Source organism: Pseudophryne corroboree, chromosome 5 (assembly GCF_028390025.1).
Source record: "Pseudophryne corroboree isolate aPseCor3 chromosome 5, aPseCor3.hap2, whole genome shotgun sequence".
In the NCBI taxonomy this organism is placed as follows: Eukaryota; Metazoa; Chordata; class Amphibia; order Anura; family Myobatrachidae; genus Pseudophryne; species Pseudophryne corroboree.
The window spans coordinates 79111563-79183651 of NC_086448.1; positions in this window are offsets into that span (position 1 = coordinate 79111563).

A 72089-nucleotide genomic window follows, 5' to 3' on the forward strand; every position below is an offset into this window, starting at 1 on the left:
TGCGGAGAAAACTTACGCACAAAGGGGAACGATCGCATGCGCCTCTGGATATCCAGCTCCCGATTATCAGCAATGAGAACCGTTGAAGAGTGAGAGCTGGATATGATCGGCTTGTCTATTTATGCCCCACACACAATACAATTCAATGGTCCCTACAATCTCATTGTTCATTGGACACAGGAATTCGTCTTCGCATTATAACAAAAGGTCATAGGTTGATTCATACAGGTGGGCTGTGTCTACTTCCAACTGCTCAGGTGGGTGGGAAACTAGGTTTCCCACCGCATGGATAAGTAAGTGCAAATAATAGTAAATGGACATAAACTTCTTATGTCCATAACTATTCGCACGAGCGATTAATCCGCTTCGAACCAACACCGGAATATTGCTAATTAAATACTTTTCCGATGGATACTAAACACCACTGTATAATCCTTGTCTGACCCTTCGTATCAAACAAAGAGGGATCTCTCTGTCCATGAACATGCTACATTAACTAAACTTTCAGAATCTATCAAAGGGACCATGATCTACAAAATACATTATATGGTTAAAATATATATCGATTGAGTCGCCCGCTAGACGCATACAAACTCTACCGTAAATCCGCATATCGTGCGCCTGCGGGTGCACGCGAAGGCGAGTATGCGCACGCACGGGAGAGCTCTTGCACGCGCAGCGGGAGCTCGCATGAGGTGCAAATATGGCAGTGTGCATAGTGATATTTTTCTGACTTTGACAGCGGGGTCAAGGAAACTGTGTACGCAACCACTCCTGCACATGCACAGAACAGATACTTTGCATGCGCAGTTCCTGACCATTGGGAAAATGCAGTATGGATTGCATAAGCGATCCTTACTAATTTACGCCCAAAGACACATATTTTGTGTCTGTTGCAAGATGCAGCAGAGGCTACTACCTCTTTGGATGAAGGGAGCTGCCGCTAGCCATGCTACCTGCAGAAGGAGGATAGATGGAGAGCCCCGACCAGCCAGGTCCCAGCACCTGCACAATGGAATAAAGAATGGAATGAAGTAAATAAAAATTTGCCCACAACCAAAACAGTAATATAAGAAAGAACCAACAATAATTAAAATGAAAACACTCTCAATCCCTCGTTCACCACTGTAGGGATCCTTTTCTTTCTTTTTCTTTTTGCAGTACAGTATGTCCTAAGAATAAACACAACTGCTACGAGGGGTGGTCTTCAGTATGCCGGCGGTCGGGCTCCCGGCGACCAGCATACCGGCGCCGGGAGCCCGCCAGCCGTCATACCGACACTTATTCTCCCTCGTGGGGGTACACGACCCCCCTGGAGGGAGAATAAAATAGTGTGGCGCGCGGAGCGCGCCACCGTGCCCGTAGCGTGGCGAGCGCAGCGAGCCCGCAAGGGGCTCATTTGCGCTCACCACACTGTCGGTAAGCCGGCGGTCGGGCTCCCGGCGCCGGTATGCTGGTCGCCGGGAGCCCGACCGCCGGCATATCGTAGTGAACCCGCTACGAGCCCCAGCGCAATTGACAGGCCTGGAGGCCTTCTGCAAGCAGCCAATCCAGAGCAACTTTGGTCTGATTAGGTAGAGAATAGGAAAGCATCTCTTATTGGTTAGCTACAGTGCCTTGCTAAAGTATTCACCCCTTTGCATTTTTCATGTTTTGTTGCCTCACAACCTGAAATTAAAATGGATTGTTTGACGATTTGCATAATTTCATTAACAAAAAAAGGCTACAACTTTAAGGATGTTTTTTTTTTTTATTGTGAAGCAAACAACAAATAGGACAAAATAACAGAAACTTCAGCATGCATAACTATTCACCCCCTAAAGTCAGTACTTTGTAGAGCCACCTTTTGTGGCAATTACAGCTGCAAGTCGCTTTGGATAAGTCTCTATGAGCTTGCCACATCTTGCCACTGGGATTTTTGCCCATTCCTCAGGAGAAAACTGCTCCAGCTCCTTCATGTTGGATGGTTTCCGCTTGTGAACAGCAATCTTCAAGTCTGACCACAGATTCTCAATTGGATTGAGATCTGGGCTTGACCAGGCCATTCTAACACATTTAAATGTTTCTCCTTAAACCAATCGAGTGTTGCTTTAGCAGTATGCTTCGGGTCATTGTCCTGCTGGAAGGTGAACCTCCGTCCCAGTCTCAAATCACAGGCAGACTGAAACAGGTTTTGCTCAAGAATATCCCTGTATTTAGTACCATCCATCTTTCCCCCAACTCGAAACAGTTTCCCAGTCCCTGCTGCTGAAAAACATCCCCACGGCATGATGCTGCCACCACCATGTTTCACCGTGGGGATGGTGTTCTTGGGGTGATGAGATGTGTTGAATTTGCGCCAGACATAGCGTTTTCCTTGGTGGCCGAAAAGTTCAATTTTAGTCTCACCTGACCTTCCTCCATACATTTGGGGAGTCAGCCACATGCCTTTTGGCAAACTCAAAACATGCCTTCTTATTTTTAACACTAAGTAATGGCTTTTTTTCTGGCCACTCTTCCATAATGCCCAGCTCTATGGAGTGTACGGCTTATTGTGATCACACGCATACACCAGTCTGCTGTGGAACTCTGCAGCTCCTTCAGGGTTACCTTTGGTCTCTGTGATGCATCTCTGATTAATGCCCTCCTTGCCCGGTCTGTGAGTTTTGGTGGCCGTTCCTCTCTTGGCAGGTTTGTTGTGGTACCATGTTCTTTCAATTTGAAGATGATAGATTTGATGGTGCCCTGGGGGATCATCAAAGATTTGGATATTTTTTTTATAACCCAACCTTGATTTGTACTTCTCAACAACTTTTTCCCTGACTTGTTTGGAGAGCTCCTTGGTCTTCATGGTGTGATGCCTCTTGCTTAGTGGTGTTGCAGCCTCTGGGGCCTTTCAGAAAAGGTGTGTTTATACTGGCAGATCATTTGACACTTAGGTGGACTTCATTTCACTAATTATGTGACTTCTGAAGGTAATTGGTTGCACCAGAACTTTTGAGGGGCTTCATATCAAAGGGAGTGAATACATATGCACATGCCAATTTTCAAATTTTTATTTATAAAAATATTTTTTTATATAATTTTTTCTCATTTCACCAACTTAGACTATTTTGTTCATATCCATCACATAAAATTCAGATTAAAAAAAAAAATTAATTACAGGTTGTAATGTTACAAAATAGGTAAAAAGCCAAGGGGTGTGAATACTTTAGCAAGGCACTGTATTCCTAGAACTCATGTGACGTATCATAGAACTTCTTTGTAACCGTGAGGGTTATTGAGGCACGTGCCTGGGGGCAGCACTTGCTGGGGGGGGGGGGGGAAGGGGCACACACCAGGCTGATAAGGGCCAGGTGATTCTTTTTTTTTTCATCATTACGACTTATTTTTAATTTTTTCATTTAGCAAATGACTGGGGTGGAACAATGGGCAGCAAATTGTGGTCCAGGAGTTGGTAGTAGGGTGAGGTTGGAGCTGTTTTGGTGGACTCGAGGCACCTGAAATTAAGGGGGCAATGATGTGATTTGGGGGGAGGGCGGCAGCCAGTAATGTGCCTAGGGGCGGCCTGACCCCTAAATCCGCCCCTGGTTTCAGGGAATGGAGTGTGCATGGTAAGTAAGAATTTGTGCTTGATTTTACCTAATTACACCCCTACTATCCTTTAATAATACAAATGTATTTACTATTTGTACAGATATAAGTGCTGAAACCAGTCTATTTGATCATTGTAGTCTTGTCTATTCGGGAGTGTAAAGGAGTCTATTTGATGCCTTTACCTAACAGTGATTACAGTGTGTGCGAGAGGTATGATTTGCAGTTATTACCAAGAATTTCCTTATCACATACCAGCAAATATTTCCATGTAAGGCAAGGGCATAAATACACAGAGCAGGAGCTATTGAAATGGTAATATTAGGCATGAGATGCAAATACCAGGCTTTCTGTATGAGCGGAATATGTATCTTCTCCCCAGTACAGTCACAGAAGCATCAGCATTCCAAATGGTCTCAGCTGTACAATAAAATCTCGTACGAAATGAACATAAAACATTCTAGCACCAGCAAGGGTTCTACTGACAGTTACCTTTGTCTCAGTGATAGGTTTCTGTTACTAACGGGCAGTGTATTTTACTGATTATTCACATCCCTGTGTAACCGACACATGTACACCGGATTGTGCCGACAGCTCCATGCTATAGAATTCAGTACTTTCAGGTAAGTTCCTCTCATACAGGGGTGCACATCATTCACTCTATCAAAGGTAGCCAGGAATAAGAAACATAGAATTTGACGGCAGATAAGAACCACTTGGCCCATCTAGTCTGCCCCCTTTTTTTATCCTTTAGGTAATCTCAACCCTTTTTGAACCTTAATTCTTTGTAAGGATATTCATATGCCTATCCCAAGCATGTTTAAATTGCTCTACGGTCTTAGCCTCTACCACCTCTGATGGGAGGCTATTCCACTTGTCCACTACCCTTTCTGTGAAGTTTTCCTTAAATTTCCCTGAACCTGCCTCCCTCCAGTTTCTGTGTATGTCCTCGTGTTCTAATACTTCTCTTCCTTTGAAGAATGTTTCCCTCCCGAACTTTGTTAAAACCTTTGGTATATTTGAAAGTTTCTATCATGTCCCCCCTTTCCCTTCTCTCCTCCAAACTATACATGTTAAGATCTTTTAGCCTTTCCGGGTAAGTTTTGTGATGTAGGCCATGCACCATTTTAGTTGCCCTTCTTTGTACACTCTCTAATATATTTATATCCTTCTGTAGATATGGTCTCCAGAACTGGACACAGTATTCAAGATGCAGCCGTACAAATGACCTATACAGTGGCATTATCACTTCTTTTTTCCTGCTACTGATTCCTCTCCCTATGCAACCAAGCATCTCACTTGCCTTTCTCATTGCTTTGTTGCATTGCTTTCCTGCCTTTAAGTCACTTGAAATAGTGACTTAAATCCCTTTCCTCCTCAGTAGTTTCCATTATAGTACCCTTGATACTATATTTAGCCTTTGGGTTTTTGAGACCCAAGTGCATGATTTTGCATTTTTTAGCATTAAACGGTAGTTGCCATGTTCTTGACCATTTCTCAAGCCTAGCTAGGTCATCAATCATTTGTTTTACCCCTCCAGGTGTGTCTACCCTGTTGCAAATCTTTGTATCATCTGCAAAAAGGCATACTTTCCCTTTAATACCATTTGCAATGTCACCAACAAAGATATTAAAGAGAACTGGTCCGAGTACAGATCCCTGGGGTACTCCACTGGTAACATTTCCTTCCAAAGATTGCACTCCATTTACTACAACTGTCGGTTTCCTATCCTGCAACCAGGTTCTTATCCATTTAACTGTTTTGTAATCCACCCCCACGCTTTCAAGTTTATTTAGCAGTCTGCGATGTGGGACAGTGTCAAATGCCTTGCTAAAGTCTAGATATGCTACATCTACAGCTCCCCCTTGATCTATTATTTTCATCACAGAGTCAAAAAAGTCAATAAGATTTGTTTGGCATGATCTCCCACCAGTAAATCCATGCTGTTTTGGATCCTGCAAGTTGTTTGATTTAAGATAGTCCACTACTCTTTCTTTTAATAGTTTTTCCATTACTTACCCTACTACTGATGTAAGGCTTACTGGTCTGTAGTTACTTGCTTCTTCCTTGCTTCCACTTTTGTACAGTGGAACTACATTTACTCTTTTCCAGTCCTCTGGAATGGCACCTGTATTTAGTGACTGGTTAAATAATTCTGTTAATGGTGCCACCAGCACATCTTTTAGCTCTTTTAGTATCCTTGGGTGTATCCCATCTGGCCCCATTGATTTTTCCACTTTTAGTTTTGAAAGTTCTGTTAAGACCTTCTCTTCTGTAAATGTAGTTTCATCTACCTTATTTTTATAAATGTCCTTGCAGCTTAACTGTGGCCCCTTCCCTTCTCCTTCTGTAGTAAATACGGAGCAATAATAATGATTTAGGTGATCTGCTATTGCCTTGTCTCCCTCCACCAAATTCTCACTCTCTGTCTTAAGTCTTATTATTCCTCCATTTGATTTTTTCCTTTCATTTATATACTTAAAAAAAGTTTTGCCCCCTTTATCTACTGACTGGGCCATTTTCTCCTCAGCTTCTGCCTTTGCACGTCTGATCACTTTCTTAGCATCCTGCCGTCTATCAAGATACACCTCTTTGTCATTATTATTTTGAGTCTGTTTGTATTTCCTAAAAGCCAGCTTTTTTGCTTTCACACTAGTTGATACTTCTTTTGTGAACCACATTGGCTTCCTTTTCCTGGTGCTTTTCCTAACCATTTTGATACAAAGATCAGTTGCACTTAGTACTGCCCTTTTCAGTTTTTCCCACCTCTCCAGCACTCCTTCCAAGTCCCTCTAGCCCGCCAATGAATCACTTAAACATCTCCCCATTTTTGCAAAGTCAGCATTCCTAAAATCCAACACCTTTGTTTTTGTGTGACAGGAGTTGGATCCTGTCTTTATACTAAACCATACTGCTTGATGATCACTGGATCCCAGGTGCTCACCCACATATGTGTCTGATATCCTGTCACCATTTGTGAGAATTAAATCTAATATGGAGTTTTTGCAAGTGGGCTCCCTCACCAATTGCTTGAGAGATGCTCCCTGTAAGGAGCTAACGCAGAAGGAGCAGTCTAACCCGCTACCGGGTTCTCAGATCTGCTGCCTCCATCCGAAGTTGGCGTAGCCCAGAAACTGAAATGCGCCCCGCTTCCACCGCTAAGCGCCTGCAGCCTATCAGTCAGGCTGCAGTTTCCCCCACCTGCGTCCGGAGCCGTAACACCATTGCGGCACATGCCCACAGCTGCTGTGGTACATGTGCAATAAATCAACCATCAGACAGCTGCAATGGAATCGGTCCAGTTTTATGTAACCTATACAGTATGACACTTCATGAAAGGGGATCTGGTCATGTGACTGGCGTTAGGGACCTACCCAACCCCATGAAAGTGTGTGCAATCGGATTGCTGTAATTTTACCAATTACTAATGATACAGTCAAGGCACATGTCCAGGTGGAAAGCTGATGCATAAAGTACTGTTTTCTTCTGGCGTAAACCTCTGCATTTGCTATCCTTCCAGGGCTGGACACAGGGCCTAGTTCAAGTGTTTTTGGAGGTGGCAGCAGCAGCGATGCTCAGATATGGTAATGCATCTGATATAGGTAGATGTACAGATGTGTCCACGTTTATCTTGGCCTTTAATAGGATTAATTGAGACTGGCCAATCGGATTTAATCCCCTGCTGTAATGACTTAATCCCCTGCTGTATTGTTCTGTGTATTGTATTGAAATTGAGAACAATAGATGAAGGGTTTATGCTAATAAATCATGTTGTGACTAGGCACAGAAAACTACTCAAGATGACCCATCTGTATAAGTAGATGCTTCCTGTATGCATTAGTGATCAGTGTTGCGTCCTAGGACGCATCACTGAATCATCTATGGCACCATCGGCCGGCTGCGTGAGAGAAGGCCGAAGAGGAGACGCTGCAGGAAGATTTAGGGGGCGTTGCCAGGCTTACACATAATTTGGCCCCACCCCTAACCATGATTCACTGGTAGGGGGCAGGCATTAATGTTGTGATTTGCATCACTTATTCCCGTCCCCTCCGCCCGGCGCTGCTATTCCAGTGACTTTCTCACCATCCTGCCTGCTTCACTAGGAAGCAGATGGGATGCTGGAGGCTTGCTTACTCTTCCGGGGGTATGGGGGACTACCCAAAAAATCGGGAGTCTCCCGCAACATCCAGGAGTGTACGCAAGAGTCTCCCAGTGTTCACTGCATGATACATCTCCGCCACAATTTAGATGCAATCATGCAACACAGGGCATATCCTCATTTTTGCCTCTCTGTGATTGCAGTAAAAGTGTATTATAGCTTTTCATGCTCATTAACTCAAGCGTCCCCTATGGATGATAGAGAAATGTTGTTTTTAATCTGTTTTATAATATTAGTTTGTAACTGTAAGTCTTCTTTTTGCTCTACAATACAATTGTAATCATACTCGTTAGTACTTATTAGTACATTGCATTTATTAATTTTAGTTGATTAATAGTTTGCGCTTTTATTTTAAATTATTTGTCCCCGCACAACTTAAGTAACTTGCAGTAAGATGACCTTGGATAAGCACAGCAAATTTCAAGTCTACGTTCTTGTGTTTTGTACTGTAGACATCCCCAAAATCAATTGTATAGGAGCAAGTTAGATTTTCAGGTTAGCAGAAATAAATGAAGAGGCTAAGGAGGAGATGTACTACTAAGCCTTAAGAAAGGGATACATTTCACAGTGAAAAAGTACCAGCCAATCAGCTCCTAACTGCCATATTACAGGCTGGATTTGAAAAATGACAGGAGCTGATTGGCTGGTACTTTATCACCATGAAATGTATCACTTTTCAAGGCTTAGTACATCTCCCCCTAACTGTGGAAACGTGTATATGACTATATGTATGCTTCTCTGTTCAAGCATCAAACACGCTGGGACTAGTATGTGTAAAAACGTTATAACTTAACATGGAGGATTAACAGGAAGGAGGTATAGCAGAGTGCACTATCACATCAAAGAGAGACTACACAGTGATAACTTATGACACTGCGCCATCTACTGTTCCTTTAGTGCAGCTTTCAAGCACCGCTCAGCCTGCAGCTGTTGCTACTGTATATTAAAAGAAATATCTAATCAAAGTCCAGCCATTTTAGAACATCCCTTTTAATTAAACCAAATAGTTTTTAAATCAATTTTTCCTCCTTTATGTCTTGAAATAATCATAAGAATAAAGGTACATCGGGACTGAGCTACTTACATGTGACACTTGTTTACTTTATACATGGTTCTCAGTGATAGAATTTCTCAAACCAACGTGCTGTGAGCATGATATCTACACAAGTGTCTTGGTAGAGAGGGGCTGATTTTGGGGCATTTTTATGAAAGGAAATTCTCCAATATCTGCCACGGTGCTTCCATTTCCGACGGCAAAGCAGGAATCTTTGGGGGCTGCGGTACTGTCGAATTTACCAGTCTACTGAATGCGAAGGCCGCCTATGTGCATTAGCTGTTGGGGATCCAAACCAGGAAGCAGTTTGATAGCGTAAGGAAGGCTCTTATCAGAATCAGCTTTATTGGCCAGGTGTACTCACATACACTAGGAATTTTGTTTGAATTTTTTATGGTTCAGTCAGGGGCGTCTCTAGAGAGAAGGGGACCCGTGTGCAGACTCCGTGTGTGGGCCCCCTCCTCTCCCGTAGCCGTCACGCCGCTGCTAGCGCTCTGAGCGCTGTAGACTCTGTCACAGTGCCAAAGTCTACAGCGCATGCGCAGGACTCCGAAAAATGGCCACCGTGCCATTTTTTTGGAGTCCTGCACATGCACTGTAGACTCTGGCACTGTGCCAGAGTCTCTAGTGGCCAGTGCGCTAGCAGCGGCGCGACGGCTACAGGAGAGGAGGGGGCCCACACACGGTCAGCAATGGACTCCAGAAAGGTAAGTATAGGAGAAATGGGTGCAGTGTGTCACGTTGTGGGCCCCCCTGAGACTCAGGGACCCATGTGCACCGCACACACTGCACCCATTATAGAAACGCCAATGTGTACAATGCATAGCCAAGCAGCAACATGAATGTGGAATGCATACCATAAGAAGGGGGAAAAACGTAGCATACATTACAAACATTGGGGGTAATTCAGAGTTGATCGCAGCATAAAATTTAGCAGTTGGGCAAAACCATGTGCGCTGCAGGTGGGGCAGATATAACATGTGCAGAGAGAGTTAGATTTGGGTGGGGTGTGTTCAAACTGAAATCCAAATTGCAGTGTAAAAATAAAACAGCCAGTATTTACCCTGCACAGAAACTATATAACCCACCCAAATCTAACTCTCTCTGCACATGTTATATCTGCCCCACCTGCAGTGCACATGGTTTTGCCCAACTGCTAAATTTTATGCTGCGATCAACTCAAACAATACACATATGGGGTAATTCTGAGTTGATCGCAGCAGCAAGTTTGTTAGCAATTGGGCAAAACCATGTGCACTGCAGGGGGGGCAGATATAACATGTGCAGGGAGAGTTAGATTTGGGTGGGTTATATTGTTTCTGTGCAGGGTAAATACTAGTGATGTGCACCTGAAATTTTTCGGGTTTTGGTTTTGGGTTCGGTTCCGTGGCCGTGTTTTGGGTTCGGACGCGTTTTGGCAAAACCTCACCGAATTTTTTTTGTCGGATTCGGGTGTGTTTTGGATTCGGGTGTTTTTTTCAAAAGACCCTAAAAAACAGCCTAAATCATAGAATTTGGGGGTCATTTTGATCCCATAGTATTATTAACCTCAATAACCATAATTTCCACTAATTTTCAGTCTATTCTGAACACCTCACACCTCACAATATTATTTTAGTCCTAAAATTTGCACCGAGGTCGCTGGATGGCTAAGCTAAGCGACCCTAGTGGCCGACACAAACACCTGGCCCATCTAGGAGTGGCACTGCAGTGTCACGCAGGATGGCCCTTCAAAAAAATACTCCCCAAACAGCACATGACGCAAAGAAAAAAAGAGGCGCAATGAGGTAGCTGTGTGACTAAGCTAAGCGACCCTAGTGGCCGACACAAACACCTGGCCCATCTAGGAGTGGCACTGCAGTGTCACGCAGGATGGCCCTTCAAAAAAATACTCCACAAACAGCACATGACGCAAAGAAAAATGAAAGAAAAAAGAGGTGCAAGATGGAATTGTCCTTGGGCCCTCCCACCCACCCTTATGTTGTAAAAACAGGACATGCACACTTTAACGAACCCATCATTTCAGCGACATGGTCTGCCACACGACTGTGACTGAAATGACTGGTTGGTTTGGGCCCCCACCAAAAAAGAAGCCATCAATCTCTCCTTGCACAAACTGGCTCTACGGAGGCAAGATGTCCACCTCATCATCATCGTCCGATTCATCACCCCTTTCATTGTGTACATCCCCTCCTCACAGATTATTAATTTGTCCCCATTGGAATCCACCATCTCAGGTCCTCGTGTACTTTCTGGAGGCAATTGCTGCTGGTGAATGTCTCCATGGAGGAATTGATTATAATTCATTTTAATGAACATCATCTTATCCACATTTTCTGGAAGTAACCTCGTACACCGATTGCTGACAAGGTGAGCGGCGGCACTAAACACTCTTTCGGAGTACACACTGGAGGGAGGGCAACTTAGGTAGAATAAAGCCAGTTTGTGCAAGGGCCTCCAAATTGCCTCTTTTTCCTGCCAGTATACGTACTGACTGTCTGACGTGCCTATTTGGATGCGGTCACTCATATAATCCTCCACCATTCTTTCAATGGTGAGAGAATCATATGCAGTGACAGTAGACGACTTGTCAGTAATCGTTGGCAGGTCCTTCAGTCTGGACCAGATGTCAGCATCAGCAGTCGCTCCAGACTGCCCTGCATCACCGCCAGCGGGTGGGCTCGGAATTCGTAGCCTTTTCCTCGCACCCCCAGTTGCGGGAGAATGTGAAGGAGGAGATGTTGACGGGTCGCGTTCCGCTTGACTTGACAATTTTGTCACCAGCAGGTCTTTGAACCTCTGCAGACTTGTGTCTGCCGTAAAGAGAGATCCAAGGTAGGTTTTAAATCTAGGATCGAGCACGGTGGCCAAAATGTAGTGCTCTGATTTCAACAGATTGACCACACCTGAATCCTGGTTAAGCGAATGAAGGGCTCCATCCACAAGTCCCACATGCCTAGCGGAATCGCTCTGTTTTAGCTCCTCCTTCAATGCCTCCAGCTTCTTCTGCAAAAGCCTGATGAGGGGAATGACCTGACTCAGGCTGGCAGTGTCTGAACTGACTTCACGTGTGGCAAGTTCAAAAGGTTGCAGAACCTTGCACAACGTTGAAATCATTCTCCACTGCGCTTGAGACAGGTGCATTCCACCTCCTTTGCCTATATCATGGCCAGATGTATAGGCTTGAATGGCCTTTTGCTGCTCCTCCATCCTCTGAAGCATATAGAGGGTTGAATTCCACCTCGTTACCACCTCTTGCTTCAGATGATGGCAGGGCAGGTTCAGGTGTTTTTGGTGGTGTTCCAGTCTTCTGTACGCGGTGCCTGTACGCCGAAAGTGGCCCGCAATTCTTCTGGCCACCGACAGCATCTCTTGCACGCCCCTGTCGTTTTTTAAATAATTCTGCACCACCAAATTCAAGGTATGTGCAAAACATGGGACGTGCTGGAATTTGCCCAGATGTAATGCACTCACAATATTGCTGGCATTGTCCGATGTCACAAATCCCCAGGAGAGTCCAATTGGGGTAAGCCATTCTGCGATGATCTTCCTCAGTTGCCGTAAGAGGTTTTCAGCTGTGTGCCTATTCTGGAAAGCGGTGATACAAAGCGTAGCCTGCCTAGGAACGAGTTTGCGAGATGCTGCTACTGGTGCCGCCGCTGCTGTTCTTGCAGCGGGAGGCAATACATCTACCCAGTGGGCTGTCACAGTCATGTAGTCCTGAGTCTGCCCTGCTCCACTTGCCCACATGTCCATGGTTAAGTGGACATTGGGTACAACTGCATTTTTTAGGACACTGGTGAGTCTTTTTCTGACGTCCGTGTACATTCTCGGTATCGCCTGCCTAGAGAAGTGGAACCTAGATGGTATTTGGTAACGGGGGCACACTACCTCAAGAAATTGTCTAGTTCCCTGTGAACTAACGGCGGATACCGGACGCACGTCTAACACCAACATAGTTGTCAAGGCCTCAGTTATCCGCTTTGCAACAGGATGACTGCTGTGATATTTCATCTTCCTCGCAAAGGACTGTTGGACAGTCAATTGCTTACTGGAAGTAGTACAAGTGGTCTTCCGACTTCCCCTCTGGGATGACGATCGACTCCCAGCAGCAACAACAGCAGCGCCAGCAGCAGCAGGCGTTACACTCAAGGATGCATCGGAGGAATCCCAGGCAGGAGAGGACTTGTCAGACTTGCCAGTGACATGGCCTGCAGGACTATTGGCTTTCCTGGGTAAGGAGGAAATTGACACTGAGGGAGTTGGTGGTGTGGTTTGCGCGAGCTTGGTTACAAGAGGAAGGGATTTACTGGTCAGTGGACTGCTTCCGCTGTCGCCCAAAGTTTTTGAACTTGTCACTGACTTATTATGAATGCGCTGCAGGTGACGTATAAGGGAGGATGTTCCGAGGTGGTTAACGTCCTTACCCCTACTTATTACAGCTTGACAAAGGCAACACACGGCTTGACACCTGTTGTCCGCATTTCTGTTGAAATACTTCCACACTGAAGAGCTGATTTTTTTGGTATTTTCACCAGGCATGTCAATGGCCATATTCCTCCCACGGACAACAGGTGTCTCCCCGGGTGCCTGACTTAAACAAACCACCTCACCATCAGAATCCTCCTTGTAAATTTCCTCCCCAGCAACACCCATATCCTCATCCTGGTGTACTTCAACACTGACATCTTCAATTTCACTATCAGGAACTGGACTGCGGGTGCTCCTTTCAACACTTGCAGGGGGCGTGCAAATGGTGGAAGGCGCAAGCTCTTCCCGTCCAGTGTTGGGAAGGTCAGGCATCGCAACCGACACAATTGGACTCTCCTTTGGGATTTGTGATTTCGAAGAACGCACAGTTCTTTGCTGTGCTTTTGCCGCAAGTCTTTTCTTTTTTCTAGCGAGAGGATGAGTGCTTCCATCCTCATGTGAAGCTGAACCACTAGCCATGAACATAGGCCAGGGCCTCAGCCGTTCCTTGCCACTCCGTGTCGTAAATGGCATATTGGCAAGTTTACGCTTCTCCTCAGACGCTTTTAATTTTGATTTTTGGGTCATTTTTTACTGATCTTTTGTGTTTTGGATTTTACATGCTCTGTACTATGACATTGGGCATCGGCCTTGGCAGACGACGTTGATGGCATTTCATCGTCTCGGCCATGACTAGTGGCAGCAGCTTCAGCACGAGGTGGAAGTGGATCTTGATCTTTCCCTATTTTTTTAACCTCCACATTTTTGTTCTCCATATTTTGCGCACAACTAAAAGCCACCACAGGTATACAATGTAGATGGATGGATAGTATAGTATTACTTATACTTATGGACGACGAGTGATGACACAGAGGTAGGTACAGCCGTGGCCTACCGTACTGCTGCTTAGTGCTTATATATAAATATAATATACTGTATAACGGACCTGGTGGACAGTGTCAGCAGCAGACTGCTAAACTAGTATGAAGAAAGAAAAAAAAAACACCACAGGTATACAATGTAGATGGATGGATAATATAGTATTACTTATACTTATGGACGACGAGTGACGACACAGAGGTAGGTACAGCCGTGGCCTACCATACTGCTGCTTAGTGCTTATATATAAATATAATATACTGTATAACGGACCTGGTGGACAGTGTCAGCAGCAGACTGCTAAACTAGTATGAAGAAAGAAAAAAAAAACACCACAGGTATACAATGTAGATGGATGGATAGTATAGTATTACTTATACTTATGGACGACGAGTGACGACACAGAGGTAGGTACAGCCGTGGCCTACCGTACTGCTGCTTAGTGCTTATATATAAATATAATATACTGTATAACGGACCTGGTGGACAGTGTCAGCAGCAGACTGCTAAACTAGTATGAAGAAAGAAAAAAAAAACACCACAGGTATACAATGTAGATGGATGGATAATATAGTATTACTTATACTTATGGACGACGAGTGACGACACAGAGGTAGGTACAGCCGTGGCCTACCGTACTGCTGCTTAGTGCTTATATATAAATATAATATACTGTATAACGGACCTGGTGGACAGTGTCAGCAGCAGACTGCTAAACTAGTATGAAGAAAGAAAAAAAAACACCACAGGTATACAATGTAGATGGATGGATAGTATAGTATTACTTATACTTATGGACGACGAGTGACGACACAGAGGTAGGTACAGCCGTGGCCTACCGTACTGCTGCTTAGTGCTTATATATAAATATAATATACTGTATAACGGACCTGGTGGACAGTGTCAGCAGCAGACTGCTAATCTAGTATGAAGAAAGAAAAAAAAAACACCACAGGTATACAATGTAGATGGATGGATAGTATAGTATTACTTATACTTATGAACGACGAGTGACGACACAGAGGTAGGTACAGCCGTGGCCTACCGTACTGCTGCTTAGTGCTTATATATAAATATAATATACTGTATAACGGACCTGGTGGACAGTGTCAGCAGACTGCTAAACTAGTATGAAGAAAGAAAAAAAAACCACCACAGGTATACAATGTAGATGGATGGATAGTATAGTATTACTTATACTTATGGACGACGAGTGCACTGATGACACAGAGGTAGGTACAGCCGTGGCCTGCCATACTGCTGCTTAGTGCTTATATATAAATATAATATACTGTGTGTATAACGGACCTGGTGGACAGTGTCAGCAGACTGCTAAACTAGTATGAAGAAAGAAAAAAAAAACACCACAGGTATACAATGTAGATGGATGGATAGTATAGTATTACTTATACTTACGGACGAGTGACGACACAGAGGTAGGTACAGCCGTGGCCTACCGTACTGCTGCTTAGTGCTTATATATAAATATAATATACTGTATAACGGACCTGGTGGACAGTGTCAGCAGCAGACTGCTAAACTAGTATGAAGAAAGAAAAAAAAAACACCACAGGTATACAATGTAGATGGATGGATAGTATTACTTATACTTATGGACGACGAGTGACGAGTCGACACAGAGGTAGGTACAGCCGTGGCCTACCGTACTGCTGCTTAGTGCTTAATTATATATATAATATACTGTATAACGGACCTGGTGGACACTGCAGTGTCAGCAGACTGCTAATCAAACTAGCATGAAGAAAGAAAAAAAAAAAACACCACAGTGTTTTTCAGGCAGACAAACGTATACTGGACTGGTGGTCACTGTCAGCAAAACTGTGCACTGTACTCCTGCTATAACTGCTCCCCAGTCCCCACAATTAGGCAGTGTGAGCAGTGCACTCAGCACAGATATATCATGCAGCAGTGCAGCACACTGAGTGAGCACAGATATGGTGGAGCGTTTTTTTTTCAGGCAGAGAAACAACGGATTAAACTCAAAACCCTGCACTGTACTCCCTAACAGCTGCTCCCCGTCCCCAATCCTCCCCACAATTATAACTAACTAAGTTCTAATATAATACAACGGACTCGGAGAGGACGCCAGCCACGTCCTCTCCCTATCAATCTCAATGCACGTGTGAAAATGGCGGCGACGCGCGGCTCCTTATATAGAATCCGAGTCTCGCGAGAATCCGACAGCGGGATGATGACGTTCGGGCGCGCTCGGGTTAACCGAGCAAGGCGGGAGGATCCGAGTCGCTCGGACCCGTGTAAAAAAATGGTGAAGTTCGGGCGGGTCGGATTCCGAGGATCCGAACCCGCTCATCACTACTTGAAATAGTGACTCTTAAATCCCTTTCCTCCTCAGTAGTCTTTTACTAAATAGCTGCTTTATTTTTACACTGCAATTTAGATTTCAGTTTCAATACACCCCACCCAAATCTAACTCTCTCTGCACATGTTATATCTGCCCCCCCCCCTGCAGTGCACATGGTTTTGCCCAATTGCTAACAAATTTGCTGCTGCGATCAACTCAGAATTAGGCCCATAATACATCAAAAGATAAACCACACAGACAGAAAAAAAAACAAAAAACCTTGAGCACACAGAAAGCATAATGCATGATTGGTGTTGGCATTTTGGGTAATAACCTCCAAGGGTTGTGTATTCCACCCTCACAAGGTACCAGGTGCGGCAGCCATCTTAGGCGCACTGCGGTATTGGAGCCCATCTCACGGCAAGACCATTATTATATATTATTATTATATATATTATATATATTATTATATATTATATAGTGGACACTATGCTTGTTATTGCTTGATTCATTTTCAATACACTTCTTATTTACCAAAATCCGTGGAGTGCCGCCTGGTTCTTGAAGCATAGAGGAGAGGAGCAGCAATCCATCCCAGAGAGCCAGTATTTGCTATAGTATGGAAGGAGGGCACCCCGGTGGTTGAGAACAGGACAGTGAGTGCCATTATAAACACATGGATATATATATATATATATATATATATACACTCTGTTTTTATTGTTATATACATAACTATGGGCCTACTTCAGACCTGAACGCTAGGGTGCGATTTGTGCACTGCTGCGATCAGGTAGACGCTGCCTACAGGGGGAGGGGGAAATCGCTGTGCAGGTGTGTGATTGCATCTGCAGAGAGCTGCACAAAGTTTGTGCAGCCCAGAACTTACTCTTCCAGTGGATAATCGGGGCCGGAGCTGACGTCAGAAACCCTCCCTCCAAACGCCTGGTCCCTCCTGCGTTTTTCCGGACACTCCTCTAAAATGGTCAATTGCCACCCACAAATGTCCTCTTCCTCTCAATCACCTTGCGATCGCCCATGCGATTGCTTTGTTTGTACCATCCCGTCGCTGCCCGACTCGCCTACACATTGCGGTGCATGCGCAGTATAGACCCGATTTACAAGATATTTTGTGTATGGCCCTCAACTATTCAATGGAAGTGTAAAGCGGCCCCCCAGCTGAAATAATTGCCCACCCCTGTTATACACAGTACATAAAGATATGTCTTATTTTGGACTAACAGAAATATTTAAGATAATATCTTGATAAGACAAAGCTTTGCGCCCCACAGGCCTGGTGTCAATTTTCACGCTGATTATAATAATAATATTTGTGGCAGCCACTATGATGTATAGAGTTCAAATTGTGCATATCGAAAGGTACCTGCAACCCATAGCACAGCGTCAGGGGCGAGTACTGTATATCAGCATATATTTATGTGTAAGGAAAAAAATTGCGTTTTTACTTTTAAATCCAGAGAAGAATGTATATTACCTGACAGCGGTTCCAGTGTCTGCCAGAGGTATGGCTTGCAATTATTACCAAGGATTTCCTTATCACTTACCAGCAAATATTTATAAGTAAGGCAAGGGCATAAATACACAGAGCAGGAGCTATTGAAATGGTAATATTAGGCATGAGATGCAAACTCAGGCTTCCTGTACTAGTGATAGACGTACTTTCACCGCAGAAAGAAATTATCAGACTGTTTTCAGCTTTAGTATAAAATTGAGTACGCATATGAAATAAAATAAAAGTAAATACAGGCATAATCCCAGCTGCCGGGGTATGTACATAAGAATCTCATTATGCTCACTGAGGGTGCTGGGTCTTCTCAGTAGACTTGCAGCCTTATATCCTTAAATCGCGCCATGGACTCTGCGCCACACCAAGTAGTGCCAGAGACTTTCTTCACAAAATATGCATCTTATTCGCATCACTAACTCCACAAAAGTACAATACCAGGTTGGCACAGCAGGGGGCATGGCACGCCACAGGTGGGCGGTGTGGGGGAGTGACGGTGTGATTGCATTATTTTGGCTCCACCCCCGATATACTTTTGCAGTCAGTCTACCCATGGAGCAAAGATCTGTGCAGCTAGTGATGAGTTGACCTTTGCCACGTTCCTAAAAAAAAACGATTAAATAAACAATTCAATAATGAAGACTATTCCCCCTTCGCCCCTGGAATGTGGTCCCAGCACCAGTGCTCATAGCCTGGGCTGGATGCGGCAGGGCCATATTTAGGGGTGGGTAAGCAGTACCACCACCTAGGGCGTAGGTCCTAGAGGGTAGCACTATCGCGCCATAGTGGCACTTGCATCTAACATGCAGAACAGTACCCTGTGGCCTAGAAAACCTCTGCAGAACTACTCTGGGCAGACAGCTACTTCCTCCTCTTGGCGACCCCACCCCATCGTTGTAACAGCAAAGCCACCTGGGTGTCCTAAGTACATTCCTGGCTCGCAGATTCTTTCTCCTTCCAGCAAAAAGGGCCATGACCCCTTCTTGTGATGTCATATTTTCATGGGTGGAGCTGCCACAGGGCAGATTGTCACCCTGCTACAGCCCTGGGCTGCATTATTTGTTGAGGGACTCAAAACTTGATGTTGACTTGCAAAAATCATAGACAGCACCAGGTTATGACAAGCTGGGCAGGCAACTCTATAATAGGGAAATCCACAGCTTGGTGTCCCCCTGTCATAATGCTGCAATGCGCCAATCTGTTCAGCATTTTGCTTTTTCATCAATTGCGGAATTGTGGATCCATGAGGAATAGACGGGGCTAAAATTACACGGTTCGAGTCATTGCAGCCCCACACCCTCCATAGGGACCTGCAATCCCCAGTATTATCTCCCCAACCAGCCCACTTCACTAGGAAGACCAAACACACTTCTCCTGGGGTGAGGGGGCTACCCGAAAAATGCGGAGTCTTCCACACCTTTTCGGGAGAGTAGGAAAGTATGTCTGTGATTTACCTAGCACAGTCTTTGAAATTAAAGTTACAAGTTGATGGGTTGCTTAGTGCAATGAAACCACTTTATCTCTCACCAAGGCTTGATACATCTCCCCCTCATGGAGAACACCAATATTCAAGGAAGTCTTCCTGGCAAGCATAATGAGACATATATGCCTGGCATAAACAAGACTGCACCTTGCAACTCTGCATACAGAGGGGGTTATTCAGAGTTGGCAACAGTGTTTGCTTAAATAGCAAAAACTGCAACCACTAAAATGGTATGCTGGGGGCTGTCCAGCACTGGGCAAGGCCACCTAGTGATGTGATCGCAATTCAGTTGCGATCGCAACGCAAAAACCTCAAATAGAGGCCGACATCTGCCTATGCAGCCGAGCTGCATAGTAAGCGCACAGCAGCTATGTCTCTGATCACAGGAAACGCAGGCGACGTTATTGGGCTGCCCCACAAACGTCCATGACACACCTGGTCCATTCTCCCCCAACGTCGCGTTGCTGCCCTTGGATGCCCACTGACTGTCAATCGTGGAATGCACCCATTTGCGATTTTCGGACGTCTGTGTCCACCTCTGAATAGCCGCCAATGTGCCCACAATTACAGCTTCTTCTGAGATCTCATTTTACAAATGTAATTTAGCCACAGCTGCAACCAAAACCATGGGATTTGTTCTGTGGTTATATTTTCAAAAACATGAAAAAATTTCTCCCGCTACTGAGAATGCATCACTTCACTAGCACACAATGGTGGTCATTCCGAGCAGTTCTGCGCATGCGTATGCACCACAGGGCGCACACGCTAAGCAATTTTACACAAAACTATGCTATTTTACTCACGGGCGAACAAAGGTGGTAACTGAGCATTTTCCGGGAGTGTGCTAAAAAAAACGCAAGCGTGCCAGCAGAAAACGCGGGAGTGTCTGGAGAAACGGGGGAGTGGCTGGCCGGACGCTGGGCGTGTTTGTGACGTCAAACCAGGAACTAAACGGACTGAGGTGATCGCAGTCTAGGAGTAGGTCTGGAGCTACGCAGAAACTGCAAGGAAATACTTAATAGCAGAACTGCTAATCTTTCGTTAGCAAATCTGCTATGCTAAGATACACTCCCAGAGGGCGGCGGCTTTGCGTTTGCATTTCTGCTAAAAGTAGCTAGCGAGCGAACAACAATATCTAATCACATCATTTATTTTTCATTAGGCAATTAAACAGCAACACCTCAGGGAGATAGAGAATTTTACAATGAGGTGCAGTTACTGTACGCGGGCAGTGACGTGTGTGGAATGTCTGCACTTTAAGACAAATTTTTTTGTTTATGAGGGGTAAACATAAAACTACTGTAGCTTATCCGCTTTTACAGTTTGCATGGTTCAGTCACAGTGTTATTAGTGATATGTCATAGTGGACTGTCAAAATGATCTTGGTCTGAATTGAATAATACAAGCATATTAAAAAATATAAAGACATTGAAACAAATGTTACTGAGTCTGTAGATAGACCTATCTCCAGACTCTTGCCTTGTCCTTGCCTTGTCTTGGGTGCACATACAACAAAAACATACAGTAATTAGCGCCTGATTGTAAGTTGCACACAAATCCTATGTAGGCTGAGTTTCAGCGTCTCAGCCTACATAGGCAACTTAAAGCGTCTATGACAGATCTACATCTTAGTAGCTTCTCACCTTCGCCTTAACAGGCGTTACTGGGCTAAAACCGGAAGGCAACAGAGGACAAGCATTGCATGGCCGTGTAGACAGCAAGCGCGCCATTTTCACTCTGCACCAAGCATAGGTTAGTGTAAGTCCCATTACTAGTGATGACGCTTGCTGTCACAGCTGGAAGGCTCAAGGCATAGAAATTGTGACCACATTACGTACTACTCAAGCCCTTCCTTAGTGAGCTGGGGTAAATAGGACTCTTCAAATTCCTTATGGAAGTTTTTGCCATACAGTACAAGGTTCAGGCGTTTGCCTGTAGGGGGCAGTTTATAATGGAAGTGTGAAGCTTTGGCGGTTAAGGGAAAGTCTTCTACACACCAGGAAATTCCAGAGAGAGCAATCCTATAACCTGGTAAGGGAGCATGTAATGAGTGTGGATGGGAAAAACAGATTTGGGGAAGACGGAGGGATTGAGTTGGGAGATATTTTGAGACAACTGAAGAGACTTATATATGTCTTATTAGGGATTCGGTCTTTAGGTCAACAGTAAGAAGGTCACACTGTCTAGGTCGACCACTATTGGTCGACAGTAAGTAGGTCGACATGGTTTCTAGGTCAACCGGGACTCTAAGGTCGACATGTTCTAGGTCGACATGACATAAGGTTGACATGAGTTTTTCAATTTTTTTCCCATTTTTAGAACTTTTTCATACTTTACGATCCACGTGGACTACAATTGAGAACGGTAACCTGTGTCGAGCACACCGGTAGCGGAGCTACTGGTCAATGGAGGTCATTCCGACCGGTTCGCATGCAGCGGTTCTTCGCTGCGGTGCGAACGGGTCGGAACTGAGCATGCGCGGCACCCACAATGCACACATGCGTCACTGGGCAACGACCAGAATTAAGGAAAAAGTGATCGCTAGCGCGATCGCAAGAAGATTGACAGCGGGGAGGCGTTCCGGGGCGGATTCTCACCGTTTTCCGGGCATGGAGATCCGAACGCAGGTGTGTCCAGGCATTTGGAGGGCGGATGTCTGATGTCAATCCCGGGAACTTCGTTGCTGGATCCGTCGGGGTAAGTAAGTCTGACCCTGCTATGCTAAAATACACTCCCCCATAGGTGGCGTCAAGTTGATCGCACGAGCAGCAAATAGTTGCTACGTGCGATCAACTCGGAATGAGAGGCACCTGGGGGTCATTCCGAGTTGATCGCTCGCTAGCTAGTTTTAGCAGCCGTGCAAACGCTATGCCGCCGCCCACTGGGGAGTGTATTTTAGCGTAGCAGAAGTACGAACGCATGTGCAGCCGAGCTCTGCAAAAACAGTTTGTGCAGTTTCTGAGTAGCTCTGAACCTACTCAGCGCTTGCGATCACTTCAGCCTATTCGTGTCCGGATTTGATGTCATACACACGCCCAGCGAACGTACAGCCACGCCTGCGCTTTTTCAGACACGCCTGCGTTTTTCTAAGCACTCCCTGAAAACGGTCAGTTGACACCCAGAAATGCCCCCTTCCTGTTAATTTTCTTGCGCCCGTCAGTGCGACTGAAACTTCGCTAGAGCCTGAGCACAACCACAACGGGCTTTGTACCCATACAGCGCACGTGCGCATTGCAGTGCATATGCATGCGCAGAAAAGCCATTTTTTAGCCTGAACGCTGCGAACAACGGCAGCTAGCGATCAACTCGGAATGACCCCCACTGTACAGAGAAAACGACACCAAAAAAGTAAAAAAAAAAACTCATGTCGACCTTTTCTCATGTCGACCTTTTCTCATGTCGACCTAGAGTCCCTGTCGACCTAGAAATCATGTTGACCTACTTACTGTCGACCAATAGTGGTTGACCTACGTCTTATATACCTAACATACCACACCCGCCTAATTATGCTAGTAAATGTATTTTATACTGAATATAATAAAGTACAAGAAACCGACATAAGGGCTGACAGAGGGGGGCACCTGCAGAAGAACATTTTGCAAGGAAAATTAGTCTCGCCGCTAATCTTAAAATATTATTATTATTATTATTATTATTATTATAATTATTATAATGATGATGCCATAAAAAGTCTTACGAAGACCAAGGCAATACAGCATTTATACAGTGTATGAGGTGTGAGTCGCATGCAGCCGAGAGGTCCATTTCATTCTGAACACTGCTATGTTAACATATAACAAATTGTGAGACCATTTTTATTTACTACTAGTTACCAGTCCGTCAAAATGATGGAACAACATAACAGTAATGTCAGTGCCAACGGCTGTGAGTACCCAAACGGAGCAACACATGAATTGGCCACCTGTGCACAAAACACTTGAATTCCCCCCTTAGAGGTGATGAGCAGCGTTAGCTTTTCATTATATAGGATATTCATATTATGCAGCAATGCGTCATAGACTGTTATGGATTTTTTTTCAGAAAGCAAGATTGTTATTTATAGTACAGGTTGAGTATCCCATATCCAAATATTCTGAAATACGGAATATTCCGAAATTACAGAATTTTTTGAGTGAGAGTGAGATAGTGAAACTTTTGTTTTCTGATGGCTCAATGTACACAAACTTTAATACACAAAGTTATTAAAATATTGTATTAAATGACATTCAGGCTGTGTGTATAAGGTGTATATGTAACATAAATGCATTCTGTGCTTAGATTTAGGTCCCATCGCCATTATATCTCATTATGGTATGCAATTATTCCAAAATACGGAAAAATCCGATATCCAAAATACTTCTGGTCCCAAGCATTTTGGATAAGGGATACTAAACCTGTATTGACAACAGGTGTTAGATTTCTGTGCACTATAAAGAATTTTTAAACTCATCAATAAGCGAATGCATTTCTTTTGCATATTAAATACACTTAATTTAATACAGGGAGTACTAGATCTCTTAATTTGTTCCTTATTTCTGAGAATAATCCTGTGACTCCCTGTAACTGATGACAGATGTGATTAATTTATTGGATATTGGTAGTATATTTTAAATTTTTATTACACCTCATAGTAGATGAGTGGAAAGACACGTAATGAAGCAGAAATAAATGTGTGACCGAAAACCAGCTGGTATACTGTGATTTACAGTGGAGGTCTTCTCACACAAGACGCACATGCATAGGGGCACCACTTGTAGGCCCAACCTGAATTATGCAGCTTGACTGATGGGCCGCCCATTGGCCAATGATTTCTTTTTTTCTCTTTTCATCACTACTTATACAGGGGCCGGAGCTGACAGTGACGTGATGTGTATGTGACAGGAAGCCTGCTGCTACTGTATTGCCTGCAGAGCTCTTCAGCTGAAAGCTTTTCACAGATAAAGATCTAGCAAGAAGGTACAGTAAGTACTGCATAATATATAATACAGTGCATCCAGAACGTATTAACAGCGCTTCACTTTTTCCATATTTTGTTATGTTACAGCCTTATTCCAAAATGGAATAAATTCATTTTTTCCCTCAGAATTCTACACACAATATCCCATAATGACAATGTGAAAAAAGTTTTTTTTAGATTTTTGCAAATTTATTAAAAATATAAAACTAAGAAATCACATGTATATAAGTCGCCACAGCCTTTGCCATGAAGCTTAAAATTGAGCTCAGGCACATCCTGTTTCCACTGATCATCCTTGAGATGTTCCTACAGCTTAATTGGAGTCCACCTGTGGTAAATTCAGTCAATTGGACATGGTTTGGAAAGGCACATACCTGTCTGTACAAGGTCCCACACTTGACAGTGTATGCCTGAGCACAAACCAAGCATGAAGTCAAAGGAACTGTCTGTAGACCTCCGAGACAAGATTGTCTCGAGGCACAAATCTGGGGAAGGGTACAGAAAAATATCTGCTGCTTTGAAGGTTCAATGAGCACAGTGGCCTCCATCATCCATAAATGGAAGAAGTTTGGAACCACTATGACTCTTCCTAGAGCTAGATGGCCAACTAAACTGAGCTATCAGGGGAGAAGGGCCCCAGTCAGAAAGGTGACCAAGAACCCGATGGTCACTCTGTCAGAGCTACGGCATTCCTCTGTGGAGAGAGGAGAACCTTCCAGAAGGACAACCATCTCTGCAGCAATCCACCAATCAGGCCTGTATGGTAGAGTGGCCAGACGGAAGCCATTCCTTAGTAAAAAGCACATGGCAGCCCGCCTGGAGTTTGCCAAAATGCACCTGAAGGACTCTCAGACCATGAGAAACAAAATTCTCTGGTCTGATGAGACAAAGATTGAACTCTTTGGCGCGAATGCCAGGCGTCATGTTTGGAGGAAACCCTGCACCGCTCATCACCAGGCCAATACCATCCCTACATTGAAGCATGGTGGTGGCAGCATCATGCTGTGGGGATGTTTTTCAGCATCAGGAACTGGGAGACTAGTCAGGATAGAGGGAAAGATGAATGCAGTAATGTGCAGAGACATACTGTAAGAAAACCTGCTCCATAGCACTCTTGACCTCAGACTGGGGTGACAGTTCATCTGTCAGCAGGACAACGACCCTAAGCACACAGCCAAGATATCAAAGGAATGGCTTCAGGACAACTCTGTGAATGTCCTTGAGTGACCCAGCCAGAGCCCAGACTTGAATCCGATTGAACATCTCTGGAGAGATCTGAAAATGGCTGTGCACCGACGCTTTCTATCCAACCTGATGGCGCTTGAGAGGTGCTGCAAAGAGGACTGGGTGAAACTGCCCAAAGATAGGTTTGCCAAGCTTGTGGCATCATATTCAGACTTGAGGCTGTAATTGCTGCCAAAGGTGCATCAACAAAGTATTGAGTAAAGGCTGTGAATACTTATGTACATGTGATTTCTTAGTTTTTTATTTTTAATCAATTAGCAAAAATCTCAAAAAAACTTTTTTCACATTGTCATTATGGGGTATTGTGTGTAGAATTTTGAGTGGAAAAATAAATGTATTCGATTTTGGAATAAGGCTGTAACAAAACAAAATGTGGAAAAAGTGAAGCGTTGTAAATACTTTCCGGATGCCCTGTACAATATATAATATGTAACATTTACTTGTACAAATAGAGTATATTCTAATATACTCATTTTTTTTCAGTGTCCTACATACATAAGTTGCCCTGGGGATGGTGTTTTTGAGGAACAAATAATAATGTTGTACCTAAGGGTGGCCTGACCCCCAAATCTGCCACTGGTGATATATAGGAATTTTTTTTTGTATATTTTATACAAAACCCTGTTTAATATTTTCCATCTCAGTTCAAATATCCCATACTTGCCTGTTGTCCCAGAATTTCAGGAAGATTCCCTCATGTATCTTGCCTAATTCTCCAGTGAAGAATCGGAGGGGAGGACAATGACGTTACGCGCTGGGAGTAGCATCATCACGGCCTCCCCCACCCACATGATGTAATGACGTAAATTACAACATAAAAACACACAGAAAAGTAAAGACTGTAATGACACCATTTACTTTGCAAAGCCTCTACCCCTCCTACCTGGATCTTCCCAAATCTACATAAAGCAGTTAGGCATGAGTTAATGGCTGTGAGAAGGCCTGCTGTCACCAGTAATAGAAGAGCATTTATTGACGTTTGACAATGATTACCCGAACAACCACTGGCCATGAATGGAAGGAGTTTCAGAGCTATTAGCAGGAGGCTGTATTTAGTTCACCCATACATTCTAAAACGGTTACTGATTACTGAAATGCAAATCTGTGATTTCATAGATGGTTAAGCAGCTCATTTACACTGAAGTGCCAAAAGTCATGGAATATGTGCCAGTATCGTGCAGGACCCCCTCTTGCACAGTAAAGTCCAGCAACTCACTGGTCTCTGTATGGCTTCCCACAGCTCCCTGATAGTTGTAGGTGTAGGATCTTGGGTTTGAATGGACTGCTCCACCATGTCCCATAAATGCTTAATTGGGTTCATGTCGGGCGAATGTTGTTGCCATACCATTCGTCGGAACGCTCCAGAACACTCCTCGGATGCTCCTTGAACCAATTCTAGACAACTTGGGACTGATGAAAAAGGTGCATTATCATGCTGGAATATTCCATTGTTGTGGGGGAACATGAAGTCCATGAAATGATCATCAAGCAATGCAAAGCAGTGGTTAATCATGTGTTCAGACAAACCAGTGGACCCAACCCGTGGCACTTGAACATGCCCCATACTATTATGGAACCACCATCAACCTGCATGGTGCCTTGTTGACAACTGTGGTCCATGGCCTCATGGACACTGCCACACCCAAACCCTACCATCATTCCGAAACAACTGGAACCATGACTCACTGGACCATTGCACATGTTGGCAGTCCTCCAGGTTCCAATTAGCAACGTCACAAGCCCAGATGAGATGCTGTGTCTGGTGTCGTAGTGTTAACAGGGGAACTCTGGTGAGTCTTCTGCCTCCATATCCCATGGAAGCTAAAGAACGTTGCATTGACATGCTGAATATGTGTCTGGTTCAGTACCTCTTGCGTTGAATGTCGATGTGAATTGAGCCAGTGTCACTTGTCTGTTACCACGGGAAATTCTGGCCAGAGGCCATTGGCCACTGCGCTGACCATGGTGGGTGGTAGCGCCTTCCATGAGGTATTCCAGGTACAAATGTGATACCGTAGATCGAGAACTGTTGAATGTCCGCAGGGTACCCACCCGTCGGGTACCCACTATTATGCCGTTTGAACGTTAATAATTCATATCCATTTGCTATAAGCAGCATAGCCGATGTTCAAACTGAGTCAGGAGATGTCAGATTACAATTGATGCAGGTCTGGACATTTTCAAGATGTCACAGTATGGTGGCGCCACCTACCATTCCCTTTACATACTGCTTTCTCATGACTTTTGGCACTTCAGTGTAAGTCATATATTTCTTGATCAATCATACCACACCCAGCTTTTCGTACCATTCATAGTACCTTGGCAATATAAATGAATAACTATTGAAGAAGAATATTGGCAATTTTTCAAATAACTGCATGTTCTAGAAAGACAAAAAATATGGTGGGAACAGTAGGATTCCACTGAGATCATTTCCCACAAGATGTACTTAATTGCACCACTCAGTAGAAATACATACCTGGGCCAGTACACACTTCAGCCCTCTGTCGTCCTCCTCTTCTTACTCGCTTAGAGGCTGGAGCATGCAGAGGGGGCAGGTAGGGGGAGAGTTAGATTCTTTGCCTACCGTGATGCTGCCACCTGCTGTTCCTCTTTGTCAGTGACAAGCTAAGGCCCCTCTAAAAATCAGGCACTGTGGAAGACCACAATAATCCACGTCATGTCAGCGCCAACTCTGAGTGTTTCTGGAAACTATTTTTTCAGTTACAGGTCAGGGGCTGGGAGCAGAAGCTTCTTCCTGGGCAAAGCAATGCACTGGGGCTCTTAACTACCCCTTTAACGAGACTACATTAAAATAAAAAAAATCATATTTTACCCCTCCTGCAGTCCTGCGCCATCTCTCCACATGCTTCCATACAGTGAATGGCTATCAGCACTCTAATTGCTGGATAGCTCCAGCCATCCACCAGTCAGCACACTGCCAGCCACTCACTGGCTGCAGGATTGGTACAGGTACATAATTCTGCACTCTGCTTGGTGGATAGATCCAGCTATCCACCAATCAGCATGCTGACAGGCTTTCACTTTCTGTAAAAGAAACCCTCCCCTGGCCAAGCCTGCCCTTGTTTGAAGGACCCTAGAATTGTGGGTCCCTGTGCAGCTGCCCAGTGTGTCTATACAGTATGTTGAGATGATCCTGGGGCGAGTGCTAGAAAGCATGTTTCTATAAGAAGAGGCTCCTATGTGATGTGGTCCTGATGAGGTTAACTATATCATTTTCAGTATCTGGTCTCTAGGTCGACCACACTTAGGTTGACAATGTCTAGGTCGACCACTATTGGTCGACAGTAAGTAGTGTGACATGGTTTCTAGGTCGACATGAGTATTTCACATTTTTTTCTTAATTTTTTGAACTTTTTCATGCTTTACGATACACGTGGACTACAATTGGGAACGGTGACCTTGCCCGAAGCATGCAAGCAAAGCGAGCCATGCGAGGGGACACGGTGCACTAATTGGGGTTCCTGGTCACTCTACGGAGAAAACAACACCAATTTCCCTCCAAAAAAATCATGTCGACCTTCTACGTGTCGACCTAGAACCCCTGTCGACCTAGAAACCAAGTCGACCTACTTACTTTCGACCAATAGTGGTCGACCTAGACACTGTCGATCTAAGTATGGTCAACCCTATGATCCACACCCATCATTTTCAAAAGTCTTACTGTATATAGCATTATGTGATTTGCCTCCGTAGATAACATGCATTCACAGACACAGTAGTTACTCAGATTAATTCTAGAGCAAACATTCATTGAAAATGACAGAAACATGATCTCATCTCAGTGTACCCCTGTGTTTTACATTACTACCTTCTGTTTTGTGTTCAATTACAGTGATAGGTTGGAGGTTGCTGTCCCCTGGGTAAAACGAGTTGATAACCAATTTGTGTAAATGACACATAAAATCATTTTATTATAACTGATGTGTACAACTCCCATATGAAGCCAGAGATAATCAGACAGTTTAATATGCAGGGTACCTGCCTTATCAATTGGGCGCTAATTACCTTTTATTTTGCGCTTAGCAAAAGTGACCTGATTGTGACCTGGGAGATATTCCACAGAAGGAAAGTTATTAAAGTAGAGGATGTATTTATTTATAGAACAAACATAGGAGTTATTACGGCGGGGGTGTACGTGGACATAAAGATATGTAAACAACATATTAGAGCCAGTATTCAATTGGCTCTGCAGTGTGCGGTGTCGCACCTCATGGTAGTACATGGGGCAAACACACTGGCAAATGTTCTGCGCACCTCTACGCTGTGCAGTGGAAAATTGGTAATGTTGTAGTGACAAATTGCCACCTATCCAACCATCCCAACAGCTCTTCTCAGCCATCGCGGACTACTGGAAAAAAACAGCTTTGTGCCAGTAAAGAGCAACAGATACCTGATGCTAATTCTTATCACTAAAGTCCAAGGGCTAGATGCATCATTGCTTGGAAAGTGATAAAATGGAGAGTAAAAAAGTAGCAGCCAATCAGGTCCTAACTACCATGTCACAGGCTGTGTTTGAAAAATGTCAGTTAGGAGCTGATTGGCTGGTACTTTTTCACTCTCCATTTTATCACTTTCCAGGCGATGATGCATCTGGCCCTATGGGTGAGATTTAGAAAGGTTTGGAGAGAGGTAGAGTGGAGAGAAATACGGTACCAAACCAATCGGCTACTAAACACAGCCTGCAAAATTACAGAAACTGATTGGTTGTACTTTATTTTTCTCCACTTTATCTCTCTTCAAGCTTTGCTAAATCTCCCCCTGGGAGACCTGCCCTTTGTTTGCACAGTAGCTGTATTTTCACATAGCAAAAAAAAAAAAAAAAAAAAAAAAAAAGCAGATTTGGAAATTGTACCCAAGATTACAGTAATGTTACCAATGCAGATTTTAGAGACTACGGGGAAAATTTACTAAGATGGGAGTTCCATTTAAGATGGGATGTTGCCCATAGCAACCAATCAGATTCCAGGTATTATCTTCTAGAAGGTGCTAGATAAATGAGAAGCAGAATCTGATTGGTTGCTATGGGCAACATCCCATCTTAAAGAGAACTCCCATCTTAGTAAATTTACCCCTACTGGTCCAAATACAGACTTACTTCACTGGTAAACTCTCACCAGAGACCTGTCACTTATCGGAATCCATCTCATTCAATACAAATCCCCATCAGCCAATCAATTGTATAGAAACTAGAGATGTGCGGCGGGCACTTTTTGTGTTTTGTGTTTTGGTTTTGGATTGGTTTTGCCAAAACCACCCTTTCGTGTTTTGGTTTTGGATCTGGATGATTTAAAAAATAAATAATAAAAAACTGCTAAAATCACAGAATTTGGGGGTAATTTTGCTCCTACGGTATTATTAACCTCAATAACATTAATTTCCACTCATTTCCAGTCTATTCTGAACACCTCACAATATAGTTTTTAGGCCAAAAGGTTGCACCGAGGTGGCTGTATGACTAAGCTAAGCGACACAAGTGTGCGGCACAAACACCTGGCCCATCTAGGAGTGGAACTGCAGTGTCAGACAGGATGGCAGATTTAAAAAAATAGGCCCCAAACAGCACATGATGCAAAGAAAAGAGGTGCACCGAGGTTGCTGTATGACTAACTTAAGCGACACAAGTGTGTGGCACAAACACCTGGCCCATCTAGGAGTGGCACTGCAGTGTCAGACAGGATAGCAGATTTAAAAAAAAAATAGGCCCCAAAGAGCACATAATGCAAAGAAGAAAAAGAGGTGCACCAAGGTTGCTGTATGACTAAGCTAAGCGACACAAGTGTGTGGTACAAACACTTGGTCCATCTAGGAGTTGCACTGAAGTGTCAGACAGGATGGCAGATTTAAAAAATAGGCCTCAAATAGCACATGATGCAGAGAAGAAACAGAAGTGCACTGAGGTTGCTGTATGACTAAGCTAAGCGACACAACCACCTGGCCCATCTAGTAGTGGCATGCAGTGGCTGAATGTCAAAAGTGGCCTGCAATTTTTCATAATGAAACAAGAAAGAAAAGATACTACTTCACCAGCGCCTGCCCCGTTTATAGCGGAACAATCCACCTCTTACTCTCCGTCGACTTCTCCTAATTAGGAGTATTCATGTCAATATGTAACCGGAAAGAGAGGAGAATGCAGAGACTAGTGTGATACCATTAAAACAAGTATTTAATACATCAACCTTTAAAAACACATATTCAGAATAATCCAATATGGATAATGCTGGTATAATGACACAACATGTGTCACAATAGACAAAGACATTCACTGAAAAGAATCCACCCTCATGAGAGAACAGAAGCAATGGCTGATTACCGATTCCTGGTGAACTGATTTGCGTCAGTTCTTAAGCGCATGTGAATCCAGATAGTCTCTCCCAGCTGTAGCAAGGGGATCTCCTGGTCTCAGTTCTTTCCAGGTGTAGGCTCAGTCCATAAACATCAGCGTCAGCATGAGATCAATAGAAATCTCCAGCAGGAGGATCTTGTCACAGGAGGTGGAGATCACACCAGTAGCTGAGGCATTGTAATCGTAGGCAGTCACAGCACCAACAGGAGGATCGTGCAATTTTTCAGTCCACTGACGGCATCTCCTGCACGCCCCTGTCATTTTAAAAAAATTCTGCAATTGGTGGACTTATACAGCAGTACCCCTGGACTTATACGGCAGTGTCAGACAGGATGGCACTTTTAAAAACCATGCCCCAAACAGCACATGATGCAAAGATGAAAAAGAGGTGCACCAAGGTTGCTGTATGACTAAGCTAAGCGGCACAAACAATTGGCCCATCTAGGAGTGGCAGTGCAGTGTCAAGAGGGCAGATATAAAAAAAGGCCCCAAACAGCACATCATGCAAAATGTAAAAGAGGTGCAATGAGGTAGCTGTATGACTAAGCTAAGCAACACAAACAATTGGCACATCTAGGAGTGGCATTGCAGTGGCAGACAGGATGACACTTAAAAAAATTAGTACCCAAACAGCACATCATGCCAAAAAGTAAAAGAGGGCAATGACTGAGCTAAGCGACACAAGTGTGCGGCACAAACACCTGGCCCATCTAGGGTTGACACTGCAGTCCCACTGCACTAATGGCGGATACCGGACACACGTCTAGCGCCAACATAGTTGTTATTGCCTCAGAAATCCGCTTTGCAACAGGGTATATATATATGGCAGTATCACTGGAATTATACGGCAGTACAACTGGACATATATGGCAGTATCACTGGAATTATACGGCAGGATCACTGGAATTATACGGCAGGATCACTGGATTTATACGGCTGGATCACTGGATTTATACTGCAGGATCACTGGAATTATACGTCAGTAACGCTGAACATATATGGCAGTATCAATGGACATATACGGCAGTATCACTGGACATATACGGCAGTATCACTAGACTGGATTTATACGCCAGTACCACTGGAATTATACGGCAGGATCACTGGAATTATACGGCAGTACCACTGGACATATACAGCAGCACAGGGACACCACCACTGGACTGATGCAGGATAACACAGCACCACTGCAATGGACTGGACTTATACAGCAGCACTGGACATATGGCAGCAGAGGACACTGGTGGTCTTCAGGTTGCCGAATGTCGGGATCCCGGCGCACAGTATATCAGTGCCGGAATCCTGACACCCGGTATACCGACAGATATTCTCCCTCGTGGGGGTCCACGATCCCCCTGGAGGGAGAATAAATAGCCACCGTGCCCGTAGCGTGGTGAGCTCAGCAAGCTTGCAAGGGGTTCATTTGCGCTCGCCACGCTGTCGGTATGCCGGTAGTTGGGCTCCCGGCGCCGGTATGCTGGTCGCCGGGAGCCCGGCCGCCGGCATACCATACTACACCCGAGGACACCACCACTGCGACTGGACTGATGCAGCACAAGACACTACCACTGAACTGGCGCAGCACAACACAGCACCACTGGACTGGACTTACACAGCAGCACTGGACATATGACAGCAGAGGACACAACCACTGTGACTGGACTGATGCAGCACAATACACCACCACTGAACTGATGCAGCACAACACAGCACCACTGGACTGGACTTACACAGCAGCACTGGACATATGACAGCAGAGGACACAACCACTGTGACTGGGCTGATGCAGCACAATACACTAACACTGAACTGATGCAGAACACTGAGGACGGAGACATGTCCTCTCTCTACACTCTCCAATGCCGGAGTGAAAATGGCGGGGACGCGCGGCTCCTTATATGGAATCCAAACACCGCGAGAATCCGACAGCGGGATGATAACGTTTTGCCTCGTTCTGGTTTCCGAGTCAGGCGGGAAAACCCGAGCATGACTCGGGTCCGGGCTCGGATAGCAAAGTTCGGGGGGGGGGGGGGGGGGGAGGGGTTCGGTTCTCTGAGAACTGAACCCGCTCATCTCTAATAGAAACCAAACCACCTTTGAATCAATCCTAAAGCATTCCAAATTATTTATCACACATCAATGCAGACTCACCTATGGCTCCTATTTAGGGGGGAATTTAATTGTGCCTGATACATTTTTGGGTGGAAAAAAATCATGCTTTAGATCGATTTATTTGCTTGATGGTTTTATCAGGCAATTCAGTTTTGCCCCCCCAAAATGAAGATTTTGGCCAAAAACACACAGGATCTGAAAAAAGTTCCCTGATCCACGTTTTCGCGATTGCGGCTTTAAAAGAAACAGCACTTATTGGAGATTTTGTTTTGCCTGCCTCCATGCAGGTGAACCCCCCCCCCAGATACAGTAGTTCTTTCAGGGACGATGGAATAACCCGCAGGGATCAATTAGCCATAGTACTTTACTGCCGCTAATTGAATTACCCTCTACATCTATTTCCTTAGTCTCTCAGTTGAAAATATCAATCAGATCTGTTTGACATGATCACTTTATATCCAGACTGCTTGGCATCTTGTAAATTGTTGGACTTGAAGTACTGTAGTCTACAAATACTTAATTTCAGCAGGATTTCTGACTTTCTATTAATTTCCCCAAGACTGAGGTCAGACTCACTGGTCTGTCATTGCCAGTGTCTACCTCAGTGGTTTCCAACCTTAATTGGGGTGTGAGCTACTTTCAGAAAATAAAATCTCTGAAGGAGCTACCCCCTCCCCCCAATGCGCGTGCGTTCCTGTGAAAGTGGGTGTGGCCTCACAAAAGTGGGTTTAACCTCACAACTACAAGTAATGACCCCCCCCTCCGCGTAGTGCCAGATACACAAATAATGCCCCTCAGCAGTGCCAGATACACAAATAATGCTCATCAGCAGTGGCAGATACACAAATAATGCCTCCCAGCAGTGCCAGATACACAAATAATGCCTCCCAGCAGTGCCAGATACACAAATAATGCCTCCCAGCAGTGCCCGATACACAAATAATGCCACCCAGCAGTGCCAGATACACAAATAATGCCTCCCAGCAGTGCCAGATACACAAATAATGCCTCCCAGCAGTGCCCAATACACAAATAATGCCTCCCAGCAGTGCGAGATACACAAATAATGCCTCCCAGCAGTGCCAGATACACAAATAATGCCCCCAGCAGTGCCAGATACACAAATAATACCCACCAGCAGTGCCAGATACAATGCCCCCACCAGTGCCAGATACAATTCCCCCCGCAGTGCCATTTAAAATGCCCCCCTGCAGCGCCAGATAAAATGCCCCCCCGCAGTGTCCGATACAGTGCCCCACAAAGTGATAACCCTTGCTGGCTTCTTCTACTGCCGCCGGTGCTGCTCCTCCTGTATGAGGGACGGAAGGGGAGGAGAGCGCAGTGCGCGCCTCTCCTGTGAAGTCCGGAGAGCGGCTGCGGTGAGGGTGACAGAGTCTCCGGCAGCGGCGGGCATTTAAAATATGGTGCTGGTAAGTGAGCCAATCAAAACTCGCGGTGCAGCAGCCAATCAGGTGCTGCCACTGCCGGTCTACGAGCTCTGATTGGCTGACGGCCAGCACCATATTAAAAATGAAGGGAGGACGAGTGCCAGTGACTGCCCAAGCACATGCGCTCTGTGAACTACCGAAAATACTATGGCGAGCTACCGGTAGCTTGCGAGCTACGGGTTGGAGATCACTGGTCTACTTTCTTTGCCTCATCATCCATGATGGTCAACTGAGGTCCCTTTACTTCTTTATCTTTAGGGGGATATGTACAAAGTCTTGGAGAGAGATAAAGTGTAAGCCAGTTAGCTCCTAACTGCCATGTTACAGGCTGTTTAAAGAATGACAGGAGCTGATTGGTCAGTACTTTAGCTCTCTCCAAGGCTTAGTATATCTGCCCCTATATTTCTATTATAAATAAAGAAGAGAAATATGTATTGAGGTGATCTTCTCTATCCTTTTCTCCATATCCAACAAGAGCCTCAACAACACCTCCCCCTTCATCTTCTATTGTTACTTTCTCCTCTCATGCCTCATAAAGTTGTTTATCTCTTTATGTACTGACTGTGCCTTTCTCTCCTCACCTCTACACTTCAGACATCTGACTTATTTTGTAGCCTCCTCAGGCTTAACCAGAGTTTACTTTATCTTATTTGTTTGTGTCTCTTTTATTTGCTATTATAATGCTTCCTACAATCAAGCACTAAATTAACGTTCCTTTCCTTTCCTCGTGATTATTTTCTAACCTGCCGGACACAAAAGTCTGTAGTATTTGGAAATGTGCTCTTTAAAATGACCCACTGCTCTCTTGCTCCATTCAGGTTCATCTCCTCTGCTAAAGAATAACTTACAGACCATCTCATCTCTGCAAAGTCAGCCCGGCTAAGTCTAAAGGCTCATACACACCAGGGGCAGATTGGCCCACCAGAACACCATGGCAGATTCCGATGGGCCAGTCCCATATCCCCCTCAGCCAGGCCGATTCACACTCAGGCTGGGCTGGCTCACACTGCTTCCAGTACTTGTGGTTCATTGGAATGCAATGCGGAAGTTAAGCTAGCGGGCACTTCCAGGTGCCGCTAGCTGTGAAAAGTGGTGATGCTGTTCTACCAATGGGGGACTTGAGAAAGTTAACCAGCCCAGCAGCATCCTCTCCCTGGTCCCGGCCAAAGGTCTCCTCAACCAGCCCAGCCCAGGAGCAGCAGTAAAGCGATGGTCGGAGCCGGGTTCACTATACTCACTGCCACCCCAGCTCCCGCACTCTCACTGAACTGGCCAGAGCGGTGACTGAGCACTGAAGGATACCCGGCAGAGAGGTTATTTTTAATTACATTATTTGCATTATCATGATGGTGTAAGGGTTAGGGTGTCCCCGGTCACAGTGTATGGTTTGGGGACTGGACAGGAGCAGGATGTACTTTGTTCTCAGGATGCCAGCTGACCAGGCAGCACTCACAGCCAGCCCTGGGACAATCTCTAATGCAACGTCCTTCAGCCCTATAGTTGCCCAATGTTGTCTCTCCATGATGATGAGCCTATTTATGGGGTGTCTACGTATGTAATGCGGTGGCTACGTATATAATGCTGTGGCTACGTATGTAATGCGGTGGCTATGTATGTAATGTGGTGCTAGTCATATAATGCGGTGCTATACGCGTAGTGCGGTGCTATACCTGTAATATTGTGCTATTCATGTTATGTGGTGCTATTTGTGTAATGCAGTGCTATAGTGTAGTGCTATATGTGTAATGTGGTGCTATACGTGTAATGTGGTGCTATACATGTAATGCAGTGCTATTTGTATAATGTGGTGCTATTCATGTAATAATGTGGTGGCTATGTATGTAATCGGCTGGATTGGCCACTGGGACAGATTCTGCTGCGCTGGTCCCCTGTTTCTGTGTTTCACTACTTGGGTGTGCTCTCTCCCTGTACTGTGCTCTATGTAGTGTGTGCTCCCCCTCCCTGTACTGTGCTGTATGTAGTGTGTGCTCCTTCCCTGTACTGTGCTGTATGTAGTGTGTGCCTCCTCCCTGTACTGTGCTGTATGTAGTGTGTGCCCCCTCCCTGTACTGGGCTGTATGTAGTGTGTGCCTCCTCCCTGTACTGAGCTGTATGTAGTGTGTGCCCCCTCCCTGTACTGTGCTGTATGTAGTGTGTGCTCCTCCTCCCTGTACTGTGCTGTATGTAGTGTATGCTCCCTCCCTGTACTGTGCTGTATGTAGTGTGTGCTCCCTCCCTGTACTGTGCTGTATGTAGTGTGTGCTCCTCCTCCCTGTACTGTGCTGTATGTAGTGTGTGCTCCCTCCCTGTACTGTGCTGTATGTAGTGTGTGCTCCTCCTCCCTGTACTGTGCTGTATGTAGAGTGTGCCCCCTCCCTGTACTGTGCTGTATGTAGTGTGTGCTCCTCCTCCCTGTACTGTGCTGTATGTAGTGTGAGCTCCCTCCCTGTACTGTGCTGTATGTAGTGTGTGCTCCCTCCCTGTACTGTGCTGTATGCAGTGTGTGCTCCCTCCCTGTACTGTGCTGTAGGTAGTGTGTGCTCCTTCCCTGTACTGTATGTAGTGTGTGCTCCCTCCCTGTACTGTGCGTAGGTAGTGTGTGCTCCCTCCCTGTACTGTGCTGTATGTAGTGTGTGCTCCCTCCCTGTACTGTGCTGTATGTAGTGTGTGCTCCTCCTCCCTGTACTGTGCTGTATGTAGTGTGTGCTCCCTCCCTGTACTGTGCTGTATGTAGTGTGTGCTCCTCCTCCCTGTACTGTATGCAGTGTGTGCTCCTCCTCCCTGTACTGTATGTAGTGTGTGCTCCCTCCCTGTACTGTGCTGTATGTAGTGTGTGCTCCTCCTCCCTGTACTGTATGTAGTGTGTGCTCCTCCTCCCTGTACTGTATGTAGTGTGTACTCCTCCTCCCTGTACTGTATGCAGTGTGTGCTCCTCCTCCCTGTACTGTATGTAGTGTGTGCCTCCTCCCTGTACTGTGCTGTATGTAGTGTGTGCTCCCCCTCCCTGTACTGTGCTGTATGTAGTGTGTATTCCTCCTCCCTGTACTGTGCTGTATGTAGTGTGTGCTCCCCCTCCCTGTACTGTGCTGTATGTAGTGTGTGCTTCTCCTCCCTGTACTGTGCTGTATGTAGTGTGTGCTCCTCCTCCCTGTACTGTGCTGTATGTAGTGTGTGCTCCTCCTCCCTGTACTGTGCTGTATGTAGTGTGTGCTCCCCCTCCCTGTACTGTGCTGTATGTAGTGTGTGCTCCCTCCCTGTACTGTGCTGTATGTAGTGTGTGCCTCCTCCCTGTACTGTGCTGTATGTAGTGTGTGCCCCCTCCCTGTACTGTGCTGTATGTAGTATGTACTCCTCCTCCCTGTACTGTGCTGTATGTAGTGTGTGCTCCTCCTCCCTGTACTGTGCTGTATGTAGTGTGTGCTCCCCCTCCCTGTACTGTACTGTATGTAGTGTGTGCTCCCTCCCTGTACTGTGCTGTATGTAGTGTGTGCTCCCTCCCTGTACTGTGCTGTATGTCGTGTGTGCTCCCTCCCTGTACTGTGTGCCTCCTCCCTGTACTGTGCTGTATGTAGTGTGTGCTCCTCCTCCCTGTACTGTGCTGTATGTAGTGTGTGCTCCCTCCCTGTACTGTGCTGCATGTAGTGTGTGCTCCCTCCCTGTACTGTGCTGTATGTAGTGTGCGCTCCTCCTCCCTGTACTGTGCTGTATGTAGTGTGTGCTCCCTCCCTGTACTGTATGTAGTGTGTGCTCCTCCTCCATGTACTGTATGCAGTGTGTGCTCCTCCTCCCTGTACTGTGTGTATGTAGTGTGTGCTCCTTCCCTGTACTGTATGTAGTGTGTGCCTCCTCCCTGTACTGTGCTGTATGTAGTGTGTGCCCCCTCCCTGTACTGTGCTGTATGTAGTGTGTGCCTCCTCCCTGTACTGTGCTGTATGTAGTGTGTGCCCCCTCCCTGTACTGTGCTGTATGTAGTGTGTGCTCCTCCTCCCTGTACTGTGCTGTATGTAGTGTGTGCTCCCTCCCTGTACTGTGCTGTATGCAGTGTGTGCTCCCTCCCTGTACTTTGCTGTATCTAGTGTGTGCTCCTTCCCTGTACTGTTTGTAGTGTGTGCTCCCTCCCTGTACTGTGCGTAGGTAGTGTGTGCTCCCTCCCTGTACTGTGCTGTATGTAGTGTGTGCTCCCTCCCTGTACTGTGCTGTATGTAGTGTGTGCTCCTCCTCCCTGTACTGTGCTGTATGTAGTGTGTACTCCCTCCCTGTACTGTGCTGTATGCAGCGTGTGCTCCTCCTCCCTGTACTGTGTGTATGTAGTGTGTGCTCCTTCCATATACTGTATGTAGTGTGTGCCTCATCCCTGTACTGTGCTGTATGTAGTGTGTGCCCCCTCCCTGTACTGTGCTGTATGTAGTGTGTGCCTCCTCCCTGTACTGAGCTGTATGTAGTGTGTGCCCCCTCCCTGTACTGTGCTGTATGTAGTGTGTGCTCCTCCTCCCTGTACTGTGCTGTATGTAGTGTGTGCTCCCTCCCTGTACTGTGCTGTATGTAGTGTGTGCTCCCTCCCTGTACTGTGCTGTATGTAGTGTGTGCTCCTCCTCCCTGTACTGTGCTGTATGTAGTGTGTGCTCCCTCCCTGTACTGTGCTGTATGTAGTGTGTGCTCCTCCTCCCTGTACTGTGCTGTATGTAGAGTGTGCCCCTCCCTGTACTGTGCTGTATGTAGTGTGTGCTCCTCCTCCCTGTACTGTGCTGTATGTAGTGTGTGCTCCCTCCCTGTACTGTGCTGTATGTAGTGTGTGCTCCCTCCCTGTACTGTGCTGCATGTAGTGTGTGCTCCCTCCCTGTACTGTGCTGTATGTAGTGTGCGCTCCTCCTCCCTGTACTGTGCTGTATGTAGTGTGTGCTCCCTCCCTGTACTGTATGTAGTGTGTGCTCCCTCCCTGTACTGTATGTAGTGTGTGCTCCTCCTCCATGTACTGTATGCAGTGTGTGCTCCTCCTCCCTGTACTGTGTGTATGTAGTGTGTGCTCCTTCCCTGTACTGTATGTAGTGTGTGCCTCCTCCCTGTACTGTGCTGTATGTAGTGTGTGCCCCCTCCCTGTACTGTGCTGTATGTAGTGTGTGCCTCCTCCCTGTACTGTGCTGTATGTAGTGTGTGCCCCCTCCCTGTACTGTGCTGTATGTAGTGTGTGCTCCTCCTCCCTGTACTGTGCTGTATGTAGTGTGTGCTCCCTCCCTGTACTGTGCTGTATGCAGTGTGTGCTCCCTCCCTGTACTTTGCTGTATCTAGTGTGTGCTCCTTCCCTGTACTGTTTGTAGTGTGTGCTCCCTCCCTGTACTGTGCGTAGGTAGTGTGTGCTCCCTCCCTGTACTGTGCTGTATGTAGTGTGTGCTCCCTCCCTGTACTGTGCTGTATGTAGTGTGTGCTCCTCCTCCCTGTACTGTGCTGTATGTAGTGTGTACTCCCTCCCTGTACTGTGCTGTATGCAGCGTGTGCTCCTCCTCCCTGTACTGTGTGTATGTAGTGTGTGCTCCTTCCATATACTGTATGTAGTGTGTGCCTCATCCCTGTACTGTGCTGTATGTAGTGTGTGCCCCCTCCCTGTACTGTGCTGTATGTAGTGTGTGCCTCCTCCCTGTACTGAGCTGTATGTAGTGTGTGCCCCCTCCCTGTACTGTGCTGTATGTAGTGTGTGCTCCTCCTCCCTGTACTGTGCTGTATGTAGTGTGTGCTCCCTCCCTGTACTGTGCTGTATGTAGTGTGTGCTCCCTCCCTGTACTGTGCTGTATGTAGTGTGTGCTCCTCCTCCCTGTACTGTGCTGTATGTAGTGTGTGCTCCCTCCCTGTACTGTGCTGTATGTAGTGTGTGCTCCTCCTCCCTGTACTGTGCTGTATGTAGAGTGTGCCCCTCCCTGTACTGTGCTGTATGTAGTGTGTGCTCCTCCTCCCTGTACTGTGCTGTATGTAGTGTGTGCTCCCTCCCTGTACTGTGCTGTATGTAGTGTGTGCTCCCTCCCTGTACTGTGCTGTATGCAGTGTGTGCTCCCTCCCTGTACTGTGCTGTATGTAGTGTGTGCTCCTTCCCTGTACTGTATGTAGTGTGTGCTCCCTCCCTGTACTGTGCGTAGGTAGTGTGTGCTCCCTCCCTGTACTGTGCTGTATGTAGTGTGTGCTCCCTCCCTGTACTGTGCTGTATGTAGTGTGTGCTCCTCCTCCCTGTACTGTGCTGTATGTAGTGTGTGCTCCCTCCCTGTACTGTGCTGTATGTAGTGTGTGCTCCTCCCAGTACTGTATGCAGTGTGTGCTCCTCCTCCCTGTACTGTATGTAGTGTGTGCTCCCTCCCTGTACTGTGCTGTATGTAGTGTGTGCTCCTCCTCCCTGTACTGTATGTAGTGTGTGCTCCTCCTCCCTGTACTGTATGTAGTGTGTGCTCCTCCTCCCTGTACTGTATGCAGTGTGTGCTCCTCCTCCCTGTACTGTATGTAGTGTGTGCCTCCTCCCTGTACTGTGCTGTATGTAGTGTGTGCTCCCCCTCCCTGTACTGTGCTGTATGTAGTGTGTACTCCTCCTCCCTGTACTGTGCTGTATGTAGTGTGTGCTCCCCCTCCCTGTACTGTGCTGTATGTAGTGTGTGCTCCTCCTCCCTGTACTGTATGTAGTGTGTGCTCCTCCTCCCTGTACTGTGCTGTATGTAGTGTGTGCTCCCCCTCCCTGTACTATGCTGTATGTAGTGTGTGCTTCCTCCCTGTACTGTGCTGTATGTAGTGTGTGCCTCCTCCCTGTACTGTGCTGTATGTAGTGTGTGCCCCCTCCCTGTACTGTGCTGTATGTAGTGTGTGCTCCTCCTCCCTGTACTGTGCTGTATGTAGTGTGTGCTCCTCCTCCCTGTACTGTGCTGTATGTAGTGTGTGCTCCCTCCATGTACTGTGCTGTATGTAGTGTGTGCTCCTCCTCCCTGTACTGTGCTGTATGTAGTGTGTGCTCCCTCCCTGTACTGTATGTAGTGTGTGCTCCTCCTCCCTTTTCTGTGCTGTATGTAGTGTATGCTCCCTCCCTGTACTGTGCTGTATGTAGTGTGTGCTCCTCCTCCCTGTATGTAGTGTGTGCTCCCTCCCTGTGCTGTATGTAGTGTGTGCTCCCCCTTCCTGTACTGTGCTGTATGTAGTGTGTGCTCCCTCCCTGTACTGTGCTGTATGTAGTATGTGCTCCCTCCCTGTACTGTGCTGTATGTAGTGTGTGCTCTTCCTCCCTGTACTTTGAATCATATAAGGTTAAAAAAAGGGTTTGTAGAATGAAAAATCAATACAATCAGAAGTAGATTAAAGGCATGACTGCAGTGTCAGTAGACACTGAAAGTGGGCATATCAGTCCTTGTATATTCAGACGTACAGATGTGCATCAGGGAAGGGTATTGTTGCAGCATATTACGAAAAGGGGGTAATTCCGAGTTGATCGCTCGCTGACGATTTTTGCAGCGCTACAATCAGGTAAAAAAATGGCAAAACTGCGCATGCATATGCGCCACAATGCGCACGCGCATCATACGGGTACAAAAAGCATAGTTGTTGTGCAATGCTTTTAGCGACGAATCCATTCGCACAGTCGATCGCAAGGAGATTGACAGGAAGAGGGCGTTTGTTGGTGGCAACTGACCGTTTTCTGGGAGTGTTTGGTAAAACGCAGGCATGTCCAGGCATTTGCAGGGCGAGTATCTGACGTCAGTTACGGGACCTCCATCGCTAGAATCATCGCACAGGATAAGTAACTACAGGGCTGGTCTTGTTTTGCACAAAATGTGTTCGTGTCGCTCGGCTGCACATGCGATCGCACACTTGCAAAGCGAAAATACACTCCCCCGTGGGTGGCGACAATGCGTTTGCACGGCTGCTAAAAGTAGCTAGCGAGCGATCAATTCGGAATGAGGGCCACAGTCACAGGTAAGCAATAGCATAACGTAAAGCAAAGGATCTGTCTATCTCAGATCAGGACCTCTGAGGAGTGACCCTGCCCTCCCTACAGGCCCTTCCCCCTCAACAGACTCCGCCCCCATTAGGGATGCTTCCATAAATTTCCCGGGCTGGTGTTCAATACCAATCCGCCCCTGGCAGCTACTATGGGGCCCAGAGCTGAGAGAGGCCACCTTCCCTGTCACAGTTATATGTGTTATATATAGGGGTGTAGCTACCATAGGTGCTGTGACTGCCTACCAGTGCAATGCCTCACCTACTGGTGTGATCTCCACCTCCTGTGATAAGATCCTCCTGCTGGTTCTGTGACTGCCTACCAGTGCAATGCCTCACCCAGTGGTGTGATCTCCACCTCCTGTGACAGGATCCTCCTGCTGGTGCTGTGACTGCCTACCAGTGCAATGCCTCACCCACTGGTGTGATCTCCACCTCCTGTGACAGGATCCTCCTGCTGGTGCTGTGACTGCCTACCAGTGCAATGCCTCACCCACTGGTGTGATCTCCACCTTCTGTGACAGGATCCTCCTGCTGGTGCTGTGACTGCCTACCAGTGCAATACCTCACCCACTGGTGTGATCTCCACCTCCTGTGACAGGATCTTCCTGCTGTTGCTGTGACTGCCTACCAGTGTAATGCCTCACCTACTGGTGTGATCTTCACCTCCTGTGACAGGATCTTCCTGCTGGTGCTATGACTGCCTACCAGTGCAATGCCTCACCCACTGGTGTGATCTCCACCTTCTGTGACAGGATCCTCCTGCTGGTGCTGTGACTGCCTACCAGTGCAATACCTCACCCACTGGTGTGATCTCCACCTCCTGTGACAGGATCCTCCGGCTGGTGCTGTGACTGCCTACCAGTGCAATAACTCACTTACTGGTGTGATCCCCACCTCCTGTGACAGGATCCTCCTGCTGGTGCTGTGACTGCCTACCAGTACAATACCTCACCTACTGGTGTGATCTCCCCCTCCTGTGACAGGATCCTCCTGCTGGTGCTATGACTGCCTACCAGTGCAATGCCTCACCCACTGGTGTGATCTCCACCTCCTGTGACAGGATCCTACTGCTGGTGCTGTGACTGCCTACCAGTGCAATGGCTCACCCACTGGTGTGATCTCCACCTCCTGTGACAAGATCCTCCTGCTGGTGCTGTGACTGCCTACCTGTACAATGCCTCACCCACTGGTGTGATCTCCACCTCCTGTGACAGGATCCTCCTGCTGGTGCTGTGACTGTCTACCAGTACAATACCTCACCCACTGGTGTGATCTCCACCTCCTGTGACAGGATCCTACTGCTGGTGCTGTGACTGCCTACCAGTGCAATACCTCACCCACTGGTGTGATCTCCACCTCCTGTGACAGGATCCTCCTGCTGGTGCTGTGACTGTCTACCAGTACAATACCTCACCCACTGGTGTGATCTCCACCTCCTGTGACAGGATCCTCCTGCTGGTGCTGTGACTGCCTACCAGTACAATACCTCACCCACCGGTGTGATCTCCACCTCCTGTGACAAGATCCTCCTGCTGGTGCTGTGACTGCCTACCAGTACAATACCTCTCCTACCGCTGTGATCTCCACCTCCTGTGACAGGATCCTCCTGCTGGTGCTGTGACTGCCTACCAGTACAATACCTCACCCACTGGTGTGATCTCCACCTCCTGTGACAGGATCCTCCTGCTGGTGCTGTGACTGCCTACCAGTACAATACCTCACCCACTGGTGTGATCTCCACCTCCTGTGACAGGATCCTCCTGCTGGTGCTGTGACTGCCTACCAGTGCAATACCTCACCCACTGCTGTGATCTCCACCTCCTGTGACAAGATCCTCCTGCTGGTGCTGTGACTGCCTACCAGTACAATACCTCACCTACTGGTGTGATCTCCCCCTCCTGTGACAGGATCCTCCTGATGGTGCTGACTGCCTACCAGTGCAATGCCTCACCTACTGGTGTGATCTCCACCTCCTGTGACAGGATCCTCCTGCTGGTGCTGTGACTGCCTACCAGTACAATACCTCACCCACTGGTGTGATCTCCACCTCCTGTGACAGGATCCTCCTGCTGGTGCTGTGACTGCCTACCAGTACAATACCTCACCCACTGGTGTGATCTCCACCTCCTGTGACAGGATCCTCCTGCTGGTGCTGTGACTGCCTACCAGTGCAATACCTCACCCACTGGTGTGATCTCCACCTCCTGTGACAGGATCCTCCTGCTGGTGCTGTGACTGCCTACCAGTGCAATACCTCACCCACTGGTGTGATCTCCACCTCCTGTGACAGGATCCTACTGCTGGTGCTGTGACTGCCTACCAGTGCAATACCTGACCCACTGCTGTGATCTCCACCTCCTGTACCAGGATCCTCCTGCTGGTGCTGTGACTGCCTACCAGTACAATACCTCACCTACTGGTGTGATCTCCCCCTCCTGTGACAGGATCCTCCTGCTGGTGCTGACTGCCTACCAGTGCAATGCCTCACCCACTGGTGTGATCTCCACCTCCTGTGACAGGATCCTACTGCTGTTGCTGTGACTGCCTACCAGTGCAATGCCTTACCCACTGGTGTGATCTCCACCTCCTGTGACAAGATCCTCCTGCTGGTGCTGTGACTGCCTACCTGTACAATGCCTCACCCACTGGTGTGATCTCCACCTCCTGTGACAGGATACTCCTGCTGGTGCTGTGACTGCCTACCAGTGCAATACCTCACCCATTAGTGTGATCTCCACCTCCTGTGACAGGATCCTCCTGCTGGTGCTGTGACTGCCTACCAGTACAATAGCTCACCCACCGGTGTGATCTCCACCTCCTGTGACAGGATCCTCCTGCTGGTGCTGTGACTGCCTACCAGTACAATACTTCACCCACCGGCGTGATCTCCACCTCCTGTGACAGGATCCTCCTGCTGGTGCTATGACTGCCTACCAGTGCAATACCTCACCCACTGGTGTGATCTTCACCTCCTGTGACAGGATCCTCCTGCTGGTGCTGTGACTGCCTACCAGTGCAATACCTCACCCACTGGTGTGATCTCCTCCTCCTGTGACAGGATCCTCCTGCTGGTGCTGTGACTGCCTACCAGTACAATACCTGGTACTGCTGGTGCTGTGACTGCCTACCAGTGCAATACCTCATCCACTGGTGTGATCTCCACCTCCTGTGACAAGATCCTCCTGCTGGTGCTGTGACTGCCTACCAGTGCAATACCTCACCCACTAGTGTGATCTCCACCTCCTGTGACAGGATCCTCCTGCCGGTGCTGTGACTGCCTACCAGTACAATACCTCACCTACTGGTGTGATCTCCCCCTCCTGTGACAGGATCCTCCTGCTGGTGCTGACTGCCTACCAGTGCAATGCCTCACCCACTGGTGTGATCTCCACCTCCTGTGACAGGATCCTCCTGCTGATGCTGTGACTGTCTACCAGTACAATACCTCACCCACTGGTGTGATCTCCACCTCCTGTGACAGGATCCTACTGCTGGTGCTGTGACTGCCTACCTGTACAATGCCTCACCCACTGGTGTGATCTCCACCTCCTGTGACAGGATACTCCTGCTGGTGCTGTGACTGCCTACCAGTACAATACCTCACCTACTGGTGTGATCTCCACCTCCTGTGACAGGATCCTCCTGCTGGTGCTGTGACTGCCTACCAGTGCAATACCTCACCTACTGGTGTGATCTCCACCTCCTGTGACAGGATCCTCCTACTGGTGCTGTGACTGTCTACCAGTACAATGCCTCACCCACTGGTGTGATCTCCACCTCCTGTGACAGGATCCTCCTGCTGGTGCTGACTGCCTACCAGTGCAATGCCTCACCCACTGGTGTGATCTCCACCTCCTGTGACAGGATCCTACTGCTGGTGCTGTGACTGCCTACCTGTGCAATGCCTCACCCACTGGTGTGATCTCCACCTCCTGTGACAGGATACTCCTGCTGGTGTTGTGACTGCCTACCAGTGCAATACCTCACCCACTGGTGTGATCTCCACCTCCTGTGACAGGATCCTCCTGCTGGTGTTGTGACTGCCTACCAGTGCAAAACCTCACCCACTGGTGTGATCTCCACCCCCTGTGACAGGATCCTCCTGCTGGTGCTCTGACTGCCTACCAGTGTAATACCTCACTCACTGGTGTGATCTCCCCCTCCTGTGACAGGATCCTCCTGCTGGTGCTGTGACTGCCTACCAGTGCAATACCTCACCCAGTGGTGTGATCTCCACCTCCTGTGACAGGATCCTCCTGCTGGTGCTGTGACTGCCTACCAGTGTAATACCTCACTCACTGGTGTGATCTCCCCCTCCTGTGACAGGATCCTCCTGCTGGTGCTGTGACTGCCTACCAGTGCAATACCTCACCCAGTGGTGTGATCTCCACCTCCTGTGACAGGATCCTCCTGCTGGCGCTGTGACTGCCTACCAGTGCAATACCTCACCCACTGGTGTGATCTCCACCTCCTGTGACAGGATCCTCCTGCCGGTGCTGTGACTGCCTACCAGTGCAATACCTCACCCACTGGTGTGATCTCCACCTCCTGTGACAGGATCCTCCTGCCGGTGCTGTGACTGTCTACCAGTACAATACCTCACCCACCGGTGTGATCTCTACCTCCAGTGACAGGATCCTCCTGCTGGTGCTGTGACTGCCTACCAGTACAATACCTCACCTACTGGTGTGATCTCCACCTCCTGTGACAGGATCCTCCTGCTGGTGCTGTGACTGCCTACCAATACAATACCTCACCTACTGGTGTGATCTCCACCTCCTGTGACAGGATCCTCCTGCCGGTGCTGTGACTGTCTACCAGTACAATACCTCACCCACTGGTGTGATCTCCACCTACTGTGACACGATCCTCCTGCTGGTGCTGTGACTGCCTACCATGCTGCATTAGCCTTGCTTACTACCACTGTGGGTAATGCTAACAATTTGCTTAAGCCCAGTTTGTGTTGGGCCCCGCTTATAGCTGACTTACTTCAACCTACATGAGACCACTTTTCCTATATTTCCAGGGCCACTTTACATTCCCAATCCGCCCCTGTCTGGCATGGAAGAAATGTGAATGATAAATCAATGTAAATGTACCAGGAGGTATTGACAAGCCTTTATAACATTATCTTATACTGTGAATTTCTTACCCTGTTTCCAAGACAATAAATTAATTTAACTTGTTAATTAAGTGAAAGGAAGACATGATATTTTCCGGGAGATGTATCAAGCCGTGGAGAGAGATAAAGTTGAGTATTTGCACAAATCAAATGAAGCTTCTAACTACAGGTATCATTTCATGTATTGTGCTAGATAAGTGACAGAAGATGATTGGGTGGTTTGGACATCTGCACTTTATCTCTCTCCAAGGCTTGATACATCTCCCGAAGAGTGCTGTATATAAAATATATGTCTGGCTGCTAATGCTATACAGCAGGCCAGGAACACCAGCAGGACAGTAGACTAAAGGTGGGTACTCACTGGAAGATATATCTGCCGATCAATTGATCGGCAGAAATATCTATGGACGGATCGTGCAGTGTGTTGAGCATACACACTGGCCGACCCGTCGGGGACTGACGTCATGAACTGGGCGGGCATGTACACACGCCTGCCCAGCTCAGCTGTCAATCACCGTCGGCCGCCGCAGCATGTGTACGGGCGGCACACACAGCGACGCACCAATATATCGGTAGATATTTTGGCCGTCGGCTGTGCAGCGGGGCCGACGCGATACGTTCACAGACGTATTGGCCGTACACACTGGCCGACGGAGCCGCGTTATATCGACCGTTCAAGAGAACGGCCGATATATCGGCCAGTGTGTACGGGCCTTAACAGTCATATCAGTAATAATTTGCGGACCCTGTGAAATTAGAATTCAGTAAAGACGGGAGACTCAGTCAATGAATACATAAAACATTTTTTAGTTTATGTTAAAATATAAAAAGTTTATTATGTGGAATATTGAATAAATAATACTTGCGAGACATCTCCCAAAACAGTCAGTTTTGGGGGCTGCCCACAAATACTAACCAGCCCCTGAATGTATGTATTGGGGACTGCAATGGATATTGGAGATATCTGTTGCATTCCTCCTATTGTGATCACAAAAGCAGCCACCAAAAGTTTCTACGGCAGATGGTAAACTGCAAAACTCACCAAGCTCCAGAATGTAAAGAATTTCTGAGCTTGGCCCGGCAGCTAATGCCATTTCTAAATGGCTTTTGTAGCCTGTGGTCTACATTATGCAATAATTACCAGCAGAAGGATCCTTGGGATCCCTCTGCATTACTGTCTGCTCTCACATACGCATTCTGACGATTACATATGTGAACTAGCGCAGCCGGGGTCTAAACCCAGAAGTAAAGTGATCGCATTAGCAATTATTTTACTTCTTATACATTGCAGGGACGGCATGAGATTGATTATGGCATAAAAGCTACACCTCTGGACTCACAAAGAGTCATCCTTCAGCACTCAGGAGAGGAAAACCCCCTTGGGGGGAAACCTCTGGGGAACCATGACCTCAGGATCGCCCTTCCCTCTGGGCATTAAGAGGTGCACTAATAGAGGGGTCAGTATGATATCCCGGCGCATGGGATCCCGGTGGTTGTCATACCAATGCCGGGATCCCAGTACAGAAAAAACCGACAGGGTAGAGTAAGGGGTGTTCTCCCCTCTCCCCACCCCCCTAACCCTGCCTGTCCACAGTCTAACCCTAACCTCCCCCCTTTGTGCCTAACCCTCCCGCGGAGGTGCCTAATCCTAACCTCCGTCCCTGCTGCCTAAACCCAACCCTCCCTTCCCTGCAGCCAAACCACTCCCGGGGGTGCCTAACCAACCCTACCCATAGCCTAACCCTAACTTCCCCCCACCCACAGCCTAACCCTATCCTCCCCCCACCCACAGCCTAATCCTAACCCCTCGCCTGATGCCTAAACCCAACCCCCACCTGATGCCTAAACCTAACTCTCCCTTCCCCGCAGCCTAACCACCCCCGGGGGTGCCTAACCCTAACCAACCCTACCCGCTGCCTAACGCTAACCTCCCCCACATGCAGTCTAAATCTGACACAGCGCCTAATGCCTAAACCAAACCCCCCGCCTGATGCCTAAACCTAATCCTCCCTCCCCCACAGCCTAACCCTAACCTCTCCCCATCCACAGCCTAAACTTAACCCCCCGCCTAACACCTAAACCTAATCCCCCCGCCTAAACCTAACCCTCCCTCCCCCGCAGCTTAACCACCCCCAGGGGTGCCTAACCCTTTGCTCCCCCCACCTGCAGCCTAAACGTAACCCCCTGCCTAACGCCTAAACCTAACCCTCCTGCCTGATGCCTAAACCTAACCCTCCCTCCCACGCAGCCTAACCACCCCCCGGGGGTGCCTAACCCACCCTATCCACAGGCTAACCCTAACCTCCCCCCAGCTGCAGCCTAACCCTAACCTCCCACCTGACGCCTACACCTAACCCACCTGCCTGATGCCTAAACCTAACCCTCCCTCCCCTGCAGCCTAACCACCCCCCTGTGCCTGATACCTAAACCTAACCCCCCTTGCCCAGCCCTAAACCTATGATCATGGGGATACGGGCGTCAGTATCCTTGCCCATTCTGAGTTCCAACGTCGGGATTCTGAAGAATTTAACTTGTTAATTTAACTAGTTAATTAAGTGAAAGGAAGACATGATATTTTCCAGGAGATGTATCAAGCCGTGGAGAGAGAAAAAGTTGAGTATTTGCCCAAATCAAATGAAGCTTCTAACTACAGGTATCATTTCATGTACAGAAGATGATTGAGTGGTTTGGACATCTGCACTTTATCTCTCTCCAAGGCTTGATACATCTCCCCAAGAGTGCTGTATATAAAATATATGTCTGGCTGCTATACAGCAGGCCAGGAGCACCAGCAGGACAGTAGAGTAACAGTCATATCAGTAATAATTTGTGGACCCTGTGAAATTAGCATTCAGTAAAGACGGGAGACTCAGTCAATGAATACATAAAATTCTTTTTAGTTTATGTTAAAATATAAAAAGTTTATTAAATGGAATATTTAATAAATAATATTTGCGAGACATCTCCAAAAACAGTCGGTTTTGGGGGCTGCCCACAAATATTAACCAGCCCCTGAATGTATGTATTGGGGACAGCAATGGATATTTGAGATATCTGTTGCATTCCTCCTATTGTGATTACAAAGGCAGCCACCAAAAGTTTCTACGGCAGATGGTAAACTGTGAAACTCACCAAGCTCCAGAATGTAAAGCATTTCTGAGCTTGGCCCGGCAGCTAATGCCATTTCTAAATGGCGCTTGTAGCCCGTGGGATACATTATGCAATTCTTCCCTGGAGAGGGATCCTTGGGATCCCTCTGTATTACTGTCTGCTCTCACATACGCAGTCTGACGAATGCACATGTGAAGTAGAGCAGCCGGGATCTAAACCCAGAAGTAAAGTGATCGCATTAGCAATTATTTTACTTCTTATACATTGCAGGGACGGGCATGAGATTGATTATGGCATAAAAGCTACACCTCTGGACTCACGAAGAGTCATCCTTCAGCACTCAGGAGAGGAAAACCCCCTTGGGGGGAAACCTCTGGGGAACCATGGCCTCAGGATCGCCCTTCCCTCTGGGCATTAAGAGGTGCACTAATAGAGGGGTCAGTATGATATCCCGGTGCATGGGATCCCGGTGGTTGTCATACCGATGCCGGGATCCCAGTACAGAAAAGACCGACAGGGTAGAGTAAGGGGTGTTCTCCCCTCTTCCCACCCCCCTAACCCTGCCTGTCCACAGTCTAACCCTAACCTACCCCCTTTGTGCCTAACCCTCCCGCGGAGGTGCCTAATCCTAACCTCCGTCCCTGCTGCCTAAACCTAACCCTCCCTTCCCTGCAGCCAAACCACTCCCGGGGGTGCCTAACCAACCCTACCCATAGCCTAACCCTAACTTCCCCCCACCCGCAGCCTAACCCTATCCTCCCCCCACCCACAGCCTAATCCTAACCCCCCGCCTGATGCCTAAACCCAACCCCCACCTGATGCCTAAACCTAACTCTCCCTTCCCCGCAGCCTAACCACCCCCGGGGGTGCCTAACCTTAACCAACCCTACCCGCTGCCTAACGCTAACCTCCCCCACATGCAGTCTAAATCTGACACAGCGCCTAATGCCTAAACCAAACCCCCCGCCTGATGCCTAAACCTAATCCTCCCTCCCCCACAGCCTAACCCTAACCTCTCCCCATCCACAGCCTAAATTTAACCCCCCGCCTAACACCTAAACCTAATCCCCCCGCCTAAACCTAACCCTCCCCCGCAGCTTAACCACCCCCAGGGGTGCCTAACCCTTTGCTCCCCCCACCTGCAGCCTAAACGTAACCCCCCTGCCTAACGCCTAAACCTAACCCTCCTGCCTGATGCCTTAACCTAACCCTCCCTCCCATGCAGCCTAACCACCCCCCGGGGGTGCCTAACCCACCCTATCCACAGCCTAACCCTAACCTCCCACCTGACACCTAAACCTAACCCACCCGCCTGACGCCTAAACCTAACCCTCCCTCCCCTGCAGCCTAACCACCCCCCCTCCCCCTGTGCCTGATACCTAAACCTAACCCTCCTTGCCCAGCCCTAAACCTATGATCATGGGGATACGGGCGTCGGTATCCTTGCCCATTCTGAGTTCCAACGTCGGGATTCTGTAGAGTGTCGGGATCCCAGGGTCAGTATTCTGACTGCCGTAAACCCGACAGCCGGCATCTTTACCGCATCTCCTAATAGGTAATGCATATGTCCCAACATTTGGAGCATGTGTCCGCAGCTCTCCTCCCAGGGCAGCTATTCAGGGATCACCCACTGCGTGTAGACAAAGAGGAAGAGATGAAAAATCATTGTTACTGGATGAACAAGCAGAGAGACAAACTGCAGACAGTGGTGTGGTTGTGTAGAGAGAAAAATCTCTATGTAATATGTTACTCTAACTACTGAGGACATGGAAAATGCCTAAAATAAGGACAATTATCCCAAAGGGCCCATTGTTTTTATACAATACACACATTGGGGGGATACGTTCTCTCTTATAGTAATTAGTGGGTACCTTCAGAAAAGAAATTTGACCAGTAAATAATAAAAGCTATAAATTGCTAACAGTTAGGGGTCAATCCAATTAGGTACGAGTTACCATTGCTGCGACATTTCAACAGCATCCAAACACACCCTTCATGGCCAGATTCAGCCTATGGGGCTACCGGAAAGTGCGGCTGTTGTAAGACAAACTCGCACCTAATTAAACTGACCCCTTAGTTGTTAAATGTGATAAAATAGTAAAATATAATGGTGTAATTGTGGCCTGATTCAGTTGTGGTTGTTGAAGCGATCGCTGCTGCCATATTGCCGTTCACAATTGCATCGTGAGTCTGAGCAGTTGTAGGCTGAGCAAGTCTCCTAGACACAGGGGGCTCTCCAGTAGCAACACAGGGCGCAATGGGTAATTTATACACGCACATGGAACGGCGTTTGAACGGACCTGACACGCCTGTATACAGTTAGCCACCCCCGTTACCACCTCAAACGCTGACTTCCTGTCAATCACTTTGCGATGGGATCCTCTATGTGAGCTTGATTTAATTTCGTGCGCAGTGCAGCTTACACGCATGCACAGTGGAAAAGCATTGAGCTACTTGGTGCAACAGCAGCGCTGCGTCCGCATCTGAATCAGTCCCCCTGAGCGGTAAGGAGAAGGACTCTAGGGAAAGGACTATGTCACCTTTATTATATGTAAAGATAGGGAAACAGTCACTTGTTACAGCTCCAATTCACATCATTTATACCATTCTGTACCATGGGGGAGATATTAAGCCCTGCAGAGTGATAAAGTGGAGAGAGGTAAAGTACCAGCCAATCAGCTCATAACTGCCATGTTACAGGCTGTGTTTGAAAAATGACAACTAGGAGCTGATTGGTTGTTAGTTTATCTCTCTCCACTTTATCACTCTCCCAGGCTTTGTACTCCTGCCCCCAGTTCATTGATATACTGTAAATGTCAGCCATTTCACTATCTCCCCCGATCTGTATTGTTCTTCCCCCGATCTGTATGTTCTGTATCATGCTCTCCCCACCCTTCCTGTTTTTCTGTATACAGTATGTACTACATCTCACAACCCCCAAAAGTGTATGTCCTTCCTCTATATGTCCTATAGAGTACGCCACAATTTCTATGTTTTTGTATTGTGCCCCCACACCATCTGTATGTGCTATACCAAGTTGCCCCTTCTGCATGTTTTGTATTGTCCGCTCTCCCCCACCATAGACCCTATGTTTTGTACTGTGCTCTCAATACCCCCCACCACACACACAATTACACAAGTATGGTAACTTACCTCCTGCATGCTATTCTCCAGTCACTAATTCCTCTGCGACTCCTCCCGTTGTCTTCAACTGACACTTTGCAGATCTCTTTGCCGGTCACCCGACACTCTGCAAATCTCTTTGCCAGAACTTTGCCAAATGATGATCTAAATAACCAGAATTTCCTGGTCAGACATAGGGGGTAATTCCAAGTTGATCGCAGCAGGATTTTTGTTAGCAATTGGGCAAAACCATGTGCACTGCAGGGGGGGGGGGGGGGGGGGCAAATATAACATGTGCAGAGAGAGTTAGATTTGGGTGGGGTGTGTTCAATCTGCAATCTAAATTGCAGTGTAAAAATAAAGCAGCCAGTATTTACCCTGCACGGAAACAAAATAACCCACCCAAATCTAACACTCTCTGCACATGTTATATCTGCCCCCCCTGCAGTGCACATGGTTTTGCCCAATTGCTATCAAAAATCCTGCTGCGATCAACTTGGAATTACCCCCATAGTATGTGTATAATTATACTACTACATTTTGTTACGTACTTTAATTTTTTTATTCATTTGCAATTTATCTATTTTATTGACTTTTTATCCAAAACCCAAGATCCTTTCTCATAGAGACCCAAGTTATCTGCTCCAGGTTTTATCTTCCCTAGTGCTAGGACCATGTTAGTATCATACACTGGGCCTAATTCAGACCTGATCGCAGCAGCAAATTTGTTCTCTAATGGACAAAACCATGGGGGTAATTTTGAGTTGATCGCAGCAGGAATTTTGTTAGCAGTTGGGCAAAACCATGGCCCTCATTCCGAGTTGTTCGCTCGGTATTTTTCATCGCATCGCAGTGAGAATTCTCTTAGTGCGCATGCGTAATGTTCGCACTGCGCATGCGCCAAGTAACTTTACTATGAAGAAAGTAATTTTACTCACGGCTTTTTCATCGCTCCGGCGATCGCATTGTGATTGACAGGAAATGGGTGTTACTGGGCGGATGTATGGCGTTTTATGGGCGTGTGGCTGAAAACGCTACCGTTTCCGGAAAAAACGCAGGCGTGTCTGGAGAAACGGTGGGAGTGCTTGGCCGAACGCTGGGTGTGTTTCTGACGTCAGCCGGGACCGAAAAGCACTGAACTGATCGCACAGGCAGAGTAAGTCTGGAGTTACTCAGAAACTGCTAACTCGTTTTTGATCGCAAAAATGCGCATACATCGGTCGCACATTTAAGAAGTTTAGATTCACTCCCAGTAGGCGGCGGCTTAGCGTGTGTAACTCTGCTGAAATCGCCTTGCGAGAGAACAACTCGGAATGAGGGCCCATGTGCTTTGCAGGGGAGGCAGATTTAACATGTGCAGAAAGAGTTAGATTTGGGTGGGTTATTTTGTTTCTGTGCAGGGTAAATACTGGCTGCTTTATGTTTACACTGCAAATTAGATTGCAGATTGAACTCACCACACCCAAATCTAACTCTCTCTGCACATGTTATATCTGCCCCCCCTGCAGTGTACATGGTTTTGCCCAACTGCTAACAAAATTCCTGCTGCGATCAACTTGGAATTACCCCCATGTGCACTGCAGTTGGGGCAGATGTAACATGTGCAGAGAGTATGGTAACTTACCTCCTGCATGTTATACTCCAGTCGTTGCTACCTCTGCGACCCCTCCCGTCATCTTCAACTGACACTTTGCAGATCTCTTTGCCGGTCACCCGACACTCTGCAAATCTCTTTGCCAGATGATCTAAAAAACACAAAAGACTATCATTAAGCATAGTACTAGTTCAAGTACAATAAAATGTCCATGAGTCAACAAGGTTTCCCAATTTTCCTTAAACCAAACAAGATACTTTCAAAGCACGAGCCCGCAAGGGGCTCATTTGCGCTCGCCACACTGTCAGTAAGCCGGCGGTCGGGAGCCCGACCGCCGGCATACCATACTACACCCCTTTCAAAGTTTGCAATATCCCATTTATCTATTTTATTAACTTTTTCATCCCAAAGTCACGATCCTGCCTCATAGAGACCCAGGTTATCTCCATCCCCTGCATGTGTGCTTATCCTCCATACTGCCCTCTTTATTCCTGTAACGCTACATTTTTATTCCTAAATTTGTTGTTCCTTCCTGAGCTTCTCCTAATTACTGTATGTGTCCTTGTACCTGTATTCCCTGTTCTGTCTATCTTGTCTTGCCTTTCAGCGGACTATACTGCACTCTGTGTTCCTTACCCCTCTCCATCATACCCTGCTATGTAGGACTCACCTCCTCCTACCTGTCTTCCTGTATGGTGACTGGAAACTTCAGCAGCTGTAGATAGAATGTAACAGGAAGAAGCATTGTGATGTCACAGGCTAGTGATGTCACAGGCTAGGTGTGATGTCACAGTAACCAGCAGCAAAGCTACAGAGTTACAGCTATCTTACATATACATATTCTACATCAATTACAACTGGATATACATGAGTTTCTCGTTTTAAGAAAATGAGACTAATGTAGAAAATTAAGTATAAGGCAATGCTGTAGAGAGTGCCTCAGTGTATAGGTAAAGGGAAAATATAAGTGACAGGAATTTCTAGACTAATTCACCACTTATATTTTATAAGTATATAAAGCTCTTTATCTAAGAGGCTGAATTAATAATTTTCTGTTTTGTGCGTGTGTGTATATATATATATATAGAGAGAGAGAGAGAGAGAGAGAGAGAAACGGTGGCCGTGCATATAGGACAAACATCACCTGGGTCAGTTGCTAAGGTTGACATTGTCCCCCTTTGCAGTGCTGCTGAGGAGGACAAATGTCCCCCTGTGCGGCCACCAGCGCTGCACAGAAAACTATTTATATTTTGTAAGGGGACGTGGCCATGCATCCCCATGCCCGCCTCAGTACCCATGTTCGTGGTAGAGATGAGCGCCTGAAATTTTTCGGGTTTTGTGTTTTGGTTTTGGGTTCGGTTCCGCGGCCGTGTTTTGGGTTCGACCGCGTTTTGGCAAAACCTCACCGAATTTTTTTTGTCGGATTCGGGTGTGTTTTGGATTCGGGTGTTTTTTTCAAAAAACCCTAAAAAACAGCTTAAATCATAGAATTTGGGGGTAATTTTGATCCCAAAGTATTATTAACCTCAAAAAACATAATTTACACTCATTTTCAGCCTATTCTGAACACATCACACCTCACAATATTATTTTTAGTCCTAAAATTTGCACCGAGGTCGCTGTGTGAGTAAGATAAGCGACCCTAGTGGCCGACACAAACACCGGGCCCATCTAGGAGTGGCACTGCAGTGTCACGCAGGATGTCCCTTCCAAAAAACCCTCCCCAAACAGCACATGACGCAAAGAAAAAAAGAGGCGCAATGAGGTAGCTGACTGTGTGAGAAAGATAAGCGACCCTAGTGGCCGACACAAACACCGGGCCCATCTAGGAGTGGCACTGCAGTGTCACGCAGGATGTCCCTTCCAAAAAACCCTCCCCAATCAGCACATGATGCAAAGAAAAAGAAAAGAAAAAAGAGGTGCAAGATGGAATTATCCTTGGGCCCTCCCACCCACCCTTATGTTGTATAAACAGGACATGCACACTTTAACGAACCCATCATTTCAGTGACAGGGTCTGCCACACGACTGTGACTGATATGACGGGTTGGTTTGGACCCCCCCCAAAAAAGAAGCAATTAATCTCTCCTTGCACAAACTGGCTCTACAGAGGCAAGATGTCCACCTCATCTTCACCCTCCGATATATCACCGTGTACATCCCCCTCCTCACAGATTATCAATTCGTCCCCACTGGAATCCACCATCTCAGCTCCCTGTGTACTTTGTGGAGGCAATTGCTGCTGGTCAATGTCTCCGCGGAGGAATTGATTATAATTCATTTTAATGAACATCATCTTCTCCACATTTTCTGGATGTAACCTCGTACGCCGATTGCTGACAAGGTGAGCGGCGGCACTAAACACTCTTTCGGAGTACACACTTGTGGGAGGGCAACTTAGGTAGAATAAAGCCAGTTTGTGCAAGGGCCTCCAAATTGCCTCTTTTTCCTGCCAGTATAAGTACGGACTGTGTGACGTGCCTACTTGGATGCGGTCACTCATATAATCCTCCACCATTCTATCAATGTTGAGAGAATCATATGCAGTGACAGTAGACGACATGTCCGTAATCGTTGTCAGGTCCTTCAGTCCGGACCAGATGTCAGCATCAGCAGTCGCTCCAGACTGCCCTGCATCACCGCCAGCGGGTGGGCTCGGAATTCTGAGCCTTTTCCTCGCACCCCCAGTTGCGGGAGAATGTGAAGGAGGAGATGTTGACAGGTCGCGTTCCGCTTGACTTGACAATTTTGTCACCAGCAGGTCTTTCAACCCCAGCAGACCTGTGTCTGCCGGAAAGAGAGATCCAAGGTAGGCTTTAAATCTAGGATCGAGCACGGTGGCCAAAATGTAGTGCTCTGATTTCAACAGATTGACCACCCGTGAATCCTTGTTAAGCGAATTAAGGGCTGCATCCACAAGTCCCACATGCCTAGCGGAATCGCTCCGTGTTAGCTCCTTCTTCAATGCCTCCAGCTTCTTCTGCAAAAGCCTGATGAGGGGAATGACCTGACTCAGGCTGGCAGTGTCTGAACTGACTTCACGTGTGGCAAGTTCAAAGGGCATCAGAACCTTGCACAACGTTGAAATCATTCTCCACTGCACTTGAGACAGGTGCATTCCATCTCCTATATCGTGCTCAATTGTATAGGCTTGAATGGCCTTTTGCTGCTCCTCCAACCTCTGAAGCATATAGAGGGTTGAATTCCACCTCGTTACCACTTCTTGCTTCAGATGATGGCAGGGCAGGTTCAGTAGTTTTTGGTGGTGCTCCAGTCTTCTGTACGTGGTGCCTGTACGCCGAAAGTGTCCCGCAATTTTTCTGGACACCGACAGCATCTCTTGCACGCCCCTGTCGTTTTTTAAAAAATTCTGCACCACCAAATTCAAGGTATGTGCAAAACATGGGACGTGCTGGAATTTGCCCATATTTAATGCACACACAATATTGCTGGCGTTGTCCGATGCCACAAATCCACAGGAGAGTCCAATTGGGGTAAGCCATTCCGCGATGATCTTCCTCAGTTGCCGTAAGAGGTTTTCAGCTGTGTGCGTATTCTGGAAAGCGGTGATACAAAGCGTAGCCTGCCTAGGAAAGAGTTGGCGTTTGCGAGATGCTGCTACTGGTGCCGCCGCTGCTGTTCTTGCGGCGGGAGTCCATACATCTACCCAGTGGGCTGTCACAGTCATATAGTCCTGACCCTGCCCTGCTCCACTTGTCCACATGTCCGTGGTTAAGTGGACATTGGGTACAACTGCATTTTTTAGGACACTGGTGAGTCTTTTTCTGACGTCCGTGTACATTCTCGGTATCGCCTGCCTAGAGAAGTGGAACCTAGATGGTATTTGGTAACGGGGGCACACTGCCTCAATAAATTGTCTAGTTCCCTGTGAACTAACGGCGGATACCGGACGCACGTCTAACACCAACATAGTTGTCAAGGACTCAGTTATCCGCTTTGCAGTAGGATGACTGCTGTGATATTTCATCTTCCTCGCAAAGGACTGTTGAACAGTCAATTGCTTACTGGAAGTAGTACAAGTGGGCTTACGACTTCCCCTCTGGGATGACCATCGACTCCCAGCGGCAACAACAGCAGCGCCAGCAGCAGTAGGCGTTACACGCAAGGATGCATCGGAGGAATCACAGGCAGGAGAGGACTCGTCAGACTTGCCAGTGACATGGCCTGCAGGACTATTGGCATTCCTGGGGAAGGAGGAAATTGACACTGAGGGAGTTGGTGGGGTGGTTTGCGTGAGCTTGGTTACAAGAGGAAGGGATTTACTGGTCAGTGGACTGCTTCCGCTGTCACCCAAAGTTTTTGAACTTGTCACTGACTTATTATGAATGCGCTGCAGGTGACGTATAAGGGAGGATGTTCCGAGGTGGTTAACGTCCTTACCCCTACTTATTACAGCTTGACAAAGGGAACACACGGCTTGACACCTGTTGTCCGCATTTCTGGTGAAATACCTCCACACCGAAGAGCTGATTTTTTTGGTATTTTCACCTGGCATGTCAACGGCCATATTCCTCCCACGGACAACAGGTGTCTCCCCGGGTGCCTGACTTAAACAAACCACCTCACCATCAGAATCCTCCTGGTCAATTTCCTCCCCAGCGCCAGCAACACCCATATCCTCCTCATCCTGGTGTACTTCAACACTGACATCTTCAATCTGACTATCAGGAACTGGACTGCGGGTGCTCCTTCCAGCACTTGCAGGGGGCATGCAAATAGTGGAAGGCGCATGCTCTTCACGTCCAGTGTTGGGAAGGTCAGGCATCGCAAACGACACAATTGGACTCTCCTTGTGGATTTGGGATTTCAAAGAACGCACAGTTCTTTGCGGTGCTTTTGCCAGCTTGAGTCTTTTCAGTTTTCTAGCGAGAGGCTGAGTGCTTCCATCCTCATGTGAAGCTGAACCACTAGCCATGAACATAGGCCAGGGCCTCAGCCGTTCCTTGCCACTCCGTGTGGTAAATGGCATATTGGCAAGTTTACGCTTCTCCTCCGACAATTTTATTTTAGGTTTTGGAGTCCTTTTTTTTCTGATATTTGGTGTTTTGGATTTGACATGCTCTGTACTATGACATTGGGCATCGGCCTTGGCAGACGACGTTGCTGGCATTTCATCGTCTCGGCCATGACTAGTGGCAGCAGCTTCAGCACGAGGTGGAAGTGGATCTTGATCTTTCCCTAATTTTGGAACCTCAACTTTTTTGTTCTCCATATTTTATAGGCAGAACTAAAAGGCACCTCAGGTAAACAATGGAGATGGATGGATTGGATACTAGTATACAATTATGGACGGACTGCCACGGTTAGGTGGTATAAAAAAACCACGGTTAGGTGGTATATATTATAATAATAATACAATTATGGATGGACGGACTGCCTGCCGAGTGCCGACACAGAGGTAGCCACAGCCGTGAACTACCGCACTGTACACTGGTTGATAAAGAGATAGTAGTATACTCGTAACAACTAGTATGATACTATGACGACGGTATAAAGAAAGAAAAAAAAATACCACAGTTAGGTGGTATATATTATAATAATAATACAATTATGGATGGACGGACTGCCTGCCGACTGCCGACACAGAGGTAGCCACAGCCGTGAACTACCGCACTGTACACTGGTTGATAAAGAGATAGTAGTATACTCGTAACAACTAGTATGACACTATGACGACGGTATAAAGAATGAAAAAAAAACCACGGTTAGGTGGTATATATTATAATAATAATACAATTATGGATGGACGGACTGCCTGCCGACTGCCGACACAGAGGTAGCCACAGCCGTGAACTACCGCACTGTACACTGGTTGATAAAGAGATAGTAGTATACTCGTAACAACTAGTATGACACTATGACGACGGTATAAAGAAAGAAAAAAAAATACCACAGTTAGGTGGTATATATTATAATAATAATACAATTATGGATGGACGGACTGCCTGCCGACTGCCGACACAGAGGTAGCCACAGCCGTGAACTACCGCACTGTACACTGGTTGATAAAGAGATAGTAGTATACTCGTAACAACTAGTATGACACTATGACGACGGTATAAAGAAAGAAAAAAAAATACCACAGTTAGGTGGTATATATTATAATAATAATACAATTATGGATGGACGGACTGCCTGCCGAGTGCCGACACAGAGGTAGCCACAGCCGTGAACTACCGCACTGTACACTGGTTGATAAAGAGATAGTAGTATACTCGTAACAACTAGTATGACACTATGACGACGGTATAAAGAATTAAAAAAAAACCACGGTTAGGTGGTATATATTATAATAATAATACAATTATGGATGGACGGACTGCCTGCCGACTGCCGACACAGAGGTAGCCACAGCCGTGAACTACCGCACTGTACACTGGTTGATAAAGAGATAGTAGTATACTCGTAACAACTAGTATGACACTATGACGACGGTATAAAGAATGAAAAAAAAACCACGGTTAGGTGGTATATATTATAATAATAATACAATTATGGATGGACGGACTGCCTGCCGACTGCCGACACAGAGGTAGCCACAGCCGTGAACTACCGCACTGTACACTGGTTGATAAAGAGATAGTAGTATACTCGTAACAACTAGTATGACACTATGACGGTATAAAGAATGAAAAAAAAACCACGGTTAGGTGGTATATATTATAATAATAATACAATTATGGATGGACGGACTGCCTGCCGACTGCCGACACAGAGGTAGCCACAGCCGTGAACTACCGCACTGTACACTGGTTGATAAAGAGATAGTAGTATACTCGTAACAACTAGTATGACACTATGACGACGGTATAAAGAAAGAAAAAAAAATACCACGGTTAGGTGGTATATATTGTAATACAATTATGGATGGACGGACTGCCTGCCGAGTTCCGACTGCCGACACAGAGGTAGCCACAGCCGTGAACTACCGCACTGTACTGTGTCTGCTGCTAATATAGACTGGTTGATAAAGAGATAGTATACAATACATACAACAATATACTACTATACTGGTGGTCAGGCACTGGTCACCACTAGTCACACTGGCAGTGGCACTCCTGCAGCAAAAGTGTGCACTGTTTAATTTTAAATTAATATAATATTATGTACTCCTGGGGGCTCCTGCTATAACAACCTGCAGTGCTCCCCAGTCTCCCCCACAATTATTATAAGCTTTGCCTTTTATACATTGATGTGCAGCACACTGGGCTGAGCTGAGTGCACACAGACTGAGTCACACTGTGTGACTGGCTGCTGCTGTGTATCGTTTTTTTTCAGGCAGAGAACGGATATAGCAGAGAACGGATATATTATATTAAAATAAATAAAAGTTAACTAACAACAACTGCACTGGTCACTGTGGTAAACTCTGTCTGACTCTGCACAATCTCTCTCTCTCTTCTAATCTAATTTCTAATGGAGAGGACGCCAGCCACGTCCTCTCCCTATCAATCTCAATGCACGTGTGAAAATGGCGGCGACGCGCGGCTCCTTATATAGAATCCGAGTCTCGCGAGAATCCGACAGCGTCATGATGACGTTCGGGCGCGCTCGGGTTAACCGAGCAAGGCGGGAGGATCCGAGTCTGCTCGGACCCGTAAAAAAAACATGAAGTTCGTGCGGGTTCGGTTTCAGAGAAACCGAACCCGCTCATCTCTAGTTCGTGGCCACTCTCAGCGGCCCTGCCTGGAAGCAAACATTTCTGATTATGCCTCTGAACACTTCTATTATACCAATTTGATTCATGTTGACTAAAATATCCAGCACACAGAAATATAGGTACTGTAGGGGTCCAGAGGAAATCTCCGGTAAGCCCCCTGCCTGAGGGCCCACCTTCTTCTATAGGGATCAGGTTATAGACTGTGCACTTGAATTATACATTATACATAAATTACATTATGCTGCACAGGACTATGAAAAAGTGCATTGCTGTTATTAATCTTCTACAGTTTCATGCATGCACTATTTACAGGATGAATTTAGCAAGCCGGCGTTTGGGATCCCAGCCGTCAGGATGACGACGCTAGAATCCTGACAGCCGGAATCCCGAATGTAAGTATGTCGGGGAAGGTTAGGGTTATGATGTAGGGTGAGGGTTAGGTTTAGACTGCGGGGAGGGAGGGTTAGGTTTAGACTGCTAGTAGGAAGGGTTTGGCTTAAGCTGTCAAGAGCGAGGGTTAGGGTTAGGCTGTGGGGAGGGAGGGTTAGGCTGTGGGAGGGAAAGATTAGGGTTAGGCTGTGGAAAGGAAGGGCTAGGCTTAGGTTGCGGGGAGGGAGGTTAAGCTGCGGGAAGGGGGTTAGGCTTAGACTGTGGAGAAGGAGGGTTAGGCTGCGGGGAGGGAGGGTCAGGCTGTGGGAGGGAAAGGTTAGGGTTAGGCTGCGTGGATGGAGGGTTAGGTGTAGGCTATATTAGGGAAGGGTTAGGCTGAAGAGAGGGAGGGTTAGGGGGAGGGTTGGGATTAGAGTTCCTTTACTACAGCACCCCTGTCGGGACTCCAACCTTTAGTGCCAGGGTAAGTATTCTGACCGCCATCATCCTAACTGCCAGTCTTGCATACCCAACCCGTATTTACTATATTTATTTATAAAGCGTCCCAAATCATACAATATCTAATAGTTAGCCAAGCCCCTGTGGTGGATGGCCACTACCCTAAGCATGGGCCCCTGTCACTACATTTCCCCGGTTGGTCCATTCAAGCCACAGTCCGACATCGACTGTATGAGGCAATTTGAACAGATAAGACCATCTTTTGTGGACTTTAACATAGGTAACATACGTAGACTGTAATGATCAAACCACAAACTCAGCTGTTCTAGGTTGTTAGATACACTCTTCATAGAACTAGAGATGAGCGGGTTCGGTTCTCAGAGAACCAAACCCTACCGGACTTCACGCCATGAGTCCGGATACGAGTCAGGCTCGGTTTTCCCACCTGACTCGGAAACCAGAATGAGGCAAAATGTCATCATCCTGCTGTCGGATTCTTGTGGGATTTGGATACCATATAAGGAGCTGCGCGTCACGGCCATTTTCACTCCAGTATCGGAGAGTGTAGTGAGAGGACGTGTCTCCGTCCTCAGTGTCTGTGTGGGCGGGAAAGTGGGGTGGCGATTCTAGTGCTGTCTTGTGCTGCTCAGTCCAGTGTAGTCAGTGTCTTATACTGCATCAGTCCAGTTAGTCACAGTGTTGGTGCCTCTGCTGCTATATGTCCCCAGTGCTGCTGGCTGCTGTATAAGTTTCTTGCAGTTTTGCTGTTTTGTCTTACATCAGACCAGGGGTAGTGTCTCTCTTGTGCAGAATCAGCCCAGTGACCAGCCACGGTGGTGGTGTCCTCTGCTGACATATATCCAGTGTTACTGGCGTATATACTAGTGATATATTGTTGTATAATTCCCGTGATACTGGCGAATAATTCCTGTGATATTGCTGTATAATTCTCGGGATACTGGCATATAATTCCTGTGATATTGCTGTATAATTCTCGGGATACTGGCATATAATTCCAGTGATATTGCCATATAATTCCCGTGATATTGCCATATAATTCCTGTGATACTGGCGAATAATTCCTGTGATATTGCTGTATAATTCTCGGGACATTGGTGTATAATTCCTGTGATATTGCCGTATAAATCCAGTGATATTGCCACATAATTCCCGTGATACTGGCGTATAATACCAGTGATATTGCCGTATAATTCCCGTGATATTGCTATATAATTCCCGTGATACTGGCGAATAATTCCTGTGATATTGCTGTATAATTCTCGGGATACTGGCGTATAATTCCTGTGATATTGCCGTATAAATCCAGTGATATTGCCACATAATTCCCGTGATACTGGCGTATAATACCAGTGATATTGCTGTATAATTCTCGGGATACTGGCGTATAATTCCTGTGATATTGCCGTATAATTACAGTGATAATGCCATATAATTCTCAGGATACTGGCATATAATTCCTGTGATATTTCCATATAATTTCCGTGATACTGGCGTATATAATTACAGTGATATTGCCGTGTAATTCACGGGATACTGGCGTATAATTCCTGTGATAATGCTGTATAATTACAGTGATAATGCTGTATAATTCCTGTGATATCGGCGAATAATTCTCGGGATACTGGTGTATAATTCCTGTGATATTGGCGTATAATTCCTGTGATACTGGCGTATAATTCCTGTCATATTGCCGTATAATTCCTGTGATACTGGTGTATAATTCCAGTGATATTGCCGTATAATTCCAGTGATATTGCCATTTAATTCCCGAGATACTGGCGTATAATTACAGTGATATTGCCGTATAATTCTTGGGATACTAGCGTATACTTCATGTGATATTTTGCTGTATAATTCCTGTGATACTGGTGTATAATTACTGATAATGTCGATATTATCTTAAACCATAAAGCTATACCTCTAAATACACTTTTACCTTGGAGCCGCTATGGCCGCTAGACTGAATATACACGCTACGCACTTTGCACGCTATTTGCATACAGAGTCCCGTAAGTTGTACGGTCTTAACGTACCAATGCCGCGCTGGAGGTACAAAGTACACACAGCGCGCGCACACTCAATTGATAACCTTTAAACCTTATTAGTGATACAATGCAATGATATGGTTACACTTTAAACCTTTATGCAGCAAAGCACTGCAACGATGTTATACCTTAAACCTTAAGTAGCGCTGACGGTATAAAGTACCCGCAGTGCGTACACCTTATCAATATACTTTTAAACCTTATACAGTTAAATACGCTTTAAACCCTAGCAGGGAAATGAGGACACAACACCGATATGTAGTGAACCACAGGGTTCTAAGGCCACAGTGGATTATTTCAAAAGGGATAACAGTACAAATTATACACTACAGGCTAACAAGATAAATCTATAACAGAATAATGGCTACAGTCAATGTACATACATGAGAATAATCGCGTGCGCTTCCCGCTCCGCTCCTCAGTCATCACGGGTGATGACCTTCAGAGTCTGTGATAGTGACCTGGCCTGCAGCTCACTCTTTATTCAGTAGATCAAGACATAATACAATAGACACTGTGTGCTCTTCTTGCATTGGTTCGGGGGTGGGACATATCCTGTGCACCGGGGACCATTGGTCAGTTCAAGAAGTGGGCGATGGCTAGGACTTGAGATGTGGTTTCTGTTGTTTGCATCTGAGTTCCCGCCCCATGACCAGTTAAACCCATCACATTTATCATACATAAATATGGTATTATTAATAACTTAATGAGGTAATATTTAATAATGTTCTTATTCCCACCAGATTAATGTTTACGTGACTCTGAACAATATGATCCCACACATGATATGATTATCTATTTCAATCCTCAAGATATACATATATCCACATATATCCATATATATGTATATATATATATATATATATATATATATATATATATATACACACATACACACATACTCCTGCTATTACAATTTGTTAGGAATTATATATATTTATTCATATATATATATATATATATATATAAAATAATTATATATATATATATATATATATATATATATGAACACCTACATCTCCATGGGTTTTAGACTATGAATGTTAATATCTTAGATTTCTAACTGTCTGGTCTTGTGTTGTGGTTAGCTTATTGTTAATTGATTTTCTAAACAGCTTCGGGTCCTGGGTATTGTCTATTCATTTGTTTTTGCCTTCTGGTGAGACAATGACAATCCAGTACTCATTGTTTAAAATAGAAACTTGGCTATTTTAGTAAACAAAGGTGTTTGCCTTCTTCATAGAATTTCAAAGCTTAGTGTAAATAAGGCCATTGTATTTTAGTCTCTGGGAGTTTTAATTTATGTGTGACTGATTTTCATGCTATTTAAAGGTTAAAGCAGACAGTGTGGGATTTATACAATATATATATATTAGATTTATGATATGTCTTTGTGGCTTTTCCATGAGAGTACAAACTCCACTGTAATTAATCATACCACGCTCAAACCGTGCAGGGCTGCGGGAGCGACCATACACAATTTGCGAATATGTGCATGCACAGCCGAACACGCACGCACACGGAAGCCACCTATGTGGTGTTTGTATGTAATGTGTGTTTTGTAATATTTTTCGACTTTGACAGTCTACCCTTTGGCAGTCAACAATAACTGCCACTATCTAATCACTAAACAGAAAAATATCAATACAATATCTACAGAAGTTTGGGTAATCGGGAGAGAGGGGTATGTATGACCTAGTGGGATAGTAAAAAGCATGTATGTATGAATCCATGTCTGAGGGGCATGTATCATCGTGCCGTATATGTTTTAGATAAGCTTCGAGGTATTGCGAAGTATACATTAAATCCTTCTTATCCCGTATTAAGGGTCTGTAAGTGGGCCAACAAACACTACCGAGCTCTTTTCGGCTTCTTGTTCCAACAAATGGGGTGCACATTTAGTTGATGATACATGGAGGGGGAACATATGTGAATGCTAATATGTGGATATCACCTGTCGACTATGTGTGTCACTACCTGAAGGTTGTAGAGATGAAGAAAAGAAACATATCAAAAATACATTCACATAACATTTGCATAATCATTCTTGGGTGTTGATTGAAGTCTTTTCCGGATGGGTGTATTTTTGCTGAGGGAAAACAAAGGAAAAACGGATGAAAGAAACGGGCCATGGAATCATGTCTTATCACAACATGGTCTCTATTGATGGGTCATAAATTAAATCTGCTGCTGTAACAATGCCCCCGCTCCTTAAACTCATCAATTTTGTGCCGCGCTTGCGCTGCGTTAGAATTCGAACACACCTAAATATCAAACCAATAATTATGACGACTCCCAGGATACAAAGGAGAAACTTTCCTACACTCATAATAACATTTTGAGCCCATTTTCCTAAACCTGAGAACCAATTGCGTGGGTTCATCCATGAGACCCAGCCGGTCAGTTCATTACTCACAGCAGTCAAGGTAAGGTTGTGTCTCCTTCGGAACTCCCACTTCAACTGCAAGATATTGTTCATCTTTTGATCAATGATCTCGGTTGGGTCATCAGTGCTGTTTGTAATATACGTGCAGCACTTCACACCATATTGAGTTGCCAGTGTGACACAGTACCCACCCGTCACGGCTGTGATATAATTGAGGACCATCCTGTGCTGGATCAGTTTTGTTTTGTACGCTTGCAACTCCCTTCCCGTATACCTGAGGGTGTCGTCATACATCTCAGTGATATTATCTATCAGGTTCGCTAGCGCATGGATATACCTATAATTTATAATTCCTCTGGCAGTATGGGTGATATCTAATGCGAGAAGGAATTGAATCCCGGTGGATTTGTGTATCAAATCAGAGGCTACGTGCTCTGTCCTATCTATGAGGTGTCTCTTAACGATGTGTTCATAATGAGTATGAGTATAAGGAGCTTGAGCACTGCGGTGAACGTCTTTCATCTTATCATGGGTTATGGTCATTACTTCTGGCAACACTCTTCCAATGTAACACAATCCCTCTGAGTTTGGGGCAAGCCACTTATACGCCTTCCTCCCGCATATGAAATAGGTATCATCGGGGAGAACATATGGGACAGAATATGACATTACCATATTGCAAACTTTCCAAGTGAAAAATCCTATCCCTAGTTCTCTCATCTGTTCTGTGCATGTATCAGGCTGTATGATATGCGCACAGTCCCCTGGTGATACTTCTCCAATCCGCATGGCCCTACCTCCTAGAGTATACCTATACCGAAAATACCTTCCATTGTCGGCTATTTGGCGTATAAGTTCAGAGTCTACGGGTATCCTGTCAGCTCTGTTCGAGAATGTCATGGTTTGGTTATTCCATGTCACTTCCCAATTTCCTGGCTTTCGGGAATTGGAAATGTTGAAACATACTAAGGATCTATCTACATGGTACTGGTGGAGCTTCAAACTAGGGGGCCTAGAAATATTAAATTTCTTGTCCACCGGTCTCCCACCCCGTAATTCGAGTACCTCATCTATTGCTAAAGGGTACGGTACTAGTCCTGACTTGCTCTGACCTTGAGGTACTTGTGAGCACACCCAGCATTCTGTTTGGTTTAAAACCTTGCCCACTAGTGAGTGGTAATCACTCAATGGATGACGGTCCATGTTGATATTAAGGCTGGACTGACATCTCTGGATGCAGCCGTCCTCAACTATGTTTTCACAATTCCTACAAATGCAATTTTCCTCAGCCAATAACCCTTCACAGTGCCTCCTAGTTTCCTGACTACCAGATCGTTTTCTGATACTCACCTTTGCTCGATGGATGTGTTGTTCTTGGAATCCTACAAATTCGTCCTTGCCATCAGAACCCATTCCAGATCCTTTCTCGACCTCTCTGGTACTCTCACCGAAACAGACTGCTCTGGTCAACAACAGGGTCAACAGGAAAACCCGGAACGCAGTTTCTTGGGGCAAGTCCATCTTGTTAACGGGAGAGAAAAGGGAACAAGAAGGGGGAGGAAAGGAGGGTAATGGGAGATGGAGAAAATAATAAAAAGGAAAAAGAAAAATTGGTGCGACAACCGCCTCTGGTCTTGCTGTTCTCCGTGCTCAGGTGCCGTGACAACAGTCCTGCCTCTCAGCCTTCCCGGAACAGACACTCCAGTGATACTATATTCTCTCTGAGTCAGCGACCTTTCTGTAGGGAACATAAATCTTGCATTACAATGTGTTTAACTGTTGTGTATTATCAGTTGTGTGAAGTAAACCATCCGTGGAAAGTGAAAAAGAGAGAGGAAATAATAAAAAGAAAATTTTTCAGATTTGCGTTCACCATCAGGCTGTCACACCATCATTTCTATCGGTATCTATGCACAGTCTCCCTTCACCAGTATTTCCACTCTCCACCCTTTGTGCATGGCCAGGCACAGTGATGCTGGTGAGATATACTGGTTTTGGGCAGACCTCTGTTAAGACTGAGTAGACATGTGACGTTTGAGCTGTAAATCTGTCGGTGAACGTCAGAGATGAAAAGGAAACTTAGAAGACAAATCACAGAGTTTAGTAACAAAGAAGATTTTACAAAGTTTGACATCTGGATTGGGCACTACGGGGAATGATTCCCTAATCAGGCTGTTCCCTTAAAAAAAATTCTATGTATGTTATATCTCTACTGGGACTATCCCAGCCATCAATCCAGTGTCTTGTCCATTCTAAGTTCATAGGGAACCCGGTATCTTTGAGGTAATTTCCTCTACCTGTGATGGACATGCTTCTAAAACAGTGAAATGCAATATTAGTCTTCGTGGGTATTTTAACATATTTTGTGCTTCCTGGGTGGGAGCACTCTATATGTATACCATCTCTAACAAAACTCCTGTTAAATTACTTAGAGGTCACTTCTGCTAGAGAGAGAGAAGCAGAAGTCTAGAAGCCTCCTCCTAATTTCCGTAAATTCTGTCAAAAGGGTAAAGTTGCATTTATTCTGTTCTTCCCATTAACCGAATCTGTGTTTTTCTATACTGCTCGTGATTCCTTACTATATGTCCCTTGATCCCGTCTGTGTGCTTAATAACGTGGCT